The sequence below is a fragment of the Salvelinus namaycush genome, chromosome 17 (assembly GCF_016432855.1).
Source record: "Salvelinus namaycush isolate Seneca chromosome 17, SaNama_1.0, whole genome shotgun sequence".
Classification (NCBI taxonomy): domain Eukaryota; kingdom Metazoa; phylum Chordata; class Actinopteri; order Salmoniformes; family Salmonidae; genus Salvelinus; species Salvelinus namaycush.
In genome coordinates, this window is record NC_052323.1 from 11,358,977 (window position 1) to 11,431,065 (window position 72,089).

Sequence of the window (72,089 nt, forward strand, 5' to 3'; positions counted from 1 at the left end):
CCACGCTGCGCTTTGGTCCACTCCTTCTTTATCAGACGAGCGTTACAAATGGTTAAAAAAATCACAACATGCACTTAAAATTAACCTTACAAATAGCAGTGTTGGGTGATCTGGAAAGCCATAGTCAGTCAATAAATAATACAATAATACTCGTAGGAAAGGTTTTCATCTTTAGCTCACAATCTGTGGATCCGATTAGAAAGATAAAAGAATTATGTAAAACATCACAGCACAATTGAAAAATATATGACACATGGAAACCAAACGAGGGTGGTCTATGGTGATAGGTGGGATGGGCTGATAGTGGCTGAGGGGTGGGATTAAAGAGCTCATGTTTGGTAATATATTATTGTTATGTGACTGCTTTATATAAAAGTACCATGTATGCAAAATGTATATGTAAAATGTATGTATATATAGCAGAAAAGATGGAGAAAGAAAATAAATAATAATAAATAATAATATATAAAGAAAAAAAAAGGAAAAAAAGAATAATAAATAAAGAAAGAAAAATATTAAAAATGAAAATGTTTGTGGGCACACCCTGTGTATCAGGGTGGTATCAGGATTTGCTATGAATGCCGGACTTAGTGGTTCACTATGAGCAGACGAATACACAGGGACACTTCCTGATTCTATCAGTGAAATGAAAATGTGCTAGTTGTAGCTTGTGGTTTGGATAATGTTGATGTTTATGATAAAACATAATGTTGTTAATATAGTAATGACTATATGCCGTGGCAGAGCCAGGGTGAAACTCCCCTTTAACTTAAGCATTTTAATTCTTAAACATGATCACTTTATAGTGATTTATAGTCACTTTTAATCGACAAGTGCTCGAATGGAAGAATAGCCTATTGGAGACGTAAACAGAAGTTTGGCACCAAAACCAGATGAATGGTCGTTTGACCACAAACTGATAAATTTCCTATATTTTCATGATCAATGATAAAATGACTGGCTAACATTGCTTCAATTACAAAATGTATTTTCAATAAACAGTTTTACTCAATGATTTTATTTGTTGTTGCTAGAATTATTAGGGCATTAAGAATAGATTCGTGACACCCTCAGTCGAATGTAGCACACAGATGTAGGCAGGACAGATGTAGCCAGGACAGATGTAGCCTAACAATGAAAAGAAAAAAGAAAGAAAAGAATAACCAATCACTGTTAGACGTTGATCTCACAAAGAGATAAAAACAGAGAAATATAACGAGAGACAGAGACACTGTATCTCTTAACACACTCCTCCCCACCACTCCTTCCGGAGGAGAAAGAGAGGAGTTAGCGGAGGCCTATCGACTCCTTGGTTAGTAAGAGGAAAAAAGGAGGTGGCATTTGACTCTCCTCTTGTGTGTGAGTGTATGAGTGTGTGTGACAGATACTGAGACCAAAGAGATCATATCTTCTTCAGAGAAGCTCTGAATATCATGAGGGACAAGGAGGAATATGAGTGTGTGTGTTCTGTGAATCTGTGTTGTTTGTGACTCCAACCTGAACCAAGCAGACATGGATTTCTCTTTGTCAGTCAAGGAGCCTGCTGCAATCCTCCCTGCAGCTGTGTAACAAAATAATTTTAACGAGTAAGCTATCAAACTGTTTTAATGGGGGAGAGAGAGGGAGGAGAGATGAAGAGGGAGATGGTGAGAGAGATGGGTGGAGAAGATGGAGAGAGAGACAGATCTAACCTCTTGCCAAATGTATGACCATTAGAGACACATATTTCCCTCAGATTACACAGACACAAAGAATTTGAAAACAAATCCAATTTTGATAAACTCCCATATTTATTGTGTGAAATACCACAGTGTGCAATCACAGCATTTGTGACCTGTTGCCACAAGAAAAGGGCAACCAGTGAAGAACGAACACCATTGTAAATACAACCTATATTTATTTATTTTCCCTTTTGTACTTTAACTATTTGCACATCGTTACAACACTGTATATAGACATAATATGACATTTGAAATGTCTTTATTCTTTTGGAACTTGTGTGAGTGTAATGCTACATTTTTATTGTTTATTTCACTTTTGTTTATCAATTTCACTTGCTTTGGCAATGTAAACATATGTTTCCAATGCCAACAAAGCCCTTTGAATTAAATTGAGATTCTCACGGTTGTTATCTAAGACATGGCTTTCTGCGTTCCTTCCCTTCCTCTCTCTGTGTTTGGCAGAGCACCATGCTGTGTCTGCTAGATGGAGCCCCACCCTCCCTGCTTCTCATAACTGTTTAATTAGCAAAGTGAATTCAAGAAAAACAAGAGGATAGAATAGCCTGAATGCTTACAGAGTCCCGGTGTATGCTGTTTTACACCATACTGACATTTGTTTAATATGTTTCATTAGATTACCACATCCCACCCTGTAAGTCATTTAACAAGGCATTCATTCCTCTGCTAGAGCTTGGAGTGTGAGAGGGCACGTCTCAAATGGCTCCCTATTCCCTGTGTAGTGCACTACTTTTGATCAGGGCCCTAAATAGAATAGGGTGCAATTTGGAACATTTTTAGTCTGTCATCATTAAATGTATTAGTTTAGGTGCGTGATTATAATCCCCTCTTCATATATCTTGACTTACTTGACTTAAACCACTTCGGAAGCATTAGGGCGTCCACCATGGCTCTCCACCTCACTCTCTTCCGTGCGAGGGCTTTTGCGTCTAGCCGGAGCCCCGCTTTACTCAGTTCTTGAAGAGTGGAGCGTCTCCAGTTGTTTTTTGGCGTTCCCTGCTTTCTTTTTCCTTGAGGGTTGTAGTCCAGCGCTGGTCTTGTTATGTTTAATGTGTCTCTTCTGAGTGGATGTTCAATCCATCTCTTGATTGCATTGCGTATGGGCTCCTGTTGAATTCTTTTCCACGAGTCATGGTCGGATATTTTGCTTGGCAACCATATCCAGAATGTGACGCAGGGAGTTGTTGATGAAGACTTGTAGTTTATTGGTTAGGGATTGTGTGTTTTTCCATAGAGAACATATTCGACATGTTGTGTTGAAGATGCAGCTCTTGGTGTTTGTGGAGAGCTGTGATGAGAGCCATAGGAGGCGGAGTGTCCTGAAGGCATGTCAAGCTTTGCTGAAGCGTAGCTCTACATCCTTGTCAGATCCCCCGTCAGTGCTGATGTTGCTTGTCAGTGTCTGGGTCTTTACCACATTTATTTTGAGGCCAAGTTGTCTGCTGTTTTCTTATAGTCAATCTTATAGTCAATCAAGAGACCAGAGCCAGGTCATCTGCTAATCTCAGGTCCTCCAGTTGAGTGAATGGGCTCCACTGGTTCCCTGTTTTTTGATGTGCTGTGGTTCTCGTCATGGTCCAGTCGATGGCTATTAGAAAAGCAAAGGGAGATGATAAGCAGCCTTGGCGTACTCCAGTTTTGATGTGAACTTTTCGGTTGGGGGTGAGTTGGCCTGTCAACACTTCATACATACTCCTGATCAGATTCACATATTTCTGAGGGACGGCATAGTGCCGTAGCAGTTCCCATAGACTATTTCTGTCTAGAATATCGAAAGCTTGTTCGAAGTCTACGAAGTTGATGTGTAAAGGAGTCTGCCATTCAATGCACTATTCGACAATCATCCTGAGTGTTGCAATGTGGTCTGTACAGGAGTAGTCCTTCCTAAAAGCCTGCTTGTTCATTTCGGAGTCTCTTTTTGAGTCCTGCATCCTATCCAATATGATCCGACAGAGGTTTTTGCTGGGGATCGAGAGGAGTGGGATTCCGCTCCAGTTTTTGCACTCACTGAGGTTGTTTTTCTTGGGGACTGTGACAATCAAACCTGGTCTTCTGTTGCTTCCACGATGTCTGGGGTTAAGTCAGGTGGAGGCCTGTTTAGGATTTCCTCGACGTGTACATTCCAGCGCTCCAGTTGTTGGGATTATTTGGTAAGAAGGGTTCCCAGTTCGTCTCTGATGGGGTGGCTTCGGATCTTGTTCTTCCCAGCCCGCTATCTGATGATCTTGGAGTTGTGTTGTTTGGCTACCACCTCCACCTTGCTAGCATTTTGTTCAGTGTGTGCTTTCTTGTCCCTCTAGCACCTCTTTTTGACCACCTTATCTCCATCTTGGTGTTCCTGCCACAGACTTTATCTCTTGGAGTCATCGATTACCCAGTTGAGTTTGAGTTGGGTCTCCCTCATTTCTTTCCCAGGTGTCATCTGTGATCCAGTATTTTCTCCTATCTTCCCTGTGGCCTTCTTCACAAGTGCTTTGATGGCGTTCTTGCATCTTGACCACTTGTCATCTGTGTTTTCTCCCTCGGCCAATGCTTGAAATCTGTGTCGTAGAGATATTCCCCATTCCTGGCGTATCTGGCTATGTTGTATTTTTCTGGTCTCAAATCGCCTCTGCACCCTACTGTCCACCTTCCTCTTTATTGCCAACTTCATTCTGATTCTTCCTACCAGGAGGTGATGGTCTGAGGCCATGTCAGCCCCTCTTTTGACTCTGGCATCCAGGAACACTCTCCTCCATTTTCTGGTTATTGTTATGTGATCAACCTGGTTTTCTGTTCGGTGGTCCGCGGATACCCATGTGGCATTGTTGGTGGGTTTGTGTGGGAAGAGACTTCCTCCGATTGCCAGCTCGTTGAGAGAACAGACCATTCTCGATCATCTGTCCTAGACTCTCTCCCCATTGTGCCTCTCCAGTTGTCGTTGTCCTTTCCAATCTTGGCATTTGTGTCCCCCAGTAGAATTTGGATGTCTCTCTTGGGTACTTTTGGAATAACTGTCTGTAGCTGTTGATAGAAGGCGTCTTTCTATGCAAAGCCAGATGAGTTGGTTGCAGTATAGCAGTGTATGATTGTAATGGTACGCCCTTTACATGTAAATCTGTCTGTGATGATTCTAGCTGGTATTTGCTCCCACTCAATGAGGGTCTTTGCTGCATCTTTTGACAGAAGTAGTCCAACTCCATGTGTGTGTTGGTTTTTTCTTCATTTGCATTTCCAGAGTAAAGGAAAGTTTCACCCGTAGTGGTTGTTATTTTCCCGAAAGTGTTCCATCTGCTTTCACAGACTCAGGTGCTCAAGTTGTATCTTCTCATCTCTCTGGCTAGTTGTGACAGCTTCCCTGACTGGTGTACTGGTCTGACGTTCCAGCATCCAATTCTCACTCTTCACTTGAGCTGTAGTACACTCTTCCTCCCCTTGGCTTTCAGGTGAGTTTGGTTCACGGGATTCATTGGCACCCTTCTAGGCTAGTCTGTTCATCCCAGGTTTTGGAGAGGTTGAGTGTCCGTGGTTTCGGTTTCTATAATACGTTTTAAAACTATTTCCAATTGGCTCATTCATCCCCTGTAACTATTCCCCAGGTCATTGCTGTAACTGAGAATGTGTTCTCAGTCAACTTACCTGATAAAATAAGGGTTAAATAAAAAGAAAAGTAGCAAGGCAGCTGTGTTCACTGTTCTCTGCAGTGGTCGTAGATCATTTTCCTTTAAGGCTCCATGATCAAGAGGCAGACTGTCCTTCATCTGAACCCTCGCCCTAGAAGAAAAGTAGTTTTGGTTAGACCCAGTGATGGAAAAAGTACTCAATTGTCATACTTTATTAAAAGTAACGATACCTTAATAAAACATGACTCAAGCTAAAGTGAAAGTCACCCAGTAAAATACTACATGAGTAAAACTCAAATTATTTGGTTTTAAATAAGTATCAAAAGTAAATGGAATTGCTAAAATACACTTAAGTATCAAAAGTAAAAGTATAAATCATTTCAAATTCCTAATGAATTTGACAATTTTTCTGTCAAAATGTAACGAGTACTTTGGGGTGTCAGGGAAAATGTATGGAGTAAAAAGTACATTATTTCCTCAAGGAATGTAGTGAAGTAAAAGTTGGCAAAAATATAAATAGTAAAGTACAGATACAAAAAAACGACTTAAGTAGTACTTTATATAAGTTTTACTTAGGTGCTTTACACCACGAGTTAGACCTGCCGGGAGTTACCTCCCACCGGCATAGCACTAAGGGGTCATTAAAGTACAAAAGCCCCCCCACCACGACAAGGTGACAGTCCCAGAGGAATGTCATCTTAATATATCAGAGAGGAATAAAACATGAGAGAGGGTGAGTGGAAGGGGGGATGTTTCTGAAAAGCTGCATATTATGCAGGAGACATGCAATGATGCAATGATGTGCATTATGGACAAATATGGATGTGCAGTATGTAGATTGCATAATCTCAACATCTTTTCAGAACCCGTAGGGCTGTGCCTTATACAGCAGGTGCTGAATTGCTAATAGTTATATCAATACACACGTTGTATGTATTGATGTGAGTATGGATAGCCCTTTTAACCACTGTTATCAAAGGCTGTGTGCAACATGGGTGCTGTAAAGAAGGTGTGTATATACAGGTGTATGGATATGAAGTATGGGTGTATAGATATAGTATATAGATGCATAGATAGATGTTTAAGTACGCGGCTGTATGAAGAAGTGGGTAAGTGTCAGTGTGCTGCGGTGGTCGGGTTTCTCTCCCCCTCTCTGGCCGTGTCTAGACTTGACACTTCATTCAGCTTTAGTATTCTGATCATGGAGTTCTGATCATGGAGTCCTGAACTCGTCATGCACCTACATTTAAATGTGTCCACAGTGTGTCCGGATTCCCTTTTCCCGCGCTATATTCAAATGCCACTATGCATTCTACAAACGGTGGAATAGGCTAAATATGATAACGCAACAGCAACCGATGGCAGTAGCTAACTACTGTAGCTAACTAGCCGGCTAACCTCTGTAGCTAGCAAGCAACGCTAAAGGGATTGAAAATGGGTTAGCATATTAGCTAGCTGGTTAGCATTTATGAGGCCAGCAAACACGTTCCTCACACGCTAGGAATGCATTTCCTCCAACGTTATAATGAAAAGGTGCCTCTCGGTCCCAAAACTTGTGACTTGTGGGAGGAGCGCTGATGACGTCGCCCACTCTATATGTTTTCGGTAGCCTGATTGTGTCCAGACTGAGGAGAAATCCACACACAACACATCCCTGATCAGCTCCTGAAGTGGTCAGACAGATCTGAACACAATCAGACCACAAAGCCACTTTTGTGCGTCTAAACCCGTCTTTTCAATGCGATCTTCCTATTCTGATAGCAGAAGTCACATGTTAGTATCAAGTGTAGACACGACCTTTCTCTCTTTCCCGCTCTGAACTCCCAATAGAGTCCTGTCCTGCTATAACCTCATTATGGCCCTAATGGACCTCATCAGCAACACACTGGGACAGAGACACTCTCATTTCTCTCTCTGTCTCTCTCTCCTTTCTCTCTCTTACATGCATATGAGACTGTCTGTGCGTGTATGTGAGCAGCAGTGCTTATCTTCCGCAGTCTGCCCTTCCTGGTGTTGGCTGTGCAATGGGGCGAGAGGTGTGAATCCAAAGCCAACATGTACTGTAGACTACCACTGCTTGCCTCTTATCTGTACAGTTGTCTATGAACCAACCCCCAACCCCAACAGTGTGTCTAGGACTGGAGTGTTCTCTTGTGAACTCTGTCTGCACATTTCGGTTATGTATTAATTTCTCTCTCATGTATGAGGAGAACACATTTAGGCCATGCATCTGTTTAGCCATCGTTCTGAACAAACTCCCTTTTAGGATCAGTTAATGAACAGTGTTGTGGTGCCAGTTGGCCCTAAGACGAACGCAACTGTGATGCCTGTGTGTTTTAATGTCCATTGTCCTTAACTGACCAGTGCTGCAGGTGGTTTAGCCCACCCCTCCTCTCCTCTCCTCTCCTCTCCTCTCCTCTCCTCTCCTCTCCTCTCCTCTCCTCTCCTCTCCTCTCCTCTCCCCTGGCCTCAGCTTTAGAGATGGATCTTAATGGGATCAGTGGGACAGAGGGAGGAGAAGAGGCAAGGTGGATGAATGCTGGTCCAGCAAACACATCATCCTAATCGCCACTGACCCCTTCCCACCCAGCCAACTGAGAAACTGTAGAATATACATTTTTATTAACTAACGAACTCTCACTGGTTCCCTTGTTGTTCCCCAGGGTCCCTACAGGGGGAGCACCAGCGCAGACTGTACAAGGAGCTGATGGCCAACTACAACCGTCTGGAGAGACCAGTGATCAACGACTCCTCTCCTCTTCTGGTGGAGCTGGGAATGACTCTGCTGCAGATCATAGACGTGGTGAGGGAGGGACTGTGTTTGTGTGTGTCGGGGTGTGTGTGCGTGTGAGAGGGTGAATGAATTTGTCGGCTAGTTGTGTATGTGTGTGGAGGTGTTTGTTGATTTAACAAGGACTGACACCTTCACTACTGCTTTAACTTCAAACATTGTCTGTTGAGAGGGTGTGTGTGTGTGTGTGTGTGTGTGTGTGTGTGTGTGTGTGTGTGTGTGTGTGTGTGTGTGTGTGTGTGTGTGTGTGTGTGTGTGTGTGTGTGTGTGTGTGTGTGTGTGTGTGTAGAGGTGACGTACAGTGGCAAGTATGTACTTCTGAGGTTAGGTCCCGTATCTGCAGACATGTAGAGCTAATGCACTTCTGCTGTTTGCCTCCTGTTATATAAGACCTCCCAGACAGACACACACACACACACACACACACACACACACACACACACACACACACACACACACACACACACACACACGCTGTATGTGTATACACTGTGTGTACAAAACATTAGGAACTCTTTCCATGACAGACATACCAGGTGAAAGCTGTGATCCCTTATTGATGTCACTTGTTAAATCCACTTCAATCAGTGTAGATGGAGGGGAGGAGACAGGTTAAAGAAGGATTCGTAAACCTTGAGACATGGATTGTGTTTATGTGCCATTCAGATGGGGAAGGGGCAAGACAAAATATTTAAGTGCCTTTGAACAGGGTTTAGTAGTAGGTGCCAGTTGTGTCAAGAACTGCAATACTGCCTGTTTTTTTACGCTCAACCATTTCCCGTGTGTATCAAGAATGGTCCACCACACAAAGGGCATCCAGCTAACTTGACACAACGTTGGAAAGCTTTGGAGTCAACATGGGCCAGCATCCCTGTGGAACGCTTTCAACACCTTGTTTTGAGTCCATACTGTTTTTCATACCTTCTATGCCGCTCTGTCGTTGCTCATCCATATATTTATACGTATATATTCTTATTCCATTCCTTTACTTAGAGTTGTGTACTAGGTAGTTGTTATGGAATTGTTAGATTACTTGTTAGATATTGCTGCACTGTCGGAACTAGAAGCACAAGCATTTCACTACACTCGCAATAACATCTGCTAAGCATGTGTACGTGACCAATAACATTTGATTTGATTTAGAATCCATACCACGACGAATTGAGGCTCTTCCGAGGGCAAAAGGGGGTGCAACTCAACATTAGGAAGGTGTTCCTAATGTTTTGCTAACTCAGTGTATATTGCCAAATGAAGAAAAATGTGCCTACTTGAATGTCAGTTCGTCAGAAATGTAGACTGATGCCCTCTGTGTGTGTGTGTGTGTGTGTGTGTGTGTGTCCGAGAGAGAGAGTCTCACCAGAGGGATGCTAATGCAGCGCATTTCTTGCTTTAGAAAAGATCTAGAAACTCCGTCACACTTCCCCACATGCTGTGTGTGTGTGTGTGTGTGTGTGTGTGTGTGTGTGTGTGTGTGTGTGTGTGTGTGTGTGTGTGTGTGTGTGTGTGTGTGTGTGTGTGTGTGTGTGTGTGTCCACTGAGAGTTCTGCACCACCATGCCGTCGCCTCACAGTCAGAACAGACCCATGTTGAGACTTTGACTCCTGGACACATCACCACCCCATAGAAGGCTGTCTAATCCCTATGTTCTAGTCATTAGATCCTCAATGTCTCTATCGTTCTCACACACGCACACACACACACACACACACACACACACACACACACACACACACACACACACACACACACACACACACACACACACACACACACACACACACACACACACACACACACACACACACACTTCAGTGACCTGTGAAGGGTATGATCATACTTTTATAAAACCCTCTAATCACCAGAAATATGTCTACAGTACCTCAGTAGCCTTAACATCTGGTCTACCATGCTGCTTAATGATGCAGAGAGGGTTTGAAAGGCTGGTCATGGCTCACATCAACACCATCATCCCAGACATGCATGTAGGTCAACGGAGTGGAGCTTGTAGTAACCTTTAAAAGGTTGTAAGGGGTGTGTTAGCAGTATTAGGAGTGTGTGTCCTCTCTTCCAGATTCTCTTCTCTGTCAAGGGCCCATGGGGCAGTGGCGTTTTCACCTGGATGTCAGTCAGTCATTCAGAGCTGTAGAAAACAACACAAGTGTGTCCGCTAAACTCACAGAGAGAACCAAACTGTTTCTATGTAAAATATGGCTTTTACAATTCCCATTCGTCAGCCAGACTCGGAGGAAAGAGGAAACGGAGAGGAAATATAGCCGGGCAGAGCATGCAGAGTTCCCCTCAGGACTCAGGGGGGTTTTAGAGTGGCTCTGAAATGGGTTTTGGCTTTGGCTTACTCAACTTTCTCTCTATTCAGAGTTGAGTGAGTGAGAGAGAAGTGTAGGTGTTTTACTGAAGTCTTGGGCTCCTAGGTTTAAATAGAGTGGAAACAATGAGGAAACACAAACAAATGGATACACACACACCCATACTTCAATAATAAGTGCATCGAGGACTTCGTCCCCACAGAGACCGTATATAAACTCAGCAAAAAATGAAACGTCCCTTTTTCAGGACCCTGTCTTTCAAAGCTAATTCGTAATTCACAGATCTTCATTGCGAAGGGTTTAAACACTGTTTCCCATGCTTGTTCAATGAACCATAAACAATTAATGAACATGCACCTGTGGAACGGTCGTTAACACACTAACAGCTTACAGACTGTAGGCAATTAAGGTCACCGTTATGAAAACTTAGGACACTAAAGAGGCCTTTCTACTGACTCTGAAAAACACCAAAAGAAAGATGCCCAGGGTCCCTGCTCATCTGCGTGAACGTGCCTTAGGCATGCTGCAAGGAGGCATGAGGACTGCAGATGTGACCATAAATTGAAATGCCCGTACTGTGAGACGCCTAAGACAGCGCTACAGGGAGACAGGATGGACAGCTGATCGTTCTCGCAGTGGCAGACCACGTGCAACAACACCTGCACAGGATCAGTACATCCGAACATCACACCTGCAGGAAAGGTACAGGATGGCAACAACAACTGCCCGAGTTACGCCAGGAACGCACAATCCCTCCATCAGTGCTCAGACTGTCCGCAATAGGCTGAGAGAGGCTGGACTGAGGGCTTGTAGGCCTGTTGTAAGGCAGGTCCTCACCAGACATCACTGGCAACAACGTCGCCTATTGGCACAAACCCACCGTCGACTGGACCAGACAGGACTGGCAAAAAGTGCTCTTCTCTGGCGAGTCGCGGTTTTGTCTCACCAGGGCTGATGGTCGGATTCGCGTTTATCGTCGAAGGAATGAGCGTTATACCGAGGCCTGTACTCTGGAGCGGGATCGATTTGGAGGTGGAGGGTCTGTCATGGTCAGGGGCGGTGTGTCACAGCATCATCGGACTGAGCTTGTTGTCATTGCAGGCAATCTCAAAGCTGTGCATTACAGGGAAGACATCCTCCTCCCTCATGTGGTACCCTTCCTGCAGGCTCATCCTGACATGACCCTCCAGCATGACAATGCCACCAGCCATACTGCTCGTTCTGTGCGTGATTTCCTGCAAGACAGGAATGTCAGTGTTCTGCCATGGCCAGTGAAGAGCCCGGATCTTGCCCCGAACTGCCGCTCTTATGAGTCAGAATATAATGATGTAATTACTTGTCGATGGTCACCGATGGGGTATCTCTTCGTGGACCAAGTTCCTCCTTCTCTGATGGCGGCACCTGTTGTTACCGGGTTTAAGTCTCTGATATTCCACTCGATGTCAGTGTCTTTTCTCTTAGTGGTCTGTTTCCTCGCCCTCGTTCTGTGAGAGGGGTCTTCTAGGGACGGCTAATCAGCCATGGAGAGGGTTCCAGCGTGGAATGAAAGCAGTGTAGCCCCACGATTCTTTGGAGAGAAGAAGATCTTAGATACAGCTACTCAACCATAGCATTGATTGTTAAGAGTTTCTTTTGTCTTCTTTAACCTCGTGTTGCGTTTTGGGGTTGCGACTAATCCTCGACCTTGGCTGCAGCGCGCGGCCATCTAGTCTGATATGTAAATTCTTAACTCACATGTTTTGTACCCTCAGGTCAGAAAGGGGCATTTCCGTCTTTATGGCAAGTTCTCTGGGCATAACTAGTTACGAGGCAAGGTCTGGATTTTACTCAGATCCAATTTAGACAACTAACTTCACATTTCATCTTTAAAAAAGCATGTTTGATCTGGACATTTTCCACACAACTAGCAGTATGCAAACATCAGGTACATATTATAAAACTCTTCAAGTTATAGAAGAGTTTTAGCCACCCAAGTAATAGACTGTTCTCTCTACTATTGCATGGCAAGTCATACCAATGCACCAAGTCTGGAACCAACAGGACCCTGAACAGCTTCTACCCCCAAGTCACAAGACTGCTAAATAGTTAGTTAAATAGTTATCCAAGTAGCTACCCGGACTATCTGCATTGACCCTTTTTGCACTAATCTCTTTTGACTCATCACATACGCAGCTACTACTGTTTATTATCTGTAACTTTATTCCTAGTTACATGTACATATGTACCTCTGCACATTGCCTCGGTACTGGTACCCCATGTATAGAGCCAAGTTATTGTTACTCATTGTGTATTTATTATTACTTTTATCATTACGTGTTTAACTTTTCTGTTATTTCTGTATTTTCTGTCTCTATGCGTTGTTAGGAAGGGCCCGTAAGTAAGCATTTCACTGTTAGTCTATACCTGTTGTTTACAAAGCTTGTGACAAATAACATTTGATTTGATTCACACACAGTATTTTCAGCCTTGTCTTAAAACTACTATGGTGTGATCTAGGTCAGGCTAGTTCTGCGAGACACAGATGGAGAGGAACCCATTGTTTAGTGGTTTAGCGGACTAGATGTTTTGGTTATTGTCGGTGAACGGTCTGGTTTAGTCCCCTGGTGTGTTTTTTTTTGGTGTGGTCTAGTCCTGTGGTCTAGTTGAGGTCTGGTCCAGTCCTGGGGTCAGGTCTAATCTAGGTCTGATCCAGTCTGTTGGTCTAGTCTAGTTGAGGTCAAGTCTAGTGGTCCTGACTCAGGGCAGGGCAGTGAGACTCAGGTGGCGAGGGGGGCCCTTGGGTCCTGTCTGTGAAATGCTCAACGCATGATTTAACCCTGATTGGATAACGGTACGAGCACAGCTGCCACTGCTCCACTGGGCATCGGTGTGTGTGTGTGTGTGTGTGTGTTCATTTATTCTTGCTCACAGATAAAACTGAATAAATGCAGAATTTACATTACTAATAATTGCAAAACACTCATTTTCAAATACATACATAATACGCGAGACAAAGAATACAGAACACTTGAAACATTACAGGACATTTTTCATGATGGAAATTGAAATATTAAAGTGTGACTGTTAAAAATATAATTTTTGGGAGAATTAATATACAGTCTGATAGCAGTGTGTAGAGTGGAGTTTCACAGGTGGTTCGTACAGACGGTTATACAGGACAGTTTGTGGCTGTTTCTCAGGAGCCTTGTGGTGCAGTTACCTCTTTTTGGAGGGAGCAGGTCATTCAGTGGTCAAAAGTGTGCATGTCCTTCACCAGGTGCACTGCAGTCTGCTCTCGCCTGCTCTGCTGTGAGGGGAGCTGTGGTTGGACTACTCTGCAGTGAGGGGAGCTGTGGTTGGACTACTCTGCAGTGACAGGTGCTGTGGTTGGACTGCTCTGCAGGGATGGGAGCTGTGGTTGGACTGCTCTGCAGTGAGGGGAGCTGTGGTTGGACTGCTCTGCAGTGACGGGAGCTGTGGTTGGACTGCTCTGCAGTGACGGGAGCTGTGGTTGGACTGCTCTGCAGTGACAGGAGCTGTGGTTGGACTGCTCTGCAGTGACAGGAGCTGTGGTTGGACAGCTCTGCAGTGACGGGAGCTGTGGTTGGACTACTCCACCTCTGGAGTTGATCCTCAAGGCCCTCCACCATAATCCAGACAAGGCCTGACCAGTGTAGTGTATACTTTGACCAGATCATCAGTGGGTAGGCCATTTCTGGCAAGAACAGTCAAAGTGCAGGTGTTTTGAGACCTTCCTTACTGACTGCTCCACATGTGTGTCACCACTGTTGTTTGAGTCGAGATGATACTTAGTTGTTGTTACCACTGGTACTTCCTGTCCTCCTAGGATTAGTGGTGCAGGTTGTGGATGGTCTCTAGAAAAATATATGTTGTTGGATGTGGCCCACTCTTCCAGCTGCTTTGCCTCCAAGCCCATGGAAGTGTCCTCTTGTGGCACCAGAGGTGACCTCTGACCAATGGCTAAATGTGGCACTTGCCATCACCCTCTTCCTTCTTCTGGTGGTGTATCTGTGGAACCAGGCTAGTAACCTTGGACACGGTTCAATGTCAGACAGACGTTGCAGGAGCTTTGGACATACAGTTGAAGTCGGAAGTTTACATACACTTAGGTTGGAGTCATTAAAACTAGTTTTCAACCACTCCACAAATTTCTTGTTAACAAACTATAGTTTTGTCAAGTCAGTTAGGACATATACTTTGTGCATGACACAAGTAATTTTTCCAACAATTGTTTACAGACAGATTATTTCACTTATAATTCACTGTATCACAATTCCAGTGGGTCAGAAGTTTACATACACTAAGTTGACTGTGCCTTTAACTTCTCTGGGATATGTGGGACTGTAGCGTCCCACTTGGCCAAAAGCCAGAAAAAATGTAGCGCGCCAAATTAAAATATATTACTATAATTACTATATGAAATCACACATGAAAGACACCACATTAAAGCTACACATGTTGTGAATCCAGCCCACATTCCTGATTCCAAAAAGGATTTACGGCGAAAGCACACCAAATGATTATGTTAGCTCAGTACATAGCCACAGAAAAACACAGCCATTTTCCCAGCAAAAGATAGTAGTCGCAAAAAGCAGAAATAGAGATAAAATGAATCACTAACCTTTGATGATCTTCATCAGATGACACTCATAGAACATCATGTTACACAATACATTTATGTTTTGTTCGATAATGTGCATATTTATATCCACAAATCTCGGTTTACATTGGTGCCATGTTCAGAAATGCCTCCAAAATATCCGGAGAAATTGCAGAGAGCCACGTCAAATAACAGAAATACTCATCATAAACTTTGATGAAAGATACATGTTTTACATAGAATTAAAGATACACTTGCTTTTTTTTAATTACGTAAAAAGCACACCATGCAATAATCTGAGACGGCGCTCAAAAATAACAAAATTTCTCCGCCATGTTGGAGTCAACAGAAATACCAAATTACATCATAAATATTCCCTTAACTTTGATCATCTTCATCAGAATGCACTCCCAGGACTCCTAGTTCCACAATAAATCATTGTTTTGTTCGATAATGTCCATTACTTATGTCTAAGTAGCTACTTTTGCTAGCATGTTTAGTGCACATGTCCAAACGCTCGCGCAGATGCAGGCGAACTCGGACAAAAACTTCAAAAAGTTATATAACAGGTCGAATAAACTGGTCAAACTAAGTAAAGAATAAATCCTCAGGATGTTGTTATCATAACTATCCAATAACGTTCCAACCGGAGAATTCCTTTGTGTCTCTAGAAGTTATGGAAAGCAAGACGATATCGTTTGGAACGCGCGTGACCAGGAACTGGCATTCTGCCAGACCAATGACTGAAACACCTCCCATCCGGCCCCACATCACACTAGAGGCTTCATTCCACGTTATACAGACTGTTGACATCTAGTGGAAGGCGTAGGAAGTGCAAACAGATCCATATCTTACAGGGAATTGAATAGGCGATGAGTTGAACATTGACCAGTCTCAGAATTCTCACTTCCTGTTTGGATTTTTTCTCAGGTTTTTGCCTGCCATATGAGTTCTGTTATACTCACAGACATCATTCAAACAGTTTTAGAAACTTCAGAGTGTTTTATATCCAATAGTAATAATAATATGCATATATTAGCATCTGGGACAGAGTAGGAGGCAGTTTACTGTGGGCACGCAATTCATCCAAAAGTGAAAATGCTGCCCCCTATCATAAAGAAGTTAAGGACAGCAAAGTCAAGGTATTGGAGTGGCCATCACAAAGCCCTGACCTCAATTCTATAGACAATTTGTGGGCATGACTGAAAAAGCATGTGCGAGCAAGGAGGCCTACAAACCTGACTCAGTTACACCAGCTCTGTCAGCAGTAATGGGCCAAAATTCACCCAACTTATTGTCGGAAGCTTGTGGAAGGCTACCCGAAACATTTGACCCAAGTTAAACAATTTAAAGGCAATGCCACCAAATACTAATTGAGTGTATGTAAACTTCTGACCCACTGGGGATGTAATGAAAGAAATAAAAGCTGAAGTAAATAATTCTCCCTACTATTATTCTGACATTTCACATTCTTAAAATAAAGTGGTGATCCTAACTGACCTAAGATAGGGAATTTTTACTAGGATTAAATGTCAGGAATTGTGAAAAACTGAGTTTAAATGTATTTGGCTGAGGTGTATGTAAAGTTCCGACTTCAACTGTATCATCCAGTAACACCCTCACCATTGGTGGTTTTCTGGAGTCTGTAGCTGTCAGCCAGGAGTGTGTGGCTTTCACAAGGGCGGTAGTAGTACTGGACTTTGGGAGGTAGGCACCCTGCCAGTAGGTGGTGTTATCTATGTGTGTGATGACAGGGGCTAGATCTTCTGTGTGTTCTTTTAGTAGCCAGGCTGGAATACCATCAGACCCATGTGCTTTACATGGTCAGAGCTTACTTTATCTGGCCACTGCTGCACTGCTCAACCTGCCTTGTAGGCATGGTGCAGGGGGAAGATGGCAAGAGGTGGGGTGCTTGTCCATGCATCAGCAAAGAAGAAATGGAAAACATCAGCCACATTGTCATCTTCAATTCCCTCCACCTGTATTCTCCCTTTTGATGTTTTTTTGGTCCCAGTTCTTTGTTAATGAAATCCCGCCGTTCCTTGGGGTTTTTCTTCTTTAGGTCCTGGATTTCAGTTGTGTGGTAGTTTGTCTTTGCTTCCTTGATAAGCATTTGCGCTTTGTTTCTGTATTTTCTCCATTTCCCCATCTGTTGAAAATCTTCTCTCTCTTCCTGATGGCAGCCTTTATTTGGTCAGTCATCCAAGGCTTGTCCAGTGTTGTTGTTGGCATGCATACATCAAGTGCAGTTTGAATGCAGAAGTTGAATGTCTCCACTAGAGGTCGACCGATTCTGATTTTTCAACTCCGATACCGATTATTGGAGAACCAAATAAAGCCGATACCGATTTAAAAAGATGATTTTTATATATGACAATTACAACAATACTGAATTAACAATAATTTTAACTTAATATAATAAATAAATAAAATCTATTTAGTCTCAAATAAGTAATGAAACATGCTCAATTTGGTTTAAATAATGCAAAAACACAGTGTTGGAGAAGAAAGTAAAAGTGCAATATGTGCCATGTAAAAAAGCTAACGTTTAAGTTCCTTGCTCAGAACATGAGAACATGTGAAAGCTAGTTGTTCAATATTCCCAGTTCTTCAATATTCCCAGTTAAGAAGTTTTAGGTTGTAGTTATTATAGGAATTATGACACGTCGACTATTTCTCTCTATACCATTTGTATTTCATATACCTTTGACTATTGGATGTTCTAATAGGAATTTTAGTATTGCCAGCCTAATCTCAGGAGTTGATAGGCTTAAAGTCATAAACAGCGCTGTGAAGCAAGCATTGCTAAGAGCTGCTGGCAAACGCAGTAAAGTTTGACTGAGTGCTTACGAGCTTACGAGCCTGCCGCTCAGTCAGACTGCTCTATCAAATCATAGAATTAATTATAATATAATAACAACAGAAATACGAGCAGTTGGTCGTTAATATGGTCAAATCCGGAAACTATCATTTCGGAAAACAAAACGTTTATTATTTTAGTGAAATACGGAACCGTTCCGTATTTTATCGAACGGGCGGCAACCCTAAGTCTAAATATTGCTGTTACATTGAACAACCTTCAATGTTATGTCATAATTATGTAAAATTCTGGCAAATTAGTTCGCAACGAGCCAGGCGGCCCAAACTGTTGCATATACCCTGACTCTGCGTGCAATAAACGCAAGAGAAGGGACACAATTTCCCTAGTTATTATTGCCTGCTAACATTAATTTATTTTAACTAAATATACAGGTTTAAAAAAATATACTTCTGTGTATTGATTTTAAGAAAGGCATTGATGTTTATGGTTAGGTACATTCGTGCAATGATTGTGCTTTTTTCGCGAATGCGCTTTTGTTAAATCAACCCCCGTTTGGCGAAGTTGGCTGTGATTCGATGATAAATTAACAGGCACCACATTGATTATATGCAACGCAGGACAAGCTAGTTAACCTAGTAATATCATCAACCATGTGTAGTTAACTAGTGAAGATTGATTGGTTTTTATAAGATAAGTTTAATGCTACTTACCTTGGCTCCTTGCTGCACTTGCATAACAGGTAGTCAGCCTGCCAAGCAGTCTCCTCGGGGATTGCAATGTAATCGGCCATAATCAGCGTCCAAAAATGGCGATTACCGATTGTTATGAAAACTTGAAATCGGCCCTAATTAATCGGCCACGCCGATTTAATTGGTCGACCTCTAGTCTCCACCTTTGCATCGATGCTCTCCACCTCATATATGGCAGACCAATCAGTGCTGGCCATACATATGCCAAGGCCACCTTTCTGTTCTGGGTTACCAGACGTCCTTTTTCCCCACTGCACCTCAGTTCTCCCTCCCGATGTTGTGTTTGGGGAGAACAGCAGACATTTGTGATCACTGAATACGAGAGGAGCAAGTACAGTGGAGGTGTTGTAGTGTTTCTTTAGATTTATAATGATCCGATCTAAGATGGAGTCCCCTCTGATCATGTCTTTGACCACTTGTTTCATGTCTGGATGGGAGTTTGTCAGCATCTTGATGGGCAGGTGATAGTCTACACAGGATGGACATCCTGAGGAGATCCTGAGGACATCCTGATCACATGGATAGTATTAATGAGATAATCCACAGTGTTCTGCTGAAGTGTTTTCTCATTTGCCCGTAGTGGATGGTAGAGTACTCCCACTACCAGAGTTGAAACTGAGCTGCCGAGTGGTTTAGGACGAAGCTGAAGCCACATATACGGCAGGGACGGCAGGTAGCCTAGTGGTTAGAGGGTTGGGCCAGTAACCGAAAGGTTGCTGGATTGAATCCCCGAGCTGACAAGGTAAAAATCTGTCGTTCTGCCCCTGAACAAGGCAGTTAACCCACTGTTCCCCGGTAGGCCATCATTGTAAATAAGAATTTGTTCTGAACTGACTTGCCTGGTTAAATTTAAAATAAACTCCTCTAGGTCAGTTCTTCTCTTTGCCTGAATACTGTGATTTACGTTCATAGCTACTCTCTTCCCCTCTCTGGACTTGTCATTTCTGAACAGCTGATAGTCTTGTACGAAAAGAGATTCATCTGGGATATTTTTGTGGGCCCGTGTTTCAGTGACACATCCAGTAACTACATGTACTGATTGAAGGAGCAGTTCAAATTCATCCACTTTGTGGATTGAATTACAAACAAGCACATTCGGAGTCTCTGGAGCATTCTGGGACGTATTTCGCGACATCCCATAATTCAGTTAGAGCTCTGCATTGACGTGAGAGATTGTGTTTTCCATGTATATTAGGGCTGTTAACTTCTATTGTTAGTATTTCCCTCCTTCTGCCCTTACCAGCTGTTCCTGAAGCACTGAAGTTTGTCTCGGATATGCAGAGCCAGAGGAGGTGCATGTTTTTTGTAAATCCGTAGACAATGTGATAAGTATTCCAGAACGTTTGTACAATCCATCGTTATCAAAGCCACACTTAATCCGTTAAAAGAGCAGGAACAGTATGCAGTGCAATTTTTAAAAAAATTAAACAAACATTTGAAACATTGTAACACATGTTACTGTTGACCGGCTGCCAGGTAGCTTCACCATACACCATAATAATGTGTGTGGTTTATCCCAGCTCTTACAGTCTCAAGTCAGAATTAGTTCATCATGTTACGTTCATCAATTTTCTCAAATGTAACATTTTGAAGTGTTTAAGGTTAACCTTTCGGCATTAACTCCACATTTTTTAAGGTTAGGCATGAACTCACAATGGTTAATTACCTCTGCTGCAGAGGATAAGTTCATTAGAGTTAACTGCACCTCAGATTGTAGCCCAAATAAATGCTTCACAGAGTTCAAGACACATCTCAACATCAACTGTTCAGAGGAGACTGTGTGAAGCAGGCCTTCATGGTTGGTTTGCTACAAAGAAACCACTACTAAAAGGACACCAATAAGAAGAAGAGATTTTCTTGGACCAAGAAACACGAGTAATGGACGTTAGACCGGTGGAAATCTGTCCTTTGGTATGATGAGTCCAAATTTGAGATTTTTGGTTCCAACCGCTGTGTCTTTGTGAGAAGCATAGTAGGTGAACGGATGATCTACTGTACGCATGTGTCGTTCCCACCATGAAGCATGGAGGAGGAGGTGTGATGGTGTGGGGGTGCTTTGCTGGTGACACTGTCTGTGATTTATTTAGAATTCAAGGCAAACTTAACCAGCAGGGCTATAACAGCATTCTGCAGCAATACGCCATCCCATCTAGTTTGCGCTTAGTGGGACTATCATTTGTTTTTCAACAGGACAATGACCCAAAACACACCTCCAGGCTGTGTAAGGGCTATTTGACCAAGACTGAGAGTGATGGAGTGCTGCATCAGATGACCTGGCCTCCACAATCACCCGACCTCAACCCAATTGAGATGGTTTGGGATGATTTGGACCGCGGAGTGAAGGAAAAGCAGCCAACAAGTGCTCAGCATGTGGGAACTCCTTCAAGACTGTTGGAAAAGTATTCCTCATGAAGCTGGTTGAGATAATGCCAAGAATGTGCAAAGCTGTCATCAAGGCAAAGGATGGCTACTTTGAAGAATTGAAAATATAAAATATATTTTGATTTGTTTAACACTTTTTGGGTTACTACATGATTCCATATGTGTTATTTCATAGTTTTGATGTCTTCACTATTATTCTACAATGTAGAAAATAGTAAAAGTAAATAAAAATCCTTGAATGAGTAGGTGTGTCCAATTATAGACTGATACTGTAATTATTCACACCCCTGAGTCAAATCTTCGTGGAAGCACCTTTGGCACCGATTACAGCTTTGAGTCTTTCTGTGTAAGTCTCTAAGAGCTTTTCATGCCTGGATTGTGTAATGGTTGCCCATTATTATGGGAAGAGGGAGAGAGAGGGAGAGAGAGAGAGAGATTTTGGCTCTTGAGCGCTACTTTCAAAACAACTGGCTATGAAGTATGCAAATCTTCCTGGAAAGTCTCTTTAAGATAATGCTGGATTTGATGACATGTGGTGTTTGTTTGTGTGAGAGAGAGAATTCCTTTTTTCACATTCCACCACAATCCTGTAAATTGTTTTCTTCATCATGCTAGCTAATTACTATGCAAATGAAATTCCAATCTGTTGATGTCTTTCTGCTGCTCGTGCAGGGGAGCCAGTTAGTTTTGATTGGCTCCTGGCTCCTCATGGACAGCAATTAGACAGGTATCAGACACCAGCTGAGACACATTGTTAGGCAAGGGATGAGAATGATAACAATCTTAAAACATTTAGATGAGAAATATTGTCTTAAATGCCAAGGTCTTTTGACATTTTGAAGACACCACATTTTTTTGTGACTTTCTATCGGAGAGACAATGTGTGGTGTGTATTGAGCAAGGTACTTAACCCTAATTGCTCCTGTAAATTGCTCTGGATAAGAGTGTCTGCTAAATTGCTAAATTACTAAAGTATGTGTGTGTGTGTTTGAGCGCTGCTGTGATCACCCTTGAGTTGGTGGAGGGTTAATATTTTCTATTCATAGATTTGACCCAAACATAAGCCCACCACCCACCCAGCCCGCTCCCATCTCACCCCGACCCAGTTTGCTAGTCAGACACCATTACTGCGGGATCAGAACACACACATTGAGCGGGCGATCTGCAAACCGTCCCCACATTCACTTTAAAAAGAATGGAACTTTTCCGTCTTCATCATCTGGGTCATTTGATGGAATCCTGGATATGTAGAAATATGTGGCACATAACTCAGCCCTAATTGTTAGAAGTGGGTGTTCATGACTGATATAGTTGAAGAGAGGCAGAAACAGACCAAAACTGAGATCTGCAAAGAGAGAGAGATAATGTAGAGAGAGCAGAGAACAAGACAAAAGGACACCTTACATCTTGCTAAGTCGCCCTATTTACTCAGATCATGCAATCTGAGTTCTCTCTCTCTCTCTCTCTCGCTCTCTCTCTCTCTCTCTCTCTCTCTCTCTCTCTCTGCTGTGTTGGGTTGTTTAGGTCCACGGGGCTTGTTGTTTGAGATTTTGAAATGAGGCATCTAATAATGATGTGCTACATGCCTCCACTGAAACCAATGCGTAGAAAAACACTGTGGTTACATAAATGCAGCTTTTCGAGGTTTCACTGCCCAGTCGTTTTGCACCCATGTTAAACCTACAGTAGACACTCATCAGAACCTTACCTTTCTCTATTCACTATAATGATTTCCTATTGTAGCGGTTGAATTGTTATTTTCTTCTCTGTTTGGTCAGGATGAGAAGAACCAGGTCCTGATGACCAACGCATGGTTACAGCTGGTGAGTAGAAATGGTTGAGTACTGAATGACACTGTGACTCATTATGTTCTCATATCCCCCATCCCACCAAAAAGGCAGCAACACCATCTCAAATTGATATGGGGTTGTCTGGTACGACCACATCCTGGAAGTTATATATTGGGATGACAATAGCATGCCTATATTGTCTCTTGAAATGTTGCTTCTGTTAAGTTAAAACTGCTAGTTTCGCTTAGCCAGTCTGAGCTTGATCCAACATATTGGATTGGACATAGAGCTTAGATCGCTTATCCCGATGTTTCCTTGGTAATCTGGAGGATACATGCTTTTGGAGAGTTGTTGAGGTTGGATTTGTGGGAGGGGCATGCGGTCCACCTTGTCCAGTCGGGTCTCTATCATCGACATGACACAGGAGAAGGAGAACAACTCCTCCACTCTCCACAGTCACTACAAACAGACCTCCGTCCAATTTCCCATCAATTCATTTCTATTTTATTTTTTATCGAGTCGTTTCCTCCTTTATAGAAGTCTTCCTGGCAGGACGTCAGCCTCAATTTTCTAGCCAATCACTCAGCGTGTCATTGCTGTGTGGTTGACGCGACGCTTCCCAGGCGGGCCATGGGAAAGACATTTCAATGTCTGTCAACTAGGGTGAACTCATAAGAGACAAGTGCTGTCACAACCCTTCAGTTGACAGACTGCCAAGACCCAAGCTCAGACCGGATCTTTTATCACAGACAGACTGCCCCCCCCCCCCCCCCCCCCCCTCCCCCCTGTGGAACTTGGTGGAAGACAATCTCAATTGTGTCACTTAACTCTACACTTCTTTTCTTGTCTTTATTTTGACCGTCTCTCTGTGTTCTGTCCTCAGCACTGGACTAATGTGCCTCTCTGCTGTGTGATTATCTCTGATGTGTATCTCTGTGTTCTGTCTTCACCACTGGACTAATGTGCCTCTCTGCTGTGTGATTATCTCTGATGTGTATCTCTGTTTTCTGTCCTCAGTACTGGACTGATGTACCTCTCTGCTGTGTGATTATCTCTGATGTGTATCTCTGTTTTCTGTCCTCAGTAACGGACTGATGTACCTCTCTGCTGTGTGATTATCTCTGATGTGTATCTCTGTGTTCTGTCCTCAGCACTGGACTGATGTACCTCTCTGCTGTGTGTTTATCTCTGATGTGTATCTCTGTTTTCTGTCAGTACTGGACTGATGTACCTCTCTGCTGTGTGATTATCTCTGATGTGTATCTCTGTGTTCTGTCCTCAGCACTGGACTGATGTACCTCTCTGCTGTGTGATTATCTCTGATGTGTATCTCTGTGTTCTGTCCTCAGTACTGGACTGATGTACCTCTTTGCTGTGTGATTATCTCTGATGTGTATCTCTGTGTTCTGTCCTCAGTACTGGACTGATGTACCTCTCTGCTGTGTGATTATCTCTGATGTGTATCTCTGTGTTCTGTCCTCAGTACTGGACTGATGTGTACCTGAGCTGGAATCCAGAGAACTACCCCGGGGTTCAGAACCTACGTTTCCCCTCCAGCCAGATCTGGACCCCTGACATCCTCCTCTACAACAGGTGTGCTCCCACAACCCCCATCTTCTCCCATTATCCTCCTCTCCTCCCACAACCCCCCCTCACCTCCCATCACCCTCCTCTCTCCAATAATCCTCTCCTCCCATCATCCTCATCTCCTCCCACAACCCCCATCTTCTCCCATGATCCTCCTCTCCTCCCACAACCCCCTCTCCTCCCATAGCTTAGTGATGCAGTCATTTATGATTGATCCTTTCTTTGGATGACTTTAGAGCTGAGATTTGGTTCATAAACCAACAGCAACGGAGCATCTATGACCTGGCATCAGCCTGCCTGGAGGGACAGGACCTGAATGTGAAATATGTTTACGTCCGTGTTTAGTTTGGAAGTCTCCCGAAGTGTGTGTGTGTATCTCTGTGTGTGTGCGAGCGTTAGCATTGAGATACAGTTGGGTATATGTGTTTTTAGACGTGCACAGTGTTTGGAATCAGGTCGGGTTTATGCTGTCTCATCTCTCTGTTCTTAACACACTTCTCCTGTTAGTGGGAAAAGCTTACAGAGATGGTATCTACTCCTCTTCACTTTGCCATGTAGGGCAAAACACAAGTAAATGCACTGGCTAGACATGTGAGAAAGAGAAATATATGGAGAGAGGTAGGCACACAGAGAAGTGAAGGAAGTTCAGTCCTTTTTTAATAATTATTAACTGGGGGGTTCAAGCCCTGACTGCTGATTGGCTGACAGCTGTGGTATATCAGACTGTATATCACGGGTATGACAAAACATTTATTTTGCCTGTTCTAATTACGTTGGTAACCAGCAACTACTACAACTACTACTACTACTACTGCTACTGCTAGTACTACTACATTTACAGATCTCCCCAGCCACGCAATTAATTCACTTGATCTCCACTGTAAAAAGTGCCAAGACATTATCTCCGACATTTACAACATTTTTGCAATATTGAAATTCGATCTCCACAGTCTCTCGTATTAATGAATGTGTCGGCAGAGGAGAGAGGAATGCAGCTTTTCTCAGCCGGTCCAAATCACCAATCAGCATCAAAACTGGACTATGTTAGAAAACACCTCCCAACATTTGGGAACGCTAAGCCTTCCATGTTTGACGGATGCATAAAAACATCCCCCACCTCAGACAAACTGATATCTCGTTTATATGATGCTTTTCAATCGGTTAGCACACCTTCTACAGATGCCATTAAGGCAAAATGGGAGGAAGAACTAGGGACTGACATTTCGGTGGCAGACTGGGAAGATAGCTTGGAGTATATCCACACCTGCTCCATTAACTCCAGACATCGTCTCATACAATTCAAGGTATTACACAGATTACACTATTCCAAAACCAAACTGCATAGGATATTTCCTGATACATCCCCTATGTGTGATAAATGTCAGGCTGCACAGGGTACACTACTCCACTGCTTTGCCCTATGCTCTAGCTTGTATGGTTACTGGTGTGGAATTTTTAGGATCCTCTCTGAAGTTCTGGAGACTTCAATTGACCCAGACCCACTTCTGATAATCCTGGGAGTGTCTGATTCCCTAAACGGATTAACCAACCCTCAAAAACAACTCATCTCTTAGTCTCATTTCAGCAAAAAAACTAAGCTTGTTGTTTTGGAAAAAGAAGGAAGCGCCCACTACCAAATTATGGCTCAGCGAATTGGCAAACACTGTACACTTAGAAAGGATTAGATATATTCTGAACAATAAATTATCAACATTTGATCAAATCTGGCAGCCTTTCCTCTCTTACTTGGACCATTCGGCGCTGGGAATTTGTACTTTTTAACGCACTCTCAATAGTAATATTTTAATCCACCTTTGGGCAGCATGTGCTGGCACCGCCACCCGAGCAGTCGGGAGGGGAATAAGGGGAAGGGATAAAGGGGGGGAAGAAGTGGGGGAGGGATAAAGGGGGGGGAATAAGTGGGGGGTGACACCTACCCTCTTTCTTTCTACCTGTCCCTGTTCTGTATGTCTTGTTTTGTACCCAGAACTCTGGGTCTTGTTGTTTCTGTCTGCTCTTTTATGTTTAGATAAAAATTGTATACCTGCCTTTTATACCTATACACCATTCCTGTGTGTGTTCAATAAAAAATATTTGAACGAGCATCAAAACTGGTAAAACAACATGAAACGCAGCTAGTTTGCTGTGTTCCCAGAACGATCAACCAGCGCTTGTTTAGTTTTGCTTTACATGGCAGTCAATAGACATAGAATTAAAGACCAGAGAACACCTAAAATTGCACATGACAACCAGTGTTAGTGAATGTAGCATCAGGTAAAAAATGAAAATAATAATCTTGCTTTTTAATGCTGGTAACTTGTCGGCTTCGCCACGTGGCTATGACCACGTCACAGCCATGATAAAAATGTCATAACATATGGACTTGAGTGTATTATTGCTTAATTACAATCTCCATGCACGTACACACCAAACACACACACACACACACAACACCACACCATCACATGATCACAGGATTAAGGAGAGAAACAATGGGTATTTAATCCTGATTTTAAAAGCACTGCTGCATTTGGAAAAGGGATTACATCTCTCCCCATCTCACCCGTCTTCTCTTCACCTAACCTGCTTCACTCCTCACCACGTCCAAAAAGGTCAAAGGTAACAGGAAACATACTTTTCATTCATGTAAAATGCGTCTGTTCTCTTCTATCCTTAGCATAAAATAACATGCTCTCACAATTCTTTGGCATGCACTCATTTACGATGCTATAAAGAAGTTACGTGACGGTTAGGGTCATTGGTTTGGGTCATGTGACGTAAACATCACAGATGTTGACGAATTTCACCATAAGAGCAGAGTTAACCTTGTAGATCATGTCACGACCCTCTAATATAATGGAGCTGCCGAGGAGAACCAGTTTCAGAGTGTTGCTGAGGTTTAGCTGCCCCAAAAGGGAAGTTCAAATTTGCAAGTCTGCTTCAATGATATCGACACACAAACACATATAGACACACACTGACACAGCAGACTTTCGTGACATAACATACTCCATTAAACCGTTCGTCATGAATGCGTAAGCAATAACACGCTAGTCTGACAGCGGTGTATAGCAGAGGAACCCAGTCTCATTAGCATGCTTTTGAGATGAGAAAACGCAATAATGAATGTATTCACTTCTATTGCGTTTAATTAACGAGAGCCTTAATGATTCAGTTCAATACATCCCATGTATCTCATCAAAATACCATTTCAGGGTGGAGGGTTCTATAGGCACGCACAATGGAAGGATCAACAGCATGTGACAGATTATGCATCCTTCTTCTGCATTCCATTTCATTCATTTCCCCTCTGAACGATCCTTTCGTATCTCAGTCTGTCTGGTATTCAGCCGCCGAGGGCTGGGGGATGAAAAGGACGTTGAACACGTCTCTGATTGCTGTTTGTTTGTGACTCAGCACATAGCAGGATTAGACTTCAATGTGGTTGATGCCATTGATAAATTCCCGTGAATGAATCCTTATTAGTAACGTGCTTCCTAAACACTATGTGCTGAATGTAATAGCATGGGGGTGTGAAAAGCTATATGTTACTGTATTACACAAAAACAATTCAAACATGACACGTATAGCTAATCTCAGGAAAAGGTACATTCACACTGAGCATTGTACACACCCACACTTTATTATGGTATTGTACTATGGTACAACTACTATTGTATTCACTGTAGTGTTTTTGTGGACTAAAGTAGTATTTACAGTTTAATATCGTAAAAATATTGTGTATATACTATAGTAATTACTGTAGTGTTTTTGCGAACTGTAGTATACTGTAGTAATTACTGTAGTGCTTTGTGGACTAAAGGAGTATTTACAGTTTACTATAGTATAAATATTGAAGTGTATACTATAGTAACTACTGTAGTGTTTTTGCAGACTGTAGTATACTGAACTATTTACTATAAGAGTTTTTTTGCGGTGTCACGCCCTGACCATAGAGAGCTGTTTATTCTCTATGTTGGTTGGGGCGTGACAGTGACTAGGGTGGGTTATCTAGGTGATTAATGATTTATGTTGACCTGATATGGTTCCCAATCAGAGGCAGCTGTTTATCGTTGTCTCTGATTTGGGATCATATTTAGGCAGCCATTTCCCCATTGTGCTTTGTGGGATCTTGACTATGAGCATTATTGTAGCTTCACGTTTCGTTTTCTCGTTTATTGTTTTGTTTTGAAGTTCACATAGCAATAAAGATGTGGAACCCAGATCTGCGCTTTGGTCCAGTTATTATGACGATCGTGACATGCGGACATTACTGTAGTATTCACTGAAGTGTTTTTGCGGCCTGTAGTATACTGTAGTATTTACTATAGTATTCTACAACATTCTATAGTAAGTACTACACATGATCGAGGGATATTAGTGTGTAGTATAGTATTCTACAGTACACTACAGTTTACTACATAATTCTATAGTAAGTACTGTAGTAATCTATAGTAAACTGTAGTATTTTTTCATGTGGGCACTGACAATTCTACAGTGACAAGTACACACATCTCACGCCATAACCTTGTGTAGACGTGAATCAGCGTCAGACAGACTTTAATCACCATTAGATCAGTTACTACATGACCATCTCCCTCGTTAGAGAAGGACAGGGAAAAGTCACTGTTTTCATTGGATCGATCAGACCAAGGACATCCAACTCAAGGAGTCAGACGGGACATGCACACGCTGCACAGTAGAGACCAGAACAATAACACTAACATTACTGCACACGTCTTCATATCACTAGCAATCAACTATAGTGCACACATAGCCCAGATATACTGTAACACAGTTACACCGCAGGACATTGAGTAGCACTGCCTATTACAATCATATATATTAGGGGTGTGTTGACAAATTGCCATTCTTATTTGGTGGGGCTGTTCGTCTCCCATGCTATCTGCAATAACAAACGGAGGTGTTTGTACCCGTCTGTCCAGATCTCATATAAAACTCAAATGACTTCAGACAGGCAGCCATCCACAGGAGATACTTGGAAGTGTTATCTGCCATCTGTGTGTCTCAACTGCATAGACCTGTGTGTGTGTGTGTGTGTGTGTGTGTGTGTGTGTGTGTGTGTGTGTGTGTGTGTCTAGCCTTGGCAAAGCATACTCTCAAATAAATTGTAGTCATTTAGCAGACTCTCTTATCCAGAGTGACTTACAGGAGCAATTAGGGTTAAGTGCTTTGCTGAAGGGCACATCGACAGATTTTTCACCTCAAACTTGCGGTGGTCGGCTCAGCGCTCTTAACCGCAAGGCTACCTGCCGCTGTGACTATGACAGCAATGTGAACGGACACATTCCGTTTAAAAATAGAGAGAGATAATCCCTCTCTCTCTCTCTTCAAATGAAATCACACTTTATTTGTCACATGCGCCGAATACAAGAGGTGTAGACCTTACAGTGAAATGCTTACTTACAAGCCCTTAATTAACCGACTATGCAGTTTTAAGATTTTTTTTTAACCCCCCCCCCTTCCTTCTCTGTACTGAGTATTGTGTGTCTGTGTATTTATACTGGGAACATATGGAGATGAGGCTCACCTTGGCATCACACTGATGCTCAGCGTGATAGGCATGCAGAGATAGAGAGGGACATATCCCCACACCAACTCCTCAGGCCCCTGGGGCTGTCTCCCTGTATGCCTGATCCTAATGATCTGGGTGCAGGGAAGGCACATCCAAAATAATGTGCTTGGATAACTTCTACTCTGTTTCAGAGAGGCATTAGCCATACTCTACCCTCAGCTGCTGGAGAGAGCAAGAACATAGAACCCTGGCTGGACCTCCAAAGAGAATGTTCTCTTCTTCTCTCTTCCTCTCGGGGCAGACTGGACTTGACTGTCTCTTCTGGCCTCTGGTTGGATGTTCCTTTCCATATCTCTCACTTCTCTCTTGCTTTCTCTGTGTGTCTTTCATTAGGTTTAATCTCTCTCTCTGAGCTGCCCCATCTCATTACCATGCGTGCGTGGAGGTGCAGAATGAGGTGTTGAGTAAGTGGAGAAGACAGCAAGGTGACTCACGTCCCCTGGTTGCAGCAACCTGTCACTACCTCCGTTGTTTGTCTGATCTCTGTGTGTCGCCAGAATGCTTTGTCCCCTTTCACATGTCTAGGACACATGTCTAGGGCTTCTCTCTCTCTCTCTGTGTGTGTGTGTGTGTGTGTGTGATTTAAACTCTGTGCCCCCGCTCTCTGTGCCTTCTCTCAGGGGTATCACCTGTCCCATTGTGTGTTAACGCGCTTCTTTCTTTGGGGTGTGTTTTGTCAGTTTCTGGATTATGTTTGTGTTGTTTGATGTTCCCTGTTTTGTGTGTGTGTGTGTGTGTACATGCGCTCTCTGGCACACACACACTAGCTGATATGCGTGCTGATTGCAGTGGAACGTGGGCAGAAGCTTTCTGACACAATGAAGCAGAGGTCTGAATAATTCAATGAGCCAGGGATGGCAGCGACACACACAGCCCCAACAGCCCTGCCCATGCAGCCCTATCTCCCCTGCCCCACAACACAGACACATACACACATACACAGACACACACGTCTCCTGGCCGACCAGCACAGATAACACACTGACACGAAACGAGAAATTGATGACGCTACTAAACTCTGAAAAGGTAGATCATTCATCCTACTGTGTGGAGCAGGAAGGAGAGATAGGGAGACGGGGGTAATCAGTAAATCCTCTCTCAGGCTCGGCCTGTCACCGCGCTGAATGAGTGTGTAAACCTGAGGACTGCGTTCCCAGGCGCGTCTACGTTAGCGCTTGGGGTGTCTCGTGGTTGTCTGGGGGATAAGTGGTCGTTGATAGGGGTCTGAATAGAACTGTCAGGTGCCTTAATGGGTTTCCACTGCTGGGGATGGACCCCTGGCAGAAGGGGAAGGGAGGGTGGGCCCCATAGGACCCGCAGTGTGTGTTTTCTTTTCTGATACTGTGCTACCTGTGCTACCTGTGCTAGTGACGTTGTGGATGTGTTTTCGTTTCTGATACTGTGCTAGTGACATTGGATGTGTTTTCGTTTCTGCTACTGTGCTACCTGTGCTAGTGACATTGTGGATGTGTTTTCGTTTCTGCTACTGTGCTACCTGTGCTAGTGACATTGTGGATGTGTTTTCGTTTCTGATACTGTGCTACCTGTGCTAGTGACATTGGATGTGTTTTCGTTTCTGATACTGTGCTACCTGTGCTAGTGACATTGTGGATGTGTTTTCGTGTGTCTGATCATATCTGATAATGGTTCATTCACACAGGTAAGATTCTACACCCAGTCGCTCCAACTACAACTTCAACCCCAGTCCCAGTCCCACCTAATCACTGGATCCATCCCCCAGCCCTAACTCTAGCTTCATGTCCTCATCCCGGTTCAACCCTAACCCTAATCCTAGCTTCATGTCCACATCCCGGTTCAACAATAACCCCATGCTTCATTTCCACATCCCGGTTCAAACCTAACCCCTAGCCTCAACCCTAACCCTAGCTTCATGTCCACATCCCGGTTCAACCCTAACCCTAGCTTCATGTCCACATCCCGGTTCAACCCTAATCCTAGCTTCATGTCCACATCCCGGTTCAACCCGAGCCTCAACCTAACCCTAGCTTCATGTCCACATCCTGAGCCTCAACCCTAACCCTAGCTTCATGTCCACATTCCGGTTCAACCCTAGCCCTATATTCATGTCCACATCCCGGTTCAACCCTAACCCTAGCCTCAACCCTAACCCTACATTCATGTCCACATCCTGGTTCAACCCTAACCCTAGCCTCAACCCTAACCCTACATTCATGTCCACATCCTGGTTCAACCCTAACCCTAGCCTCAACCCTAACCCTACATTCATGTCCACATCCTGGTTCAACCCTAACCCTACATTCATGTCCACATCCCGGTTCAACCCGAGCCTCAACCCTAGCCCTATATTCATGTCCACATCCCGGTTCAACCCGAGCCTCAACCCTAACCCTACATTCATGTCCACATCCTGGTTCAACCCTAACCCTAGCCTCAACCCTAACCCTACATTCATGTCCACATCCTGGTTCAACCCTAACCCTACATTCATGTCCACATCCTGGTTCAACCCTAACCCTAGCCTCAACCCTAACCCTACATTCATGTCCACATCCTGGTTCAACCCTAACCCTAGCTTCATGTCCACATGCCGGTTCCATCCTAACCTTAGCCTCAACCCATGTCCACATCCTGGTTCAACCCTAACCCTAGCCTCAACCCTAACCCTAGCTTCATGTCCACATCCTGGTTCAACCCTAACCCTAGCCTCAACCCTAACCCTACATTCATGTCCACATCCTGGTTCAACCCTAACCCTAGCCTCAACCCTAACCCTACATTCATGTCCACATCCTGGTTCAACCCTAACCCTACATTCATGTCCACATCCCGGTTCAACCCGAGCCTCAACCCTAACCCTAGATTCATGTCCACATCCTGGTTCAACTCTAACCCTAGAGCAAGTTTTCGCTGTTCTGTGAAGGGAGTAGTACACAGCGTTGTACGAGATCTTCAGTTTCTTGGCAATTTCTCGAATGGAATAGCCTTCATTTCTCAGAACAAGAATAGACTGACAAGTTTTAGAAGAAAGTTCTTTGTTTCTGGCCATTTTGAGCCTGTAATCGAATGCACAAATGCTGATGCTCCAGATACTCAACTAATCTAAAGAAGGCCTCTTTTATTGCCTCTTTAATCAGCACAACAGTTTTCAGCTCTGCTAACATAATTGCAAAAGGGTTTTCTAATGATCAGTTAGCCTTTTAAAATGATAAACTTGGATTAGCTAACACAACGTGCCATTGGAACACAGAAGTGATGGTTGCTGATAATGGGCCTCTATATGCCTATGTAGATATTCCATGAAATATTAGCCTTTTCCAGCAACAAAAGTAATTTACAACATTAACAATGTCTATACTGTATTTCTGATCAATTTTATGTTATTTTAATGGACAAAAAATGTGCTTTCTTTCAAAAACAAGGACATTTCTAAGTGACCCCAAACGTTTGAAAGGTAGTGTATATAATTGAGTTAATAAAGCCGCATACAAACATGGTCTCTTTTTTGTTTTCTTGAGTAAGGCAGCTCCAAAATGCTGGCGTTTCAGCCTAGCTCAGTGCTTTCTGTGGTGGTGGGGCAAGCCAGCAGAAAATACGGAGCGGTGCGCCGTGATTGGCTCAGTGTTCCGTCACTCATGGGGACGCTAGAAAATTCAAGCCCCTTGGATGCTGCCATAGAGTTACAATAGAAGTGCCCATCCTAGAAGGCTCAAGGTCTCCCGAGCTTTCAAGCACCTCCAGCACACACACACTGTTGGGGCGAGTGACTCTGAACTTACAATGGCTAGCCCAAAGTCGTTATTTTTTTTCATGTACATTTTGCTATTTGCCTCATGACTCCTGCATGCTTTGTTGACTATGAACTTTCTTTTTTTTACCCAACCGTGGGACAGACTATGTTTGTTCCCACACTCGGGACTCTGACTCTATTGGTTACACAGACTTTTGGCCTCCCATTCTATTCCAACCACCTATCGACGGCCTTGTTTTCATGTTACCTTATTAAATTGTTGTACAATATGATCTTGTTGCAATCTAATGCACATTCAAATGTCATAAATCAACACCGCAGAGCTCTCCCTGTCCTCTGCCGTGCCTTGATTGTATTACTGCTGATGATATCTGGAAATGTGCATGTGCACCCATCTACTGTTGCTAGCCTCAATTCTGACTTCTGACTGTGCTCTGATATCTGCTTCACTGATTTCTGCTCTCCTAAAAGCCTGGGTTTTCTATACGTTAACACTAGAAGCTTATTTCCTAAAATGGATCAATTGAAAGTGTGGGATCACAGCTCCAATCCAGATGTGTTGGTCATTACTGAGACGTGGTTAAGGAAGAGTGTTTTGAATACTGATTCTAACCTTCCTGGTTATAACCTTTTTCGGCAAGACAGATCTTCCAAGGGTGGGGGAGTGGCAATCTTTACCAAATAGCTCTTTGTTGACTGTTGCTGGGTGTTATCGTCCTCCATCAGCACCGGCCTGTACCCTACCTGCCCTAAGATCTCTCCTGGCCCCTTACACTAAGTCTGAATTTGTCCTGCTAGGTGACCAAAACTGGGATATGCTTAAACCCCCTGACCAAGTCCTAAAGCAATGGGACTCCCTAAATCTTTCTCAGATTATTAATAATCCCACAAGGACTCCTAACACCCAGAAAAGGCTTCTCTCCTTGATGTTATCCTCACAAATAATCCTGATAGGTACAGTTGAAGTTGGAAGTTTACATACACCATAGCCAAATACATTTAAACTCAATTTTTCACAATTCCTGACATTTAATCCTAGTAAAAATTCCCTGTTTTAGGTCAGTTAGGATCACCACTTTATTTTAAGAATGTGAAATGTCAGAATAATAGTTGAGAAAATGATTTATTTCAGCTTTTATTTCCTTCATCACATTCCCAGTGGGTCAGAAGTTTACATACACTCAATTAGTATTTGGTAGCATTGCCTTTAAACATTTTAACTTGGGTCAAACTTTTCGGGTAGCCTTCCACAAGCTTCCCACAATAAATTGGGTGAATTTTGGCCCCTATCCTCCTGACAGAGCTGGTGTAACTGAGTCAGGTTTGTAGGCCTCCTTGCTTGCACATGCTTTATCAGTTCTGCCCACACATTTTCTATAGGATTGAGGTCAGGGCTTTGTGAAGGCCACTCCAATACCTTGACTTTGTTGTCCTTAAGCCATTTTGCCACAACTTTGGAAGTATGCTTTGGGTCATTGTCCATTTGGAAGACCCATTTGCGACCAATCTTTAACTTCCTGACTGATATCTTGAGATGTTGCTTCAATATATCCACATAATTTTCCTTCCTCATGAAGCCATCTATTTTGTGAAGTGCACCAGTCCCTCCTGCAGCAAAACACCCCCAAAACATGATGCTGCCACCCCCATGCTTCACGGTTGGGATGGTGTTCTTCGGCTTACAAACCTCCCCTTTTTTCCTGCAAACATAACGATGATCATTATGGCCAAAGAATTCTATTGTTGTTTCATCAGACCATAGGAGATTTCTCCAAAAAGTACAATCTTTGTCCCCATGTGCAGTTGCAAACCGTAGTCTGGGTTTTTTTATGGCGGTTTTGGAGCAGTGGCTTTCAGGTTTCAGGGCCTTTCAGGTTATGTCGATATAGGACTCGTTTTACTGTGGATATAGATACTTTTGTACGTGTTTCCTCCGCATCTTCACAAGGTCCTTTGCTGTTGTTCTGGGATTGATTTGCACTTTTTGCAACAAAGTACGTTCATCTCCAGGAGACATCTCTAGGTCTCCTTCGTGAGCGATATGACGGCTGCGTGGTCCCATGGTGTTTATACTTGCGCACTATTGTTTTGTACAGATGAACGTGGTACCTTCAGGCATTTGGAAATTGCTCCCATGGATGAACCAGACTTGTGGAGGTCTACAATTTTTTTTCCTGAAGTCTTGGCTGATTTCTTTTGATTTTCCAATGATGTCAAGCAAAGAGGCACTGAGTTTGAAGGTAGGCCTTGAAATACATCCACAGGTACACCTCCAATTGACTCATATCATGCCAATCAGCCTACCAGATGCTTCTAAAGCCATGACATAATTTTCTGGACTTTTCCAAGCTGTTTAAAGGCACAGTCAACTTAGTGTATGTACATTTCTGACCCACTGGAAATGTGATACAGTGAATTATAAGCAAAATAATCTGTGTTAACAATTGTTGTCATGCACATGCACAAAGTATATGTCCTAATTGACTTGCCAAAACTATGGTTTGTTAACAAGAATTTTGTGGAGTGGTTGAAAAACGTGTTTTAATGACTCCAACCTAAGTGTATGTAAACTTCCGACTTCAACTGTATCAGTCTGGTGTTTTCTGTAATGACCTTAGTGATCACTGTTTTACAGCCTGTGTTCATAATGGCTGCTCAGTGAAACGACCTGTCCTGATTTGTCATAGACGCTTGCTAAGAAACTTGAATGTGCAAGCCTTCCTTCATGACCTGGCCTCTGTAAATTGGTATAGAATCAACATGATCCCCTCTGTTGAAGACGCTTGAACCTTCTTTTTGATATTTTCAGTGGTGTTAACAAACACGCCCCCCATAAAGAAAATTTGAATTAAAAATAGGTTCAGCCCCTGGTTCGACCGTGATCTTGCAGTGTTACTCCAACTTAAGAATTGCATTTGGTGAAAGGCTTGACACACGCATACTCAGGCTGACTGGCTCTCGTTCAGGCAAATGAGAAATAAGTGCACTCAGGCTAGCCGGAAGGTCAAAGTTAGTTGCTTTAAGGAGCAGTTCTCTCTCTGTGGGTCTAACCCCAAGAAGTTCTGGAAAACGGCTATGTGGAGAATAAACCCTCCTCCGCACAGCTGCCCATGTTCCTTAATGTTGATGATGTGGTTGTTACTGACAAGAAGCACATGGTTGAGCTCTTTAATCACTACTTCATTAAGTCAGGATTCCTATTTGACTCAGCCATGCCTCCTTGCCCATCCAACATTTCCTCATCTCCCACCCCTTCTAATGTGACTATCCCTGGTGCTTCTCCCTCTTTTCCCCCTGCCCCGCTACAAAGTTTCTCCCTGCAGGCTGTCACTGAGTCTGAGGGGCTAAAGGAGCTCCTTAAACTTGACCCCCAAAAAACATCTGGGTAAAAGACCCTATCTTCTTGAAGGTTGCTGCCCCTATCATCACCAAGCCTATCTCTGACCTTTTTAACCTGTCTCTCCTCTCTGGGGAGGTTCCGATTGCTTAGAAGGCAGCCACGGTGCATCCTTTATTTAAAGGGGGAGATCAAGCTGATCCTAACTGTTATAGGCCTATTTCCTGTTTATCAAAAGTGTTGAAAAAACTTGTCAATAATCAACTGACTGGCTTTCTTCATGTCTATAGTATTCTCTCTGGCATGGATTCTGGTTTCCGCTCAGGTTATGGATGTGTCACTGCAACCTTAAAGGTCCTCAATGATGTCACCATTGCCCTTGATTCTAAGCAATGTTGTGCTGCATTTATATTGACTTGGCCAAAGCTTTCGATACGGTGGACAATTCCATTCTTGTGGGCCGGCTAAGGAGTATTGGTGTATCTGACGGGCTTTGGCCTGGTTTCCTAACTACCTCTCTCAAAGAGTGCAGTGTATAAAGTCAGAACATCTGCTGTCTCAGCCACTGCCTGTCACCAAGGGAGTACCCCAAGGCTCGATCCTAGGCCAGACGCTCTTCTCAATTTACATCAACAACATAGCTCAGGCAATAGGAAGCTCTCTCATCTATTTATATGCAGATGATACAGTCATACTCATCTGGCCACTCCCTGGATTTTATGTTAAACGCTCTACAACAAAGCTTTCTTAGTATCCAACAAGCTTTCTCTGCCCTTGACCTTATTCTGAACACCTCCAAAACAAAGGTCATGTGGTTTGGTAAGAAGAATGCCCCTCTCCCCACAGGTGTGATTACTACCACTGTAGGTTTAGAGCTTGAGGTAGTCACCTCGTACAAGTACAAGGGAGTATGGCCCGATGGTACACTGTCCTTCTTTCAGCACATATCAAAGCTGCAGGCTAAAGTTAAATCTAAACTTGGTTTCCTCTATCGTAATCGCTCCTCTTTCACCCCAGTTGCCAAACTAACCCTGATTCAGATGACCAGCCTACCCATGCTAGATTACGGAGACGTAGTTTATAGATCGGCAGGTAAGGGTGCGCTCGAGTGGCTAGATGGTCTTTACCATTTGGCCATCAGATTTGCCACCAAGAGGTGTCTCCCGAGTGGCGTAGTGGTCTAAGGCACTACATTGCAGTTCTAGCTGTGCCACTAGAGATCCTGGTTGAAGTCCAGGCTCTGTTGCAGACGACCGCGACCGGGAGACCCATGGGACGGCGCACAATTGGCCCAGCGTCGTCCCGGGTTAGTGGAGGGTTTGGCCGGCAGGGATGTTCTTGTCCCATTGCGCACTAGCAACTCCTGTGGCGGGCCGGGCGCAATGCACGCTTACACAGTCACCAGGTGTACGGTGTTTCCTCCGACACATTTGTGCCGCTGGCTTCCGGTTTAAGTGGACATTGTGTCAAGAAGCAGTCCTACTTGGCCGGGTTGTGTTTCGGAGGACGCACGGCTCTCGACCTTCGCGTCTCCCAAATCCGTATGGGAGTTGCAGGGATGGGACAAGATTGTAACTACCAATTGGATACCACGAAATTGAGGAGAAAAAGGGGTAAAAAAAAATACACTAATCAATAAAAATTGATTTGCCACCAATGCTCCTTATAGGACACATCACTGCACTCTATACTCCTCTGTAAACTGGTCATATCTGTATACCCGTCGCAAGACCCACTGGTTGATGCTTATTTATAAAACCCTCATAGGCCTCACTCTCCTTTATCTGAGATATCTTCTGTAGCCCTCATCTTCCACATACAACACCCGTTCTGCCAGTCACATTCTGTTAAATGTCCCCAAAGCACCCACCTCCCTGGTTCGCTCCTCTTTTCAGTTCGCTGCAGCAAGCGACTGGAACGAGCTGCAACAAACACTCAAACTGGACAGTTTTATCTCAATCTCTTCATTCAAAGACTCAATCATGGACACTCTTACTGACAGTTGTGGCTGCTTTGCGTGATGTATTGTTGTCTCTACCTTCTTGCCCTTTATGCTGTTGTATGTGCCCAATAATGTTTGTACCATGTTTTGTACTGCGACCATGTTGTGCTGCTGCCATGTTGTGTTGCTACCATGCTGTGTTATCATGTTGCTGCCATGCTATGTTGTCTTAGGTCTCTCTTTTTGTAGTGTTGTGTTGTCTCTCTTGTCGTGATGTGTGTTTTGTCCTATATTTTTCTTAATTTTCCTCCCCGCAGGAGGCCTTTTGCCTTTTGGTAGGCCGTCACTGTAAATAAGAATTTGTTCTTAACTGACTTGATTGAACTGGTCATGTCAACATCATACTTTCAAAATCTTAGCTAGCAGTCATCATCATGAATCAAGTCGACAATCTACTGGCAAATCCTTTTTAATCCCTGTCAGAGAAATAATGATAGATTAATGATAGATTAAACATATTGGTGCTCATCGGCCATTGGACATTAACATTACACAACAAATTGGAAATCGCAAATGTTTTGGAAGGAATCAGTGGCTAACTGCAAGCATTGCAAAGCAAGCCTTAGCCTGCTATTCAGTGGAGTTGCTGTGTGGTCCCTAGTCTAAGACTAAGGGTCTCTTTTTCTAGTTTAAAATGATAAACATTCAACATTGGCCATGATGTCAATGAAGCATGATTTGTGCCGCGCTCAAAACAAATGTTAACTTTGATGCCAAAGTTTGATGACAAAATTTGCCCACGAGGGGCGGCCGCGCCACCTTCCTGTTCAAGTGAGCACAGCAAAACAAGAGTAGTCCAAAAATGTCTTGTATGCTGCTGCATAAATGATGTAATATGCCAGGGAGATATGTATACTGTAGCTAAGAAAGTAATACTAAGTGTATGTTGTGTAGTAAGCTGTTAGTAGCCCACGTGCCCCACCCTAATAATTTGGTTTATTTTCACCTCTTAATTTTGCCTACTGTTCTGACTTGGTGGCACACATGTAGCCTATAACCTGTTTTTGAGAAATGTAATCATCAAATATTGTAAGAGCTTTCATTGTTTATATGCCCCCTTTATTTATCCTACGGTTCTGACTTTTGTATGCAGGGAGAACACTGTAAGAACGGCCCATGTTCTGAATTCTTTTGCTGTACATTTCAAAAGTGCTGACCAAATAGTTATACTGACTATGTCCGTCCTGGCTCGCTCATTAATGTCTTAATCAAAATCACGGATTGCCTCTTATCCGCTTGTCGTCCCCTCATGCCATAGTTTGTACATCTCAATTGTGAGAAAAAAACACATTTGTTTAAGCAAATCAGCCATATCAGCTTTGGTTTTTTAAATGGCAGTAAATGAGGCTGAATGAACTGTTTCGCTGCCAAACAAGGCTCCGATGCCAGTTGTAGCAGAGGTAAGGTGTTGGGACTGCTGTTGGGACTCTAACAGTATGTGGGCACCGTTTGTCACTGTTATAGTGCAATTAGTGTATGTGTGTGTCACTGTAGATCTGTGTACGTTACTCACAGGGTGTGTGTGTGTTGACACAGGACAGGTTGTCTGACTGTTTTAACTTCTCGAACTCGGGCTACCTCTAAACACATATGTAATATGTTCTACCATAGAAATGTGTGTTTACAACAACCCAGTAGTCAGTAGCAGTGTAACAGACATAAACAGGCACAGCAGGCGAGCAGATTACTTATGAAGGACGACAGTGGTTTGTTTATTCCCTGACTGTCGCTGCATGTTTAACATCTTATGACATCATCAGCTCACCTGGGCATCACCTCTGGTCCTGTGTTGGCTGGTCCACAGCTAGCCATGCATAACACTTCACTGAACATTACTGTGACAGGTTGGGCTGAGGCAGCAAAGACTCACACACACCCAGGCACGCACACACGCACACACACACACACACACACACACACACACACACACACACACACACACACACACACACACACACACACACACACACACACACACACACACACGCAGGCACACACCACCCCTTTCCCTCTAGACCTGCTTGTCTTTTATCATGCTATACTTAACAGGTAGAATTACTTATTTTCTCTCTCTCTCTAATACACACATACACTCTGTCTCCTTGTATTCTGTCTTACATCACAAATATATAAGTAATACTTTTTGACATGGATCTATTGAGATGTCACAGGTTAAAGGTATGCATCGCTCTCTCTCCTTCTCCCTACAGTGCTGATGAGAGATTTGATGCCACCTTCCACACCAACGTGCTGGTGAATGCGTCGGGTTACTGCCAGTACATCCCCCCGGGCATCCTGAAGAGTACCTGCTATATTGACGTACGCTGGTTCCCCTTCGACGTCCAGAAGTGTGACCTGAAGTTTGGCTCGTGGACCCACAACGGCTGGCTGCTGGACCTGCAGATGCTGGACGTGGACACGTCTACCTACATACCCAATGGAGAGTGGGACCTCGTGGGTACGATGTGGTTAATCTCTCTCTCAGCATGTATGTCCATGCCTCTGTCGTTATCTCTATAGAGGTGGGTGGGAATGGGGTTGTGGGAGAGGGGGTGGGGCTGTCACCCCAGCCAGTTACGACCCATCTGGGCCAGTGGAGGGTCCCTGAGGGGGGTGTCTGCGTATGGGGGGGGTTGTCAGACTGATCCCGATGGCACATTTCATGTTTACTCCACACTGCCAGAGAGGGCATGTTACTGGGATTAACTCTGCTTAGCAAAAGGAACACGTGTTTGAGAGTGCATGGAGATCCCCAGCCTGTGTTATTTGTTGCCTATATGTCCTTTGAAATGTGTGGTTCGTACTTGTGTGTGTCAAAGAAAATGTGAACAGTCCATCTTTGAATCAATGTAAATGCAGTGATGTTGAATCCCCCCTCTGTGTTTCTTAATGTGTGTGTGTGTGTGTGTCTCCTAGGAGTCCCTGCCAAGCGTAATGAGCTGTACTATGACTGCTGTAAGGAGCCCTACCCTGACGTCACCTTCACCGTCACCATGCGAAGACGAACCCTCTACTACGGTCTCAACCTGCTCATCCCCTGTGTCCTCATCTCTGGCCTGGCCCTGCTGGTCTTTCTGCTGCCCGCCGACTCCGGAGAGAAGATCTCCCTGGGTAAGGAAGGAATGCCGGGAAGCCATCTTGGATTTTTGTCTGTTACGGAGTACTATCTATACTGGACTTCTGTCAGGTTTATTAATAGATATCGCAGGGTCAGCAGTTACCTGTAATCTCTTCCAATTGGTAACTTGCCTTGAACATATCAGAGAAACTGTCAGTCTAACAAGTCAGTTTAGCCAAGAGGTTATAAGTCTGACAATCTTATCTCGCGCGCTCTACCAGAATTTTGCCAGAGGTACAGCCGACTAGCGCTGTCTAACGCTACTGTACCTAGCAAAAAAATGATGTTGTTATCATTTATTTAACAAATTGTTATTTGGAGTCAAAGTATCGATATAATATTGTCCAAAATATTATTGCGATATGTAACTGTATACATATTTCAAATCAAATCAAAGTGTATTTGTCACGTGCGCCGAATACAACAGGTGTAGACCTTACAGTGAAATGCTTACTTACAGGCTCTAACCAACAGTGCAAAAAAGGTATTAGGTGAACATTAGGTAAGTAAAGAAATAAAACAACAGTAAAAAGACAGGCTATATACAGTAGCGAGGCTATAAAGGTAGCGAGGCTACATACAGACACCGGTTAGTCAGGCTGATTGAGGTAGTATGTACATGTAGATATGGTTAAAGTGACTATGCATATATGATGAACAGAGTAGCGTAAAAGAGGGGTTGGCGGGTGGTGGGACACAATGCAGATAGCCCGGTTAGCCAATGTGCGGTTGCACTGGTTGGTCCGCCCAATTGAGGTAGTATGTACATGAATGTATAGTTAAAGTGACTATGCATATATGATAAACAGAGAGTAGCAGCAGCGTAAAAGAGGGGTTGGGGCGGGGGCACACAATGCAAATAGTCCAGGTAGCCATTTGATTACCTGTTCAGGAGTCTTATGGCTTGGGGGTAAAAACTGTTGAGAAGCCTTTTTGTCCTAGACTTGGCACTCCGGCACCGCTTGCCATGCGGTAGTAGAGAGAACAGTCTATGACTGGGGTGGCTGGGGTCTTTGACAATTTTTAGGGCCTTCCTCTGACACCGCCTGGTGTAGAGGTCATGAATTGCAGGCAGCTTAGCCCCAGTGATGTACTGGGCCGTACGTACTACCCTCTGTTGTGCCTTGCGGTCAGAGGCCGAGCAATTGCTGTACCAGGGAGTGATGCAACCAGTCAGGATGCTCTCGATGTTGCAGCTGTAGAACCTTTTGAGGATCTCAGGACCCATGCCAAATATTTTTAGTTTCCTGAGGGTGAATAGGCTTTGTCGTGCCCTCTTCACGACTGTCTTGGTGTGTTTGGACCATTCTAGTTTGTTGTTGATGTGGACACCAATGAACTTGAAGCTCTCAACCTGCTCCACTACAGCCCCGTTGATGAGAATGGGGGCGTGCTCGGTCCTCCTTTTCCTGTAGTACACAATCATCTCCTTAGTCTTGGTTACGTTGAGGGATAGGTTGTTATTCTGGCACCACCCGGCCAGGTCTTGGACCTCCTCCCTATAGGCTGTCTTGTCGGTGATCAGGCCTACCACTGTTGTGTCGTCTGCAAACTTAATGATGGTGTTGGACTCGTGCCTGGCCATGTAGTCGTGGGTGAACAGGGAGTACAGGAGGGGACTGAGCACGCACCCCTGGGGAGCTCCAGTGTTGAGGATCAGCGTGACAGATGTGTTGTTACCTACCCTCACCACCTGGGTGCGGCCCGTCAGGAAGTCCAGGGTCCAGTTGCAGAGGGAGGTGTTTAGCCCCAGGCTCCTTAGCTTAGTGATGAGCTTTGAGGGTACTATGGTGTTGAACGCTGAGCTGTAGTCAATGAATAGCATTCTCACATAAGTGTTCCTTTTGTCCAGGTGGGAAAGGGCAGTGTGGAGTGCAATAGAGATTGCATCATCTGTGGATCTGTTTGGGCAGTATGCAAATTGGAGTGGGTCTAGCGTTTCTGGGATAATGGTGTTGATGTGAGCCATTACCAACCTTTCAAAGCACTTCATGGCTACGGACGTGAGTGCTACGGGTCTGTAGTCATTTAGGCAGGTAGCCTTTGTGTTCTTGGGAACAGGGACTATGATGATCTGCTTGAAACATGTTGGAATTACAGACTCAATCAGGGACATGTTGAAAATGTCAGTGAAGACACCTGCCAGTTGGTCAGCACATGCCCGGAGCACACGTCCTGGTAATCCGTCTGGCCCCGAAGCCTTGTGTATGTTGACCTGTTTAAAGTTCTTACGTCGGCTACGGAGAGCGTGATCACACAGTCATCCGGAACAGCTGATGCTCTCATGCATGCCTCAGTGTTGCTTGCCTCGAAGCAAGCATAGAAGTGATTTAGCTCGTCTGGTAGGCTCGTGTCACTGGGCAGCTCACGGCTGTGCTTCTCTTTGTAGTCTGCAATAGTTTGCAAGCCCTGCCACATAAGATGAGCGTCGGAGCCGGTGTAGTATGATTCAATCTTAGCCCTGGATTGCCGCTTTCCCTGTTTGATGGTTCGTCGCAGGGCATAGCAGGATTTCTTGTAAGCTTCCGGGTTAGAGTCCCACACCTTGAAAGCGGCAGCTCTACCCTTTAGCTCAGTGCGAATGTTGCCTGTAATCCATGGCTTCTGGTTGGGGTACATACTTAGTCACTGTGGGGACGACGTCCTCGATGCACTTATTGATAAAGCCAGTGACTGATGTGGTGTACTCCTCAATGCCATCAGAAGAATCCCGGAACATGTTCCAGTCTTTGCTAGCAAAACAGTCCTGTAGTTTAGCATCTGCTTCATCTGACCACTTTTTTTATAGACCGAGTCACTGGTGCTTCCTGCTTTAATTTTTGCTTGTAAGGAATCAGGAGGATAGAGTTGTGGTCGGATTTACCAAATGGAGGGCGAGGGAGAGCTTTGTATGCATCTCTGTGTGTGGAGTACAGGTGATCTAGAATTGTTTTCCCTCTGGTTGCACATTTAACATGTTGATAGAAATTTGGTAGAACCGATTTAAGTTATTTTCCCCTATCACTAATAGACATGTGTGTTTACAACAACCCAGTAGTCAGTAGCAGTGTAACAGACATAAACAGGCACAGCAGGCGAGCAGATTACTTATGAAGGACGACAGTGGTTTGTTTATTCCCTGACTGTCGCTGCATGTTTAACATCTTATGACATCATCAGCTCACCTGGGCATCACCTCTGGTCCTGTGTTGGCTGGTCCACAGCTAGCCATGCATAACACTTCACTGAACATTACTGTGACAGGTTGGGCTGAGGCAGCAAAGACTCGCTCGTGTACACACACACACACACACACACACACACACACACACACACACACACACACACACACACACACACACACACACACACACACACACACACACACACACACACACACACACACACCACCCCTTTCCCTCTAGACCTGCTTGTCTTTTATCATGCTATACTTAACAGGTAGAAGGACTTATTCTTGCTCTCTCTCTCACTTTCTCTCTCTCACTTTCTCTCTCTCTGTCTGTCTCTCTCTTTGTCTCGCTCTCTCTCTGCCTCTGTCTCTCTGTCTCTCTCCAGGTATCACGGTCTTGCTCTCTCTAACAGTCTTCATGCTACTGGTTGCTGAGATCATGCCCGCCACCTCAGACTCTGTGCCTCTCATCGGTGGGTTCTTTGTGTGTGTGTGTGTGTGTGTTATATACGTTATCCTCTGTCCTCTTATGGTTTGGTTTGATTGGCTGTGCATTAGGGAGTGTAAAGCCAGAGAGTGTGTGTTTGTATTAATGTGTGTGTGCAAATCGTGTGTTAATGTGTATGTTAATACAGTCTGTGATCCTCTGATGGCCTCGCTAGGTTCGACTAGCGGTACATTAATAAGTTATTAATGTCAGTGAGGGCTGAGAGCCTATGTACTAGGGTGTCCAATCAAAATCATACAGTACCAGTCAAAAGTTTGGACACACCTACTCATTCAAGGGTTTTTCTTTATTTTTACTATTTTCTACATTGTAGATTAATAGTGAAGACATCAAAACTATGAAATAACACATGAAATAACACATATGTAATCATGTAGTAACCAAACAAGTAGCCACCCGTTGCCTTGATGACAGTCACACTCTTGGCATTCTCTCAACCAGCTTCACCTGGAATGCTTTCCCAACAGTCTTGAAAGAGTTCCCACATATGCTGAGCACTTATTGGCTGCTTTTCCTTCACTCAGCGGTCCAACTCATCCCAAACCATCTCAATTGGGTTGAGGTCAGTGTTGACTGTGGAGGCCAGGTCATCTGATGCAGCTCTATCACTCTCCTTCTTGGTCAAATAGCCCTTATACAGCCTGGAGGTGTGTTTTGGGTCATTGTCCAGTTGAAAATCAAATGATAGTCCCATTAAGCTCAAACCAGATTGGATGGCGTATCGCTGCAGAATACTGTGGTAGCCATGCTGGTTAAGTGTGCCTTGAATTCTAAATAAATCACAGACAGTGCCACCAGCCTCCTGTGATATATGTCCAGTATGTCAGTGTCAATCCCTTAATGTTATGATGGAGCAGGATGGTGTTGGAACATGCTGACAATGACGATGATACTGTCAACGTTATTAGTAGGCTGTGACAAGCCAGGCTCCCCGTGAGGAGAGGAAGAAGAGCAGGATGCAAGGCTGGATGGAGGGAGGGATATGAGTAACCGTTAGGGGGTAAAGTTCTGAGAGAGAACTTCAAAGGCTTCAGCTGCTGCGATGAGACACTCGTGATATGAGGGTAAAACGCTCACTAATTCAGCCATCCCCTCTCTGGTGTGGAGACCTAGGAGGTGTGTGTGTGTGTGTGTGTGTGTGTGTGTGTGTGTGTGTGTGTGTGTGTGTGTGTGTGTGTGTGTGTGTGTGTGTGTGTGTGTGTGTGTGTGTGTGTGTATGTGTGTGTGTGTAGACCTATGCAGTTTCTATAAATCTTCCTGCAAAATAGTCCTACATTTGTTTACCATGTAAATATCGGTGCATTTGTATTAGCGACAAGAAACTGTTAGTTGCGGTTAGTTGTGTTTATGATGTAATCATAAATCAGATTTGATGTCCCATTGACCAGCACGGAGGCCCAGTGCTCAGCGCTCAAAAACCTTGAGGAGTCAAATAAAAATGAATGATACCGTTTTTGCTATGAACTACACAGCGTGTTTGTCTGCCAGTGAGTTATACTCCAGAAGCTGCCTGTCCATTTCAGTCTGTTTATACATTATACAGCAGTGTTTCTCACTCCTGCTCCTAGAAGGCCATAGTGTTTGCAGGCTTTTGTTCCAGACCAGCACTAACACACCTGATCTGTCAAATCCACATGTTGATGATTAGTTGATTTGGTTGAATGTGTTTTTTGGGCCTCGAGACACTGAACCACAGTCAGGGTGCTGATGAGGTCCCACTATACCCAAAAAGTGGTAACGTCAGCACCCTCTCTCATCCCCCCCCCCATCCTACCCTTCCCTGGCCTGCTCCATCTCTGTGTGTCTCACTCGAACACACTCATGTAGTTTTGTGTGTGAATGTGAAGCTGCTGACAGGCTCCGATGGGGATGGGCTGTGTAGAGTTCTAAGTGAAGGGCAGTGTTAGTCAGCACTCTGTAGGTCTGTAGGGGCATCTCTGCACTTCCCACCTCCACTCTGCTGGATTAGACTCTGGCAGGACTGCTATCTGGTGTCTTCATCCAACTCTTCCTTAATAGAATCCAACTCTTCTCCTGGATCCACCTCCTCCTCTTTCTCATACTTATCTTAATTTGTGTTCAGCTTCCGTGTTTTCCTCTTCCTCTTTTCTCCTGCTCCCTCGCTTACCCTTCACCATACTCTTCCTCTGTCTTCTCTATTTCCGCCTCTATTTCACTCCTCCTCGACCTCCTCTCTTCCTCACTCCTCCCTCATCTTCCTCTTCCTTCCCATCTTCCTCATCTTCCTCTTCCTAAGTCGACTAGGGATGACCCTAACCCCTGATCCCACAGTGGGTCATGTGCACTTTGCCCCGCTAGCATTTCTTCTTGTCTGAACTGTTTAGCGGTTGTTTGCTAACAGAGAGAGTGAGGGGGGTGTGACTGGCCTGGGGCAGCTACAGAGCTGAGATATTTGGGGAAGAACAGTGTTGAGTTAACGCTTGAGCGGGGTGACGCTCCCCTCACATCCCTCCCTGCCTCCCCCCAGTCCCTCCCCTGAGACAACCCATTCATGATGTGCCCTCAATGACTCAGCACTAAAGCTCGGTCTTGTTGGCCTTCTCTTCTGTTTTACTGCTGTTCTTTTATTGGGTTGCGTGATTTACGACACATTCAACTGGCGACCTATTCCCTATTTAGTGCACAGCTTTTGCCATGACCAGTGCCATTTGGGACACACAAATCTCTTTTTTCTTTTGGTCAGTGTCTGTATCACGTGTGATGTTACTGTGTTAATGTTTGATGTGGTTGTGGCTTTTGTTTTGTAGCTCAGTACTTTGCCAGTACAATGATGATAGTGGGTCTGTCTGTGGTGGTGACTGTTCTGGTCCTGCAGTTCCATCACCACGACCCACAGGGCGGCAAGATGCCCAGATGGGTGAGTCCCGTTCCCAATCTTCATCGTATCCCTCATCATCATTATCGTTGTTGTCATCATCGTCGCCATTGTGTGTGTGTGTTTCAGTCTCAACCCCCTCTTCTCTCTGTCCAGGTCAGGGTGGTGCTGTTGAACTGGTGTGCATGGTTTCTGCGAATGAAACAGCCAGGTGAGGAGCGCAAACCCGCTGGCTACCAGTACCGCCACCCTCCCCAGCAACATTCCAGCGCCAGCTCCATCGAGATGGGACCTATGGGCACCGTGATGGGCCTCACCCCGCCCCTCTCCCAGGCCCCCTGCTCCACTGGCACTTCCAACGGCAGCATGGGCCTCTACTTCAGCTACAACGCTGTGGAGAGCCCCCACTGTCCCAGCGACTCAGGCGTGGCGTCGGGGGGACTGGCCCAAGGGACCCCCTGCGAGGAGGCTGAGCCCCCAGGGGGAGGTGCTGGAAGAGGGAGAGGAGGTGGTGGAGGAGGAGGGTTGATCTTTACTCCTCCAGAAGTCTTTCAGATCCTGGAGGAGGTGTCGTATATCGCCCAGCGCTTCAGGGACCAGGATGAGGAAGTGGCGATCTGCAGCCAGTGGAAGTTTGCTGCTGCCGTGGTGGACAGGCTGTGTCTGGTGGCCTTCACTCTCTTCTCCATCATCGGCACCTTCACCATCCTCATGTCTGCTCCCAACTTCTTGGAGGCCGTGACCAAGGACTATCTAAAGAAATAGTGTCAATATATTAAACCGTATAGGCCAGTTTCCCCAGACACAGATTAAGCCTAGGCCTGGACTAAGAACCACTTTCAATGGAGAATCTCCATTCAGCATGCTTTGTAGTACAGGACTAGGCCAATGCTCTTTACGGGAAACAAGCCTTACATGTTCTATCCAGATTACTCTGGAGTATATTTGAGAAAATCAATTTTAATGTAAATAGATGTACACTGAACATCAATGCAAGGGTTCTCCATAGTCCCTCTCCTCTGCTTAGATCCAGCTTAACTGAAGTTGTTCCTGTTTGTTGCCATGCCATCCAGATATCTCATTGTAATATCTACTCGACCTTTGAACTTTGGATTCCTGGACATGCATTCTACGACATGTAGAACTTTACTGGACATTCTGGACTTTGTGACATTATCTAGCATTGTTAAAGTGTGTAAATACAGAGATGTTTCATTGTGACTATGACCTTCTTATCGTATTCTAACCATTTTACTTTCACTATATTATAAGTTTGCGTACTGTACATACACACCGTTTACTTTTTGCTTGTCGATTCTAAATAGCAGCTAACTTTGTCACGGGTGTAGAAGTAGTTAGGTGTTCTCTAGGTCCACAAATGACGTCATTAACTCTGACATTGACTGTGCCACTCTGTGATAACATTGAATGATTTGTGACGTCATGGTGTAAGACTCACATGTACATTAGAAGAGGACTCGACCTTCAACAACCTGCAACAACAGGAGCTATGGAAACAAACCACTGGACAAAGACATGACCATGCGACTATCAGTGGATACTGAACTACTGCACCGGCTACTAGACGGAAGAAACTCCTGCTGAGACGGAGGCTGTCCTAATATAAAAGGGTGGCGGGTAGCCTAGCGGTTAAGAGTGTTGGGCCAGTAACCGAAAGGTTGCTGGTTCGAATCCCCGAGCCGACTAGGTGAAACATCTGTCGATGGTCCCTCTGGATAAGAGCGTCTGTTAAATGACTAAAATGTCGTATGGACACCGTAATGCCCCCATAATCAGACAACTACAATAGATCCACGTAGTATTAGTAATTGCAATCAGTTGATATGACATGTGTTGAATATAGGGGAATGAATATAGTGGTGTTACATTAACATGGAGGATGTTTGTCTCTCGTGATTACCTCTGACCTCATAAAGGTAGAGGTTACTATGACTAAAGATCACGGGGGCTGACTCTTCCTGTTTTTATTGATTGAAACAAACTCAGATGTCATGTTTTGTTTTAATGTGGTATTATTATCCATAAAGACCATGGTATGTGAAAGCTCTCAGGGCAGATAGTTACGTTCAATGACTTATCGACTGCCTGTCATGTCAGAGAGTGAGTCCGTGCATCTATCTTTTTCTATGAATAACCATTGTTACTGTGTACTGAACATATTCCCCCCACCCCACAGTCAGTCTTCCTCTGTTGTATCGGTTGTCACACTGCTGTCCTTCTCTTCCTGTGATTTCGTTGCACTTCCCTAATAAACCTCCCATGTAGCCTAAGAAAAGGTCAACCTGGACTATCCATATGGGCATGAATGGGACAGGAGAGGGTCTGACTGGGTGTATATGTGACCGACCGCCTTGATTCGGTCTTATGTAGCACAATTTGAAACTGTTTTTTTTTTTTTTACATTTGATAAAAGCAGAGACTCAGAGTTACAAAATGGTATGTCATACACTGCATTTGAGGAACAATGGGAAAGTAATTCTGCTTTGAAAGTTGACAAGCTTGTAACCTCACTTTTGAGAAAATGGCCTTTGAATGTTTTGGTACCTACTGGAGAGCTCTTCTTTGTCTACACCCATTCATCATCGTTCACACCCTCTTAAGCTTTTGCCCCACCCATCTCTTTAATGGTTGATCCGAGTGTTCTGTCCTAACACCAACAGTCAAGCTATCAAGCTAACTGGCTAACGTTGGCTGGCTTGCTAGGTACTTCCAGACACAAATGAGAGAACTGCTCGCCCTAGCAGAGCTGGTTAGGCTGTTTTTATGTTATCCAGAGCGTTGATGAAAGCAACTGTGCTGCTGGCAACAATTTACGCTTTTTTGCCAACGTTTACTGACACCGGCCATATTAAACGGGTGTTGAGCGTTCGTAAATTCATCAGTTATTCTGCGATCTGGCACACAGATGAGAGTGCTCTGAAATCGGAGTAGATAGCCAGAGCGAATTTACCAGCTACGTTTATCAACAGTTGTCGCAGTGACATTCTATTGAAATATTTACTTGCATAGTGGAGTCTTTTGTTAAGACATGTAGCTAGCTAGCTAGGTAAACAATGAAACATAATCCCAACTCATGATGTTACTACCCTGCATGAATCTGCAGGTAGCTAACCACCAGTTTCAATGTTAGCTAGCTAACATTAGGCTATAACTAGCAAAGCAAATGGCTCTAAGATACGAGTAATACGATCACACACTTATTGTTAGCTAGCTAGCTAGAGAAACCACGCTGTTTTAAAAAAAGTATTGCGTCGTAGAACTGCATAAGTGTTTCTCTTCACTTTTTGGAGGACCAAGTTTTGAAATCAGTGGAATTAGAGTATGATAGCTAAGGAGATGGAGAAAACACCTGTCTCCGTATTACATCTTCAAACTAAGGGCAACCATGGCATCCTTGACAGGGAGAATCTAGCTAGCTAGCTAACCGTACACTTTAACCTGAAATAGAAATGACTTTCCGTCAAAATTAGAAACGTGTAATATCTGAAAATGTAGCTAGCTAGACTATCTATACCTCATAGATGGACACTTCTCCCTGTCAAGGATGCCATGGTTGCCCTTAGTTTGAAGATGTAATACGGAGACAGGTGTTTTCTCCATCTTTTCCATGTTTTCTATCCAAATCTACTAACTATATGCATATCTTATCCTCTGGGGATGAGTAGCTGGCAGTTGAATTTGGGTATGCTTTTCATCCAAACGTGAAAATGCTGCCCCCTATTCTAGAGGAGGCATTAGAAGACAAAAAGGATCCATTAAACACATTTAATGTGTCATCATAGTGGTCTCTGATTTGGTCAGACTCGCTCAGATGGAACAAACTTAAAATTGCGCCTTTTTTCAATGCTGAATTTAATGTAATTGAGAAAACAGAAATATGTCAATGTATTTTTAAAAGTAAAAAAAAAAAGCAATCCAAAAAGTAATCTAGTTCTTAAAAAGTATCTAATCTGATTAGAATATTTTTGCTGGTAACCTAATTGATCGGTTAGTTTTGTTTGTAATCAGATTACATGTAATCAACCCACACCAGATTATTAGCCTCAATGCCCTAGCATTCTACTCTCACTGCTACAGTAGCTGACCATCCATGAGTCTTGCAACACGTTCACCAATCGAGACCCTGGGACTGTAAGGTTCTGACAATTTTGTCAAAAATGAGTTAGTCACGTATAATTGATCTTTAGATGGGTCTTCAGATGACTGTGAAGTTATATTTTTGGAAAAAGTACATTTTAAGTGGAACAAATGAAAGTTCTATCTGCATAAAACCATTTGAACTTGGCCTATCTGCAATCCAATCACAAGCCTGAACAAATACAAATAGACCAATCAGAACACATCGTTGCCATCTCCCTCTAAGTATGGTCTAGTCTAGCCAGCCGTAATGGTACCAAGCATAAAAACAAGTAAATGACAATAATTAATCTGATGATCAGAATACATTTCTTAATGTATTTGATGATTTATTCTGACTATCGTGGTAAAATAGTGTTATTCTATCATTTATGTATTCAAATAGCTACGGTTTTCTTAAACTGATTCAGAAGTGTCTTATAGAACCTTGTGGCTGAACCCAGATTGACATTTCAGGGCAAACCCACTGGGCACAGATGTCAGCTCAATGGTCTAATTTTGATTTACATTTACTCATGTAAATTAAAAGATAAGTCAAAGAAAAATGGCACCATGTCATTGGATGTAGGGTGGAAGTTGGGTGAAATAAATACAAAATGCCCTTAGGTTGACGACTTTTTCCAAATCATATTCGTTATTCCACATTTATTCAACGTCATCACATTGATTGTTTGGGTCGAAATGACGTAGAAACCATGTTGATTCAACCAGTTTGCAATTGAACGTACTGCGATTGCACCCCCTAAAAAACGTATTTACAAATGTCTCAGGAAAAGTGAGGGAAGTCTATGGAGATGAAAACAGCAGTTTCAGATGTGTGAACCCGATATGGTTGCCTATACTATGGCTGAACAGTTATTTGCAGAGTAACTCTATGGTTGTGGATCAGCAAAACGTTTATCAGTATTATGTACTGTGAACAGATCAGCTTGTCCGAAGCACCCGAACACAGGCTGGAGGCATAAAATGAACAGACCAGAGGCAGTGGTTGTGATTCCTTTTCTTGTGATTGTTTACTAAACGGGTCTTCTTTCGCCCGACAAAATAACTCCAACGCTGAAACACCAGCGTAACAAAACAAATAAACTAAGCCGTTTGACCAAAAGGCCAGTTACAGTTACAGGAGGAACGCTTCTCTCTACCTACAGTGGCTTGCGAAAGTATTCACCCCCCTTGGCATTTTTCAATTTTTTCATTTTGTTGCCTTACAACCTAGAATTAAAATAGATTTTGTGGGGTTTATATCATTTGATTTAAACAACATGCCTACCACTTTAAGATGCATTTTTTTATTATTATTGTGAAACGAACAAGAAATAAGACCAAAAAAAAGAAAACTTGTGCGTGCATAGCTATTCACCCCCCCAAAGTCAATACTTTGTAGAGCCACCTTTTGCAGCAAATACAGCTGCAAGTCTCTTGGGGTGTGTCTAAAAGCTTGGCACATCTAGCCACTGGGATTTTGGCCCATTCTTCAAGGCAAAACTGCTCCAGCTCTTTCAAGTTGGATGGGTCCCGCTAGTGTACAGCAATCTTTAAGTCATACCACAGATTCTCAATTGGATTGAGGTCTGCACTTTAACTAGGCCATTCCAAGACATTTAAATGTTTCCTCTTAAACCACTCGAGTGTTGCTTTAGCAGTATGCTTGGGTCATTGTCCTGCTGGAAGGTAAACCTCCGTCCCAGTCTCAAATCTCTGGAAGACTGAAACAGGTTTCCCTCAAGAATTTCCCTGTATTTAGCGCAACCCATCATTCCTTCAATTCTGACCGGTTTCACAGTCCCTTATGATTAAAAACATCCCCACAGCATGATGCTGCCACCACCATGCTTCACTGTGGATGGTGTTCTCGGGGTGATGAGAGGTGTTGGGTTTGTGCCAGACATAGCGTTTTCCTTGATGGCCAAAAAGCTCAATTTTAGTCTCATGTGACCAGAGTACCTTCTTCCATATGTTTGGGGAGTCTCCCACATGCCTTTTGGCGAACACCAAACGTGTTTGCTTATTTTTATTCTGTAAGCAATGGCTTTTTGTCTGGCCACTCGTCCCGTAAAGCCCAGCTCTGTGGAGTGTATGGCTTAAAGTGGTCCTATGGACAGATACTCCAATCTCCACTGTGGAGCTTTGCAGCTCCTTCAGGTTTATCTTTGGTCTCTTTGTTGCCTCTCTGATTAATGCCCTCCTTGCCTGGTCCGTGAGTTTTGGTGGGCAGCCCTCTCTTGGCAGGTTTGTTGTGGTGCCATATTCTTTCCATTTTTTAAATAATGGATTTAATGGTGCTCTGTGGGATGTTCAAAGTTTCTGATATTTTTGTATAACCCAACCCTGATCTGTACTTCTCCACAACTTTGTCCCTGACCTGTTTGGAGAGCTCCTTGGTCTTCATAGTGCCGCTTTCTTGGTCGTGCCCCTTGCTTAGTGATGTTGCAGACTCTGGGGCCTTTCAGAACAGGTGTATATATACTGAGATCATGTGACAGATCATGTGACACTTAGATTGCACACAGGTGGACTTTATTTAAATAATTATGTGACTTCTGAAGGTAATTGGTTGCACCAGATATTATGTAGGGGCTTCATAGCAAAGGGGGTGAATACATATGCACGCACCACTTTTCAGTTTTTTATTTTTTGAATTAAAAAAATAAATAAATCATTTCACTCCACCAATTTGGACTATTTTGTGTATGTCCATTACATACTGTATAAATAAAAATCTTTAAATGACAGGTTGTAATGAAACAAAATAGGAAAAACGCCAAGGGGGGTGAATACTTTTGCAAGGCACTGTATAGACTGCCTGGAATAACAGAGAGACAAGATTCCCCAGTAAAATAAGCTTTCTCTGAGGTATGAAAATCCGACAACCTCACAGGTCCCTGTCTCTACTCCCAATTCTCTCCCAGCTCCTATCCTGGCACCTCTATATAGAAGAAGACACAAAGCAATTAGTGGTTCAAGCTGTGTACTAACTGACTTTACACTGAGTACCTACCCCCCGAGGAGGGTGCTGTCGCGTCATCTTCCTCTGGCTGGTCACTGAACCCTCACAGTATGCAACAATTGCACAGCCATATTGTACAGGCGACACTAAAGTGACATAGAATGGAAAACTCCCGCTGTGCTGCCTCTATCCATTCTATTTCTATGACCTCAACCTCTGACATCACTTTGGTTCTGTTCTGCCTCTGTGCAACTCCAATCTGTGGAGTTGCACAGTTGGCCCAGTTCTGTTGAAAGTGATGTTCTGCACCATTGGTGACAACCTTTCAGGTTGTTGTATATTCAACTCACTTAAAATTTCAGAAGAACTTAGTACCCCACTGATGGTACTGCCAAAGTATAATGATGTATAAAGCTTAGCGAGCTGAGAGGGATTATCGATAGTTGAGGATTAGACTGTTAAAACAGTCCGTCAGAAACTGCCATGGCCACATACCCTCAGAGGAAGTTGGTATGACTGTCCAGCAATTCTAGGCCCAGTCGTTAGTGTAATATAGGCCAAGCATTCCCATGCCTTGATAGGAACCACTCTCTGTGCGCACCATTGAGTTCTTTGTGTGCCAAGATCACCATCACGGTCGTCGTGTTGTAGAGGATTGTGTGTGTGTCTGATCATGTGAGTAAGAGATAGGGATGATGTTTTAAAAGGGTTTTAAAGGCTCTGTGTTTATGGTTAGTGGAGGATTTAACAGCCGGATGACAGTGTGTGTTTTATTGGAAGATTTACCTCCAACCTCCCCAACACCACAGATGACGCATGAGAGAGATGGAAAGAGGGGAGAGAAAGAAAGGGAAGAGAGGGTGGGGGAGAAAGAGAGAGGTTGGAAGAGAGAGATGGAGAGAGTGAGAGGCAGAGAGAGAGATGAAGAGAGATTTGAAAGTAGGGAAAGGGACTACCTCAGAAAGACATTGAATAGGGTAGTAAAGGACATTTCTACTGACGCAGGGATCATCTTAAAATCACTGATCATCTCTAGGATAAAGATAGGACTGGGCTCTGGCTGTGTGTGTGTGTTTGTCAGTGTGTGTGCCTGTGTGTTTGACAAGGCTGTGGGTTAGCTGAGTTGAAACTGATGCTAGCGAGCTAACCTGTAACCCTCCTTGCCTGCTTCTCTGCGGCATTGCCTAAGGGAATGGAGGGATGTAGAGAGGTAGAACGGGTGTGTCAAACTGACACTTATATAACTCACATCACACACACACACACACACACACACACACACACACACACACACACACACAAACACACACATTTTCCTCAATAAAGTAGCTATCAGCAAAGTCAGAGCTAGTAAAGGGGAAAATGTTTCAAAAGGAAGTGTTAGTTCATAAAACACACACACACACACACACACAAAATACTTTATTTGAATCCACCAATCAAATGTACATTAAAAAAGGATGCAAACATTTCAAATTTCACGTACGCATGGACACTCAAGGGTACAGAAAGCACCTCCTTCTCCAAACAGCTAGACTGCCCATGAGCAGTACCTGGCCAACTGCTTTGCCCTAGTTTTTGTCAGGCCCGCAATCTGGAGGCCACGCACTGCAAGCCTGTGTACGTTCCCAAGAGTGCCAAATATCAGCTTGCACCTACACCCGAGGCTGTCCAAGCGTGCCACGAGGGGCTGGTATTTAAGAAGCTTGTTGGCAAAGGCCTGCTCCACGTAGCTGTACGTTTTTTACGTCTGTTCGATCACACAAAACGTTTTCTTGAGCCAAGTCGAAGTTTGGTAGCCGAAGTCTACGCCCCTTCGTCTGTGAGTTGTCAACAGTACTTCTACAGGAGTGGGATATATGGACAGGATTCTTTTTTTTTCCATTTTTTTTGAAGCAAAGGTCTTTTAAGGGAGTTTGCGTTTGCCCAGCTGAGTTCTGCTAGGAGCAAACCCAACCTAGTATGCGGGCGGCTTAATGCACACACTAGAAACGGTCATCAAAATAGTTAAAAAGTAAAAACAGTTATAATAAATGAAACAGTTGGACAATGGATGAAGATACTCCAAACTTTTTGAATGTTTTTTTCCTTCAGATATTGACTGAATTATAGCACACACATTTTTACTTGCGGGGAAAAATAGAGTTCAGTGATTTTGGTGGTAATTCAGGTGTTCAATTTATTGTCAAATTTCACTTTTGTTTTCTTAGAATGCAGTCATATATATACATATATTCTAAGTTTTTTATTATTATTTTAAAGAACGTTATTTGTGCATAATTTGCATAAATACAATGAGTGTATTTGCACATATGAATAAATTAACATAAAGGGGTGGAACAGGGCTGAAAACACCAAAAACTTGCCTACCTGCATGCACCTGCCCTGCCTCATTAATTCCCATTGTCACGTTCTGTTGCATAATTCAACAAAGTGTGTCAATAGCAGGATACCCTCGGTTTATAGATCAACACGCTTGGCTCTAGATTACACCTATCTATACATACTTTACATTGTTTGTGAGGTCAGACATATCACTATAATCCAAGTGTTAATTTTCAGAAGTTTTTCATTCCAGCGCAACTCATTTGTAAACCTTTCAACTTTTTTCAATTCCACAAAAAATGTACAGCCATCAAAATAAAGTTCTTTCTTGTATGTCAAGACGATGCAGACTACGTTTTAGTGTTCTTATAGATGCAACAGAAGGACAATGTACCTTCAGAAAGTATTCATACCAGTTGACATATTCCACATTGTTGTGCTACAGCCTGAATTCAAAATGGATTAAATCTATTTTTTATTCTAACCCATCTACACAATAATGACAAAGTGAAAACATGTTTTTAGAAATCTTTGCAAAGGTATTGAAAATGAAATACAGAATTCTCTCATTCTCTCATCATAAGTATTCACACCCGAGTCAAAACATGTTAGAATCACCTTTTGCATCGATTACAGCTGTGAGTCTAAGAGCTTTTTACACCTGGATTGTACAATATTTGCACATTATTCTTCTTAAAATTCTTCCCGCTCTGTCAAGTTGGTTGTTGATCATTGCTAGACAGCCATTTTCAAGTATTGCCATAGATTTTCAAGCAGATTTAAGTCAAAACTGTAACTAGGCCACTCAGGAACATTCAATGTCATCTTGTTAAGCAACTTCAGCGTATATTTGCCCTTGTGTTTTAGGTTATTGTCCTGCTGAAAGGGGAATATGTCTCCTAGTGTCTGCTGGAAAGCAGACTGAACCAGGTTTTCCTCTTGGATTTTGCCTGTGCTTAGCTCTATTCAATTTATTTTTATCCTAAAAAAACTCCATAGTCCTTGCCGTATACCCATAACATGATGCAGCCACCACCATGCTTGAAAATATGAAGAGTGGTACTCAGTGATGTGTTGGATTTGCCCCAAACATAACACTTTGTATTCAGGACATAAAGTGGATTTCTTTGCCACATTTCATGCAGTATTACTTTAGTGCCTTGTTGTAAACAGGATGCATGTTTTGGAATGTTTTTATTCTGTACAGGCTTCCTTCTTTTCACTCTCAATTAGGTTAGTGGAGTAACTACAATGTAACTATTGTGGAGTAACTACAATGTTGTTGATTCAGCCTCAGTTCTCTCTTATCACAGCCATTAAACTCTGTCACTGCTTCAAAGTCACCATTGGCCTCATGGTGAAATCCCTGAATGGTTTCCTTCCTCTCCGGCACCTGAGTTAGGAAGGACGCCTGTATTTTTGTAGTGACTAGGTGTATTGATATACCATCCAAAGTTTAATTAACCCCCTAGAGTCGATTGACGCACTGGTGCATCAATCTAAGTTACATTTAAAAAAAATCCCCATCAAAATCATTCAGTTTAAGCTAGAGATACTTCTTGCATTGGATGTGTCTCAATCCACCGCATCCGCCAGTGTTGCACTTCGCAGAGCTAGGAGCGGTGTTTGACAGACCATGAAAATCGGTCTTCGTTGTTTGTGAGATCAGACATAATATCCCTATAATCCGAGTGTTCATTTTCTGAAGTTGCTTTAATTTCAGTGCATCTAATTTATAAACATTTAAAACTGTATTCAATTAACTTTTTTTCAATTCCACAAATAAAAAAAAGAATAGGTTTGACCTACGAACTATTATGACCACTCTATGGAAAGGGGAGACTCTCATGATGGTTTTCTCTGTTTTGCTCTAGGACCCCCACACGTGTCACGGGACTCGTCTAAAGGCAACCGGTACGGTTAACAAAAATAAGTTATAGAAGTATGAGGGTAGTTTTGTGCCTTCCCAAAAAGGGGTTAAATATGTTAAAAAATATATATTTCCCGCAAAAAAATATTTCTTCATATCGCCTAGATTTAGGACAGACACTTCAAAACCTTATTTCTTATTTTTCTTTTTTAATCGTTTTTGACATTTATGAATGTGTTATTCAATGCGTTTCTAAGGGCTTTAGAAGTAATGGTCAACATCAATATATATATATATTTTTAAATACAGTTGTATTTTTTTTAGACCTAAAGCGGTCCTAATATTCAAAGTCAAATGGCTAAATGATCCATAGTATGACCATCTTAAAACAATTCCATATGTCAGCTTAGCACCCCCCCAATGTCTTACACTCTAAATAATGAATAACTTCACCATGCTCAAAGGGATATTCAATGTATGCTTTTATTTTTACCCATCTACCAAACGTTGCCCTGCTTTGCGAGGCATTGGAAAACCTCACTGGTCTTTGTGGTTGAATCCGTGTTTGAAATTCACTGCTCGACTGAGGGACTTTACAGATAATTGTATGTGTGGGGTACAGAGATGAGGTAGTCATTCAAAAAATCCTGTTAAACACTAATATTGCCCACAGAGTAAGTCAATGTAACTTAAGTGACTTGTTAAGCATGTTTTTGCTCCTGAACTTATTATTTGGGCTTGCCATAACAAAGGGGTTGAATACTTATTGACTCAAGACATTTCAGCTGTTCATTTTCTATTAATTTGTGAGAAATTCAAAAAATATTATTCCACTTCGACATTATGGGGTATTGTGTGGCCAGTGGTACCAAATCTCAATTTAATCCATTTTAAATCAGGCTGTGACACAACACAATATTGAAAAAGTCAAGGTGTGTGAATACTTTCTGAAGGCACCTTATTCCATTGAGTACATTTCAGCCATTACCGGGGTGTGTTTGACAGGTCATTACAAATATTTCTGCGGTTGTAACTTTAACGGGAAAAAACGACAGGCACAATCAACAGTATGAAAGAGTCACGGGAGTCAAATGAAAGCAATCAATCCAGCGAGATTTAAGTGCCAAGTGGATTTTTCACCCCTCAAACACAGGAAATAGAAGTCTGAAAGACAGATCCTCAGGTGGGCGGGGCATGTGTGTTGCTAGTGACACACACACACACACACGCACCTGATCAAATCAAATTTTATTACTCACATGCGCCGAATACAAACAGGTGTAGACCTTACAGTGAAATGCTTACTTACGAGCTCCTAACCAACAATGCAGTTTAAAAAAATATGGATAAGAATAAGAAATAAAAGTAACAAATAATTAAAGAGCAGACAAGTAATTAAAGAGCAGAATACCAATTCAAGCTCGTTTATTGTAGATGGGGCCCAATATGACATGAATCTGGTCAGTCTGTGTGTGTTTGTGCCCATTTCATTGCAATAATGGCCAATGCTTTTTGGCTCAGAGACAGAAATTCTCCTCCTTATCTGGGGTTAATCCCTGTGTGTCCGCCAGACAGACTACCCCAGCTCTAAGTACCTCAGACAGACAGAGGGAGGGAGGGAGGGAGGGAGGGACAAAGAGAGTGTGAAAGCAGATGAGAGGGTGGAGCAGTCCAGGGTATTTGTGTGTTGTGTAGTGTGTGTGTGTGTGTGTGTACCTCAGCCTATCAGCAGAGGCCTGCTTCCCACAGTTATAGGAAAGAGAGCGAGAGAGAGAGAAGGCATGTATATGAAAGGAAGAGGAGGGGAGTGAGGAAGATACAGAGTCAGATGATAAATGAGACAGATAATATAACAGTTTATTCGAGTGCAGATCTGTCAGTCCTATTTAAACATCACACACACGCCTTGCTTGCAGCTGAAGTTAATGAGGTACATATTGATTATCACATAAATTAGCCGCTGCTAAAAATGGGCATGACACGACATCCCTCCCCCATCTAATTAGAAATCCTCCACGGGTGACTGTGGCTGAGCAGGATGAGTGAACAACACGCACGCACACGAGCATATAACAGGTAGCCTATATTCAATATAATACAGGAGTTAAATCAAAATATGTTTTACACACTAGTTCATGAGTTGTCCATAATTCATGAGTTAAGGCTTAACAGATCGCGTGACATACAACACTACCTTTCTTTCCTTACATTAATGTTATTTGTAATTAAACATTTTACAATTTTATTAGAACTATGTACTTCAACCCTGTACGAATCATGGATCTGGGAGATCTCAGTAAAATGCAACGTAAGTGTAACTATGCGTACATAACGTCTCATTAAGTTTCACCGTGAAAAACAGTTCTCGTGGGCACACAAATCCACAATAATGTAGGCCTATACCATTGCAAAATGGAATGCCTCTAACCAAACATGAATAAATCCTCTTCTAACTGAAAGAGTCTCCTTTATAAGCCTACTGTTAATGTATAACCTACTTGTTGGATGGATTGGATGGGCATTGCTGTCTAGCTATTGGCTAGTTGTCTAAATAATGAAGCTAAAGAAATGGTCTAGTACTTCTGGTTACGGATGGCAGGGAAAACACCAGTGCCTGTGTCCACCTGAAAAACAAAGCAACGTGCGCTCTAAACAGCTGACTGACAAAAGAAAACAATGACAAATCAACGGATAAATCTAATGCATTGGAATAAAGGCCTTTTTAAAAAAAAATCAAGGATGCATTGCAAACAAATGACGAAAATGAGGAAGTACAAAGAAAGATCTGTGTAAAGTAGGTCAGCTGAGGTCGAAATTCAGCACCACTGAGTGGACAGCCACATGGAAATAAATGGTTTAAACCATGAAATGTTTGTTTAAATATGGAAGTTTTTCTTTTCATATTTACCACTGTAAAACATAGTTACCACTACATTTTAAACAAATAAGAGAATGGTTAAATTAGCATTATATAGAGACCCCCAAAGTTTGACTTTTGTTGCATTTAGAGGAGCTAACATCTCATTCAGGGGAGCTGATCTAGCTAATCTATTCCGTTATAGGACTCGAGCTTTGGAATGTATTGCAATAGACAAACATCTCATCTATAAACCCTAGTGCATATCCAAACACGGTAAATATACCCGAAATGGGATAAAATCCATTTATTATCTTACAGTAAGATCCCCAACTCCTGTCAGCCTCCTTCCATTCAGACTACATCCTGGATCCTGCAGAGAGATCCCCAAACAGATGAATTCAGCTCTGTGTACAGAGACAGGAGGGAGATTTGGACGCCTGTATCTTGATGTGTAAGCAGGATATCTTGACGGACAAACAAACATAAGCTCAAGCCACTTCCATAAGCCAACCCAACATTGCAGTTCTGCATTACAGCACCAACTGACTGCCTTTCTCTCGTCTCCCCTAATCTCAAATACTGATTCAGATTTTACACTTCCACAACAGAACGGAAGCGTGACACATTTTTCTTATTGCAGTGTCATTGTTGTTAAGAGGTTAAACCTCTTGCCGCTCAGATCCCTATAGCGGGATCATTTTCGTCTACATCCGGTGAATTGCAGAGCGCCAAATTCAAATGAAATTATAAAAAATATTTAATTTTCATGAAATCACAAGTGCAATACACCAAAACACAGCTTAACTTGTTAATCCAGCTGGCGTGTCAGATTTCAAAAAGGCTTTACGGTGAAAGCAAACCATGCGATTATGTGAGAACAGCTCTCAGCAAACAAAACATCACAAACAGCTAGCAGCAAAGTGGACTGGTCACGAAAGTCAGAAAAGCAATAAAATTAATCACTTACCTTTGATGATCTTTGTATGTTTGCACTCACGAGACTCCCAGTTACACAATAAATGTTTGTTTTGTTCGATAAAGATTCTCTTTATATCCAAAAACCTCCATTTGGTTGGCGCGTTTTGTTCAGTAATCCACAGGCTCGTGCGGTCACGACGGGCAGACGAAAATTCCAAATAGTATCCGTAAAGTTCGTAGAAACATGTCAAATGTTTTTTATAATCAATCCTCAGGTTGTTTTTACACTAAATAATCGATAATATTTCAACCGGACGGTAGCCTTTTCAATAGAAGAGAGAAAGAAAAGGTCTCGCTCCCGGTGCACGCGCATGCACAAATCTGAGGACATCTGGCTATCCACTGATGCGATGTGATCATTCTCGCTCATTTTTCAGAATAAAAGCCTGAATCTATGTCTAAAGACTGTTCACACCTTGTGGAAGCCATAAGGAAAGGAATCTGGTTGAAATCCCTTTAAATGGAGGATAGGCTTGCAATGGAAAAGAGTAGTTTCAGAAAAACAGCACTTCCTGGATGGATTTTTCCTCAGGTTTTCGCCTGCCATATCAGTTCTGTTATACTCAGACAATATCTTGTCAGTTTTGGAAACTTTAGAGTGTTTTCTATCCTAATCCGCCAATTATATGCATATTCTAGCTTCTGGGCCTGAGAAATAGGCAATTTACTTTGGGCACGGTTTTCATTCAAACATCAAAATACTGCCCCCTAGCCTAAAGAGGTTTAACCAATAGCCTAACAAATGATCAACTCTGTTGAAAAAATAAAAAAATAAATACAAAGAGTTTTGAATGTCTTTATTAAGACATCCTCTATATCAAATTTCAGCCAGACCGACCATCCAGGCCAAGCCTCCTGCAAGCCCAACTCCAACCAGTCTAGTCAATAAATCAACTCTCTCCTAACACAATTTCTTCCCCAGTTCACACCTTACATTTTTGGAATTCCCAAGGGAAAGTTTGGAAATGAACTTGAGGTTTGTCAGACTGCCTTAAAATAGCATCTGGCTTGTCTAGTGTTTGCTGCACAGAGAGAGTAAAGGGTTGTATCTGCCAAAATTCACCTCACATCAATCACAGACTGGTCTTCCCTGTCTGCCTGACCCTGCTGAGGCATGACAAATGATTACCTTGGTGTACATTTATACATGATATTATCCAAGAATAGAATCAAATGGTTCAATATTTGAAATGACCATTATTCACAGACTGTAGTGTTACGAACAATGAGGAAAATTGTAAGGAGTCAGGCGCAGAGAGCAAAGATATGGGGAAAAACCACTCTTTAATGTCCAACCAGAAGAACAACTGGTAATGTCAAAACATTGGCGTAAAAATCCACTTGAATAAAGTACACACTGGAAAAATAAATCCAGACTGTGGAAAACCCCAAATAAAACGAACAACCTCATACAAAACAGAAAGACAAGCCCGCACAAACAGAAGCGGGCTAAACGAACTTAAATAGCACCACCCTAACAACCAAACAATAAACAGGTGAAAACAATTAGTCAAAACCAAACGAAAAGGAAAAAGGGATCGGTAGCAGCTAGTAGACCGGCGACGACGACCGCAGAGCACCACTCGAACAGGAAGGGAAGCCACCTTCGGTAATACTCGTTACAGTACCCCCCTCCTGACGCGCAGCTCCCGCAGCGCGCCGACGCCGGCCTCGAGGACGACCCGGGGGCCGAGGCGCAGGGCGATCCGGATGGAGGCGATGGAACTCTCTCAGCATCGATGGATCCAATATATCCCCCACCGGGACCCAGCACCTCTCCTCCGGACCGTACCCCTCCCAGTCCACGAGGTACTGCAGGCCCCTCACCCGGCGTCTGGAGTCCAGAATGGACCGTATCGTGTACGCCGGGGACCCCTCTATGTCCAGAGGGGGCGGAGGGACCTCCGGAACCTCACCTTCCTGCATGGGACCAGCTACCACCGGCCTGAGGAGAGACACATGAAACGAGGGGTTAATACGATAATACGAAGGAAGTAACAATCGGTAACACACCTCGTTTATTCTCCTCAGGACTTTAAATGGCCCTACACACTGCGGACCCAGCTTCCGGCAGGGCAGGCAGAGGGGCAGGTTTCGGGTCGAGAGCCAGACCCTATCCCCCGGTGCAAACACGGGGGCCTCACTGCAGTGACGGTCAGCGCTCTTCTTCTGCCGTCTACTCGCCTGACGCAGAGACTCCTGGACGGCTCTCCAGGTCTCCTTAGAGCGCTGTACCCACTCCTCCACCGCAGGAGCCTCGGTCTGACTCTGATGCCATGGTGCCAGAACCGGCTGGTACCCCAACACACACTCAAATGGTGACATGTTGGTAGAGGAGTGGCTTAGTGAGTTCTGGGCAATCTCTGCCCAGGGGATGTATCTTGACCACTCCCCTGGCCGGTCCTGGCAATACAATACAGAAACCTACCCACCTCCTGGTTCACTCTCTCCACCTGCCCATTACTCTCCGGGTGATACCCCGAGGTCAGGCTGACCGAGACCCCCAAATGCTCCATAAACGCCTTCCATACTCTGGAAGTGAACTGGGGACCCCGATCAGAAACGATATCCTCGGGCACCCCGTAGTGCCGGAAAACATGGGTAAATAGTGCCTCCGCAGTCTGCAGGGCCGTAGGGAGACCGGGCAACGGGATAAGACGGCAGGACTTAGAGAACCGATCCACAACGACCAGGATCGTAGTGTTTCCCTGAGATGGGGGAAGGTCAGTCAGAAAATCCACCGAAAGATGGGACCACGGCCGTTGTGGAACGGGGAGGGGTTGTAACTTCCCTCGAGGCAGGTGCCTAGGAGCCTTACTCTGAGCGCATACCGAACAGGAAGAGACATAGAATCGCACATCCCTCTCCAAGGTGGGCCACCAGTACTTCCCCCTAAGACCTCGCACTGTCCTCGAAATACCCGGGTGACCTGACGAGAGTAAACTATGAGCCCATCGAATCAATTGATCACGAACAGCGAGCGGTACGTACCTACGACCCTCCGGGCACTGTGGAGGCGCAGGTTCCTCCCTTAACGCCCGCTCGATGTCCGCGTCCACCTCCCATACTATTGGTGCCACCAACTTGGCCGCCGGAATGATGGGAGTAGGATCGATGGACCGGTCCTCTGAGTCATAAAGGCGAGACAGCGCGTCGGCCTTAGTGTTTAGGGAACCTGGTCTATAAGAGATCGTAAAACTAAATCTGGTGAAAAACATGGCCCACCTTGCCTGACGCGGATTCAGTCTCTTAGCTGATCGGATATACTCCAGGTTACGTTGGTCAGTCCAGATGAGGAAAGGGTGCTTAGCCCCCTCAAGCCAGTGTCTCCACACCTTCAGGGCCTTAACCATAGCCAACAACTCCCTATCCCCCACATCATAATTCCGCTCCGCTGGCCCGAGCTTCTTCGAAAAAAAAGCACAGGGGCGGAGTTTTGGTGGCGTACCCGAGCGCTGTGAGAGCACAGCTCCAACCCCAGCCTCGGATGCGTCCACCTCTACTATGAACGCCAAAGATGGGTCCGGATGCGCCAACACTGGCGCCTCGGTAAACAGCACCTTCAACCTACGGAAGGCTCCGTCCGCCTCTGCTGACCACTGTAAACGCACCGGCCCCCCCTTCAGCAGTGAGGTAATAGGAGCTGCTACCTGACCAAAACCCCGGATAAACCTCCGGTAGTAATTGGCAAACCCTAAGAACCGCTGCACCTCCTTTACCGTGGTCGGAGTCGGCCAATTACGCACGGCTTTTACGCGGTCACCCTCCATTACCACCCCCGAGCTGGAAATGCGATAACCCAGGAAGGAAACGGCTTGTTTGAAAAACTCACATTTCTCCGCCTTCACGTACAGGTCATTCTCCAGCAGTCGCCCAAGAACCTTGCGCACCAGAGACACATGCGCGGCTCGTGTAGCGGAGTAGATCAAAATATCATCAATATACACCACCACACCCTGTCCGTGCAGGTCTCTGAGAATCTCGTCAACAAAGGATTGAAAGACAGCTGGAGCATTCTTTAACCCGTACGGCATGACGAGGTACTCATAATGGCCCGATGTGGTACTAAACGCGGTTTTCCACTCATCTCCTCCCCGAATACGCACCAGATTATACGCGCTCCTGAGGTCCAGTTTCGTGAAGAACCGTGCTCCGTGGAATGATTCCATCGCCGTAGCGATGAGAGGTAGTGGGTAACTAAAACCCACCGTGATGGAATTGAGATCTCGATAATCAATACACGGACGCAACCCACCATCCTTTTTCTTCACAAAAAAGAAACTCGAGGAGACGGGTGACATGGAGGGCCGAATGAATCCCTGTCCAAGAGCTTCCGTGACATATGTCTCCATAGCCAACGTCTCCTCCTGGGACAAAGGATACACATGACTCCTGGGTAGTGCAGCGTTTACCTGGAGGTTTATCACGCAATCCCCCTGTCGATGGGGTGGTAATTGGGTCGCCTTCTTTTTACTGAAAGCGATAGCCAAATCGGCATACTCAGCGGGAATGCGCACGGTGGAAACCTGGTCTGGACTCTCCACCGTTGTCGCACCGATGGAAACTCCTACACACCTGCCTGAACACTCATCAGACCACCCCTGTAGAGCTCCCTGTCTCCACGAAATCTTCGGATTGTGAATAGCCAGCCAGGGAATCCCCAGCACCACCGGAAACGCAGGTGAATCGATAAGGAACAGACTAATCCGTTCCTTATGATTCCCCTGCGTAATCATCTCCAAAGGAATTGTGGCCTCCCTGACCAGCCCTGACCCTAATGGTCGACTATCTAAGGAGTGCACAGGGAAGGGGGGTTCTACCTTAACTAACGGAATCCTCAACTTCTGAGCAAGTCCGCGATCTATAAAGTTCCCAGCTGCGCCTGAATCGACTAGCGCCTTATGCTGGAGAGACGGAAAAAATTTAAGGAAACATATTAACAAAAACATGTGACCAACAGGAAGCTCTGGGAGAGTGTGGTGCTGACTCACCTGAGGCGACCGAGGAGTGTTCTGCCTGCCCTCTCGATTCCCAGATGGACTCCTCCAGCACCGACCGGAAGTGTGGCCTCTTCGGCCACAACTGGTACAGGAGGAGCCTCCTCCTCCGATCTCCCTAGATGCTGCCCCTCCTAGCTCCATCGGGATGGGAGCAGGAGGGTCAGGAGGTGGAACTGACAGGACCCTTTCAGAACGTCCGCGAGCAGCTAGCAGATGGTCTAACCGGATAGACATGTCTATTAGTTCATCCAAACTGAGCGTAGTGTCCCGACAAGCCAGCTCTCTGCGGACGTCCTCTCTCAGGCTACACCTGTAATGGTCTATCGGGGCCCTGTCGTTCCACCCTGCTCCAGCGGCCAAGGTCCGGAAATCCAGCGCGAAGTCCTGCGCGCTCCTCGTCCCCTGTCGGAGATAGAACAATCTCTCACCCGCCGCTCGGCCATCTGGAGGGTGATCGAACGGCCCGAAAACGGCGGGTGAACTCCGGGTAGTGGCCCCTCGCTGAGTCGGGCCCGTTCCAGACCGCATTGGCCCACTCTAGGGCTCTACCCGTCAGGCAGGAGACGAGGACACTCACGCTCTCTTCGTCCGAGGGAGCTGGTCGAACGGTGGCCAGGTACAGATCTAATTGTAGCAGGAATCCCTGGCACCCCGCCGCCGCTCCATCGTACTGACTTGGAGGCGTAATACGCAAAGCGCTGGCACCGGATCCCGCTGGAGGAGATGGTATAGTTGCTGGAGGGAGGGTAGGTGGGGTAGTAGGGAGACCACTCCTCTCCCAACGATCCATCCTCTCCATCATTTGATCCATAGCTGATCCGATGCGATGGAGGATGGACGTGTGATGAAGGACTCTCTCCTCCATCGTGGGGAGAGGGGTGGTCGCTGCTCCTGCTGGCTCCATATGACGGTGCGGGCTTCTGTTACGAACAATGAGGAAAATTGTAAGGAGTCAGGCGCAGAGAGCAAAGATATGGGGAAAAACCACTCTTTAATGTCCAACCAGAAGAACAACTGGTAACGTCAAAACATTGGCGTAAAAATCCACTTGAATAAAGTACACACTGGAAAAATAAATCCAGACTGTGGAAAACCCCAAATAAAACGAACAACCTCATACAAAACAGAAAGACAAGCCCGCACAAACAGAAGCGGGCTAAACAAACTTAAATAGCACCACCCTAACAACCAAACAATAAACAGGTGAAAACAATTAGTCAAAACCAAACGAAAAGGAAAAAGGGATCGGTAGCAGCTAGTAGACCTCCACTCGAACAGGAAGGGAAGCCACCTTCGGTAATACTCGTTACATGTAGCTTTAAACTGCTGTCCTGTAGCTACTGTAGGTCTACCCATCAATTCAAGATGGAACTTTGTGTCATTCCCTGATATTGTTAATATACTGCAAAATTCACCTGAGCTCCGTAGACTGGTCTTCCCTGGCTGTGTGACCCTGCTGGGACCCCTGTCACATCTGATCCTGCTAAGACATGATGAGCATAGTGTTGTGTACTGACTGCACTACAGGGGCTGCATTTACGCGAGATGCCTGCTGGACCTGACAGAGATAATTGCGTCACGGTCTGCATTTCTTACACTGCGGGCGGTCAGGAAGACATTTGGATGAAAATATTTTTGTGTCCCCCAGATTGTTTGGAAACGGTCCTCTTTCTGCTTTGTATGCGTTAGCCTACCTATTGTATTAAAAACACATATTTTCCCCCATTATTCACAGAATTCGCTGCTTCAACTTCAGTTGCCTACCTGTCCTAGCTGGGCGTGAGAGTTCAAGTGTGTCAAGTACGTATGGTCTCATTGAAATGGAGTCGGCTGCCTACAGGGGCGGAGAATCACGTGGTAGTTAAGTTCAATATGAAATGAACTTAAGTACGATTAGACTGTAGTTTACTAGAGCGCCTGTAAAAAAATATTGATAAAGGAATGAAGGAGGACGCTCAACCGACGCGAGTCGAAGTGCAATCAAAACATGTCATCAATAAGTATTGATTGCCCATTTATTTGTCTCTGCCTCCAAATCGTCCCCCTAAAAAGGAAGGATATATCCTACAGGGCTATGCAAAACGTAGGAAGTGCCGCTGTCCTCATTCTTCCTGCTTCCAGTTCATTAGACATACCTGTGAGATCAGGTGCGCATGTGGTCTTAATTAAATAGCCTATGCATGGGAGGAGAAGCGCGGGGCAGTTCTTTTCAAGGTAATGTACTTCCTAAATAGGCCTATGATTAGGCTGTAGTTTACTACATTGCCTAGAAATAGGACTAAATTATTGATCACCCATATTTTACCGTCTGAAAATCTTCCCACTTCTAAAAAGGTAACTATAAAAATAGCTCAAGAGAAAGTGCAAGTCTCTCCAAATCTGCTCTCTTCAAACAACATCTAGCATAGTGGCTGATCCAGCCCAGTAATACAATAGAAGGGCCATGTGAAGCCTGTAACATTAGAGCTGTTTATTACTCAGTGTCAGCGTGAAAAGTAGGGAATTAGCTGTGTGGGGGGGGGGGACACACGACCCCCCCGTCCCCAGTGAAAGTTGCGCCCCTGGCTGAAGCACCAAGGGTAAAGCAATACAACTGTATAAATGAGTCATGCTTTTGAAATCCAATTAAATTTCATTTCAGGGTATAATATGGCAGAGACCTCTATACCTGGTAAAGTGCTGGGTCAGCAGATATAAGTTATGAGGAAAATAGTAGAAATGGAGGTGTCTGTGTGTGAAAGAGAGATGGGAAAGTGAGAGAGAGAGGGAAGAGAAAGACCTACCACAAGTTGCCTCCATCCCACCTCAGCGTACAAATTGCCCTGACCACTGTACCAAAACGAAGGTTATCTGCAATAAGGGTAAAATTCAGCCAAATGACATTCAAATTATTTGAACAGAAGGGAAAAACATATTTATTTTTCATGGTTTGACTAATTCTGGAACTAACGATGGAATATTAATGCCTGCGTTGGAAAACAGCTCCTTCACATCAGATAAAAGAGCAAGTTTGATTGAAATTCCAATTAGGTACATTTAATTTATTTTAAGAGTAGTTCATATGTTTTTAATCATGTTTATGTATGGAGTAAGTACGATATCTGATGTTTGTATGGGTGGTGTTCTGGGGAATGTTTCATGGCTAGCTCCATCAGTAACGGATGGCTTGTGATTGGCTTGGCATAGTAAACAAATTCTCTCATCTCTGTTGCTCTTCTTCACCCCCTGCTGCTCCCACCCCTAAAAGGGTTCTTTGGCTGTACCCATAGG

General features: G+C 44.0%; 1 protein-coding gene across 1 annotated transcript; it reads left to right on the forward strand.

The window, feature by feature from the left end:
• The first annotated feature begins 7,832 nt into the window (after positions 1-7,832).
• Positions 7,833-49,446, forward strand: LOC120061897 (neuronal acetylcholine receptor subunit alpha-7-like). Its single transcript, XM_039011674.1, has 9 exons — positions 7,833-7,869; positions 8,005-8,144; positions 22,787-22,831; positions 24,282-24,391; positions 41,261-41,508; positions 41,967-42,161; positions 45,724-45,810; positions 48,614-48,723; positions 48,838-49,446. Exons 1-9 carry the CDS (start codon positions 7,833-7,835, stop codon positions 49,444-49,446), a joined length of 1,581 nt encoding a protein of 526 aa, XP_038867602.1.
• Positions 49,447-72,089: the final 22,643 nt, after the last annotated feature.

Bases quoted from the DNA above. Each gene is read 5' to 3' on its own strand.
- LOC120061897 (XM_039011674.1), top strand. From the start codon at position 7,833: ATGGGATCAGTGGGACAGAGGGAGGAGAAGAGGCAAG. The intron at 8,145-22,786 runs GTGAGGGAGGGA...CTGTTTGGTCAG, and splicing joins TGCTGCAGATCATAGACGTG to GATGAGAAGAACCAGGTCCT. The intron at 24,392-41,260 runs GTGTGCTCCCAC...TTCTCCCTACAG, and splicing joins GACATCCTCCTCTACAACAG to TGCTGATGAGAGATTTGATG.